General features: G+C 40.1%; 1 protein-coding gene across 1 annotated transcript; it reads left to right on the top strand.

The window, feature by feature from the left end:
- The first annotated feature begins 12317 nt into the window (after window positions 1–12317).
- KCNMB2 (potassium calcium-activated channel subfamily M regulatory beta subunit 2) lies at window positions 12318–47466 on the top strand. The gene is made up of 4 exons (XM_036351371.1): window positions 12318–12436; window positions 30829–30999; window positions 33347–33542; window positions 46162–47466. Exons 1-4 carry the CDS (start codon window positions 12381–12383, stop codon window positions 46444–46446), a joined length of 708 nt encoding a protein of 235 aa, XP_036207264.1. The 5' UTR covers window positions 12318–12380; the 3' UTR covers window positions 46447–47466.
- Window positions 47467–72089: the final 24623 nt, after the last annotated feature.

Genomic DNA, 72089 nt, shown 5'->3' with positions numbered 1-72089 from the left:
TTCCTGCTTATCATTTCATCCTGCTCTAATTTATCAATACTCCTTTCAAATACATAAATATCATCATGTGGCTTGGATCCTTGCTTAAAATGTGTAATGAATTTTAAAATTAAAAAAATTAAATGCATAATAGGATTTCATCATCTTCAAGATAAGGCCCAGGACCTCTGTACGGGCTTTGCAAGACAGGTGGAATTTCAAGATTTGACTCTTCATTTTCAATTCCCTGTATGTACCATAATCAACCATACCAGCCAGGAATGTTAACATGATCTCAGGAAACATAAATAGAAGAAGGTGATAGTGTTGCCATCCTCAACACTAATCAGATGGCACTAGAAACACTATATTCAGAAAAAATAGAATTGTACAGTGTTTAAGGGTATAGATTCTGAATGTAGGCACCAGATTTGTATCCTAGCTCCTTTATCCACCAGCTCTGTGACTTTGGGCAAATTATTTAATGTCTCTAGTTCCCTCTTCAGTAAGATAGTAATTATAAGTGTACCTGTCTTGTAGAGGTTTTGTGGCAACTAAATTAATTAAAATATATACAGCACTAATAAATAAATTTTAATAATAATATGCCCATGATACATTGAGAGAGACATTAACCAATAGGAAATATACTGAGGAGGTGACTAGAATAGGGAAAGAAACTGGGATCATGTTGTGTGAAGAACAGTTAAATAACATGCAGTTCATAGTGAAGAAGTGCTGGCAGAATATTAAAGCTATTCTGAAACATCTGGAAAGCAATCCAGAGGGATGGACCAGGAACAATAGTGGAACTCTAGGAAGACAGATTCCAGTTCAGCATATGGGAACACTTTCCATTAAATACAAATGTTCTACAATGGGAGAGGTGGTCTCCAGAGAAAGTGAATTCCCCACCACTAGAGTTGTTTAATCAAGAGCTGGGTAACTCCTTGTTTAGAGTATTCTAAAGGAATCAAAGCATCAGATAGAGGGGAGAATAACGTCTAAGCATCTTATGAGTCTCAGATGACCAAGGATTTAACCTATCTGTTAACAGTAAATAGGTGTTCATATGAATTATTTTTGGTAAATTCTATGAAGCATATGTCTTTCACTAACACACACCAGTTTAGGTTGATTTGTCATCTAGCTTCCCTCAGTAAACCTGTTTCCTAGAGCTGTGTAAACTCTAAATCAGCGGTTCTCAACCTGTGGGTCGCAATCCCTTTCAGGGTCGAACTACCTTTTCACAGGGGTCACCTAAGACTATCAGAAAACACATATATAATTACATATTGTTTTTGTGATTAATCACTATGTTTTAATTATGTTCGATTTTTAACAATGAAATTGGGGGGGGGGGGGTCACCACAACATGAGGAACTATATTAAAGGGTCGCATCATTAGGAAGGTTGAGAACCACTGCTCTAGATTGAGGCTATACCACAGCATCTGAAACAATCTCCCTGGCTCCATGATTCATGGTGTCTAGCCAGTGTCCTCAGGTGCAGCTACCCCTGGCTATTGCACCTGCATTTCCTTGTTTCTTAAAGAAGTTCCTTGAAAGAAACAATGATCATTTTCCTCCTCTACAATTTGCTTAAAGTGTTTATTTCATTCATTGACATGTTTTGAAAGCAGTATGGCAAAAATGAGTTTAAGAAGCGGACCCATTTCTTTGTTTCTCAGCTTTCTCACTTCATTTTAAACTGACACATATTGCTGTATTTTCATCAATCCAAGAAAACCAAAAATATTAAGCCTCAATATTGGCATATGGCCTAGACCTCTCATAATTTTTCCAGCTTTAAAATGTTAGTAGTCAATGATTTCTATGAATTCTGTCTCAAATCCCTTTAGTTGAGATAATGGTCTTAATGTGGCATATTATGTACATTAGGATATATAAATAAACTGTTATTTATATACATATAAATAGCTATTTGTAAATAAATAGCTTCCAATAATGTCACATTCATTATTTTAATTAAACATCACAACAAATCTCAAAGATTGCATGAATAGTCCCACTTTATAGATAAGGAGACACACATACACACACACACACACAGAGAAGTTCATTCACTTGCATCCAATGTAATATTAGTAGCAAAAGGGCAGAAATGGAGCTTCAACTCAGTGTTCTCTGCTTCCTGTTCTCATGGTTTCTTACCACTATTCCCCTTAGTAATAAAACACATGGATAAATTAGGTGAATCTTTGACTGTTGGGGGGTAGGGGGGGCGGGGAGGGCCGGACTATTCAATTTGATTCTGAGAACACTGAGTTAGTATTGCTGATTTCCTCCAGGAGTAGAAATTTACACATATTAATAGTAGTCAGTTCAAATGCCTATTGGGAGAGGCAATGGACAAATTTAATTATAGTTCACCCAATGACCATTACAGTTGGACAGACCAAGACCTATGAACCATATTTTCTTGCTGACAAAATATCTCCCTCACCATCTGCCATAGCAGCCAAAATTTCCACTATCACAAATCCCATCTGGGAAAGAGCAGTGGTTTTAAAACTGGGCTATAGATGGGGTTGTGTGGGGAGACAGTCTAGGGGTGGGAGGAATTAGGCAGAAGAGCCTGTTGGAATCCTGACAGCCAGACAAGGTTTGTGCCCAAGATGTCCAGCTCTGTAGCAATGGCGTGGTCCATAGAAATCCTTTCTAGGGATCATTGGCAGGCATTTTCATGTTGCCTTCCCATTCGGTGCTTACTCTCTCCTCCCTCTGCTTTATTAGAGTTCCCATGAGCATTACTCTCAATGCTTCACTTAAGAAATCAACAGAATGTAAAACAGAAATAAATCATATCTAACCTAAGACAAATGAGAAGTCAAATAAGTCATAGGAATAGACCTTGATTGCAATTTTCTAAAGCAGAACAAAATAAAACATTTTAGACAAAAGGGACCTTCCGCTCCTGTCTTTTCATCTTCTCAACCTCTGAGGAACAGGTAGCCAGGAGGCAAAAGAGCCCAGTTACAGACTAGTCTTGGGCAGAGCAGTGCTGTGTCCTTGGCTTACTCTTTCCTCCACTCTTCTTTCCATGAAAAATTAAAGATCTCGTTTATGAATGCCGACTGAACGTATTTAAGTTTATGAATTTCTACACAGATTCTATTATCTTTAAATCTAATATATACTTAACCCATTTCAAGTGGTCATAATAATAGCATATACTTAATTCCCCTCATGTTGTACTTTTCATATATTAACTCGCATCTGTTTACATACTGTCATATGTATCTATATATTAACATAAATAGATATATTAAACTTGCATATATTCATATTACATATACTGTGTACTGATATAATATATATGATTCTTACATTATAACATCACAAAACACACCACACATAATGACTCAGCCTTTACAAAAACTCTATGAGGAATGTACTATCATTAACAACTTCAATTTAAAGAAAACATGTGAAAAAGTGTTAGAAGTTTGCCAGTGTAACACAGGTAATAAGGAGCAAAGCCTGAGTTGGGGTTCACCTGTCTTACTATGCTTTACTTTCTTGCCTTTTTCTCACTCCTGCCATATTCTTCTACCAACCCCCACCCTCCCTCTCTAAGTTTGATGTGGCAAAGGAGGTGGTACTCCATGAAGAAAAAGGCTGCATCTCGCCACCATCATTTAGTGCCTGTTATATTTGATATGGATTTTGGTACTTGGTTTGCCTAGCAAAAATGTACAGGTTGAGAGAGTACAGGTTTTGGAGTTGGACAGGCCTGTATTGAAATTCTGATTTTACAACTTAATAGCTATGGGACCTCAGACAATTTGTTTACTTTCTGAATACCAGTTTCCTCTTCTGGTAAATAGAGAGAGCTCCCCTAGGGTTACTGTCAGAATTAAATAAAGCAAGGCATATAAATGCAGTATTTATATAGGTCTGGAGAAGTACCTCATACCTTTATTTTCATTTCTAGTTCTTCTCTATAAAAACCTTTTATTATAATTTACCTCCCTAGATTTCCACCTAGAAGCCAGAATTAAACCACATTTGCTGAGATGAGAGGAAATGGTATCCACATAAACCTGTTGTTCATACCAATCTAGGAAGCACATGTGAGTTATGAGCAGGTTTTCTCATACCAGCTGTGTCTGCGTGATTCTCAGTAGAGTGAATGTTTAACAATTAAACTGGCTTTAAATATGCAGCATAGAAGGAATCAAACTGAACATCAGTTGTGATTATCCACTTGAAAAGCTCTTTAAGGAGTGAATTATGAAATAGTCGACTAATTAAAACTATGTAAAAATGTGTTCTCCATTTGTTCATAGAACTTTTTAAAATAAAACTTAAAAAAAAACCCAGAAGGACTTGATGTATTGGTATGGCCAATTTAGGGGAAATTTTGCTACTATTTCCTCCAAATGAAAAACAATAACATTTACTGAGTGCTTACTCAATGCCATACATTACTTCAAATCATCAGCATGACAGTTCTTTATGATATGTTATTACGCTGATTTTCTTGATGAGCAAAATGAGTGTCAGGGAAGTTCAACAATATATTGAGCTGAGATTTCAACATGAAAGTAACTTCAAAGTTCTTTCAACTAAGTCATGAGATAATCATTTCTGATAGCTATTATGACTATAGAAGTGATGCAATATGTATTTTATTTCATGCACATGCATGACAATCTTATGTCAAAGACCCTGATCCACACTTGTCTGACCAGTCTGTCTCCTCCTCTAGACTATAAGTTCCATAAGAGAAGGGTCATGCCCGTTGTGTTCACCAATATATTGCAATACACAGGCTCATTGCCAGCCACATAGTCACACGTTCAACAAATATTTGTGGAATGAAGAATTAATGCTGAATTAACCAAAAGAATAGCAGTAAATCCGCTTTCTTTTGCATGTGGCAACACTGAGGAGGAAAAAGGAAGTGCTTTGGCCTGCAGTAAGACAATTACTCAGTGACAGAGTAAAGATTAGAAGCCCGGAGCCTCTGAATCGCTGAGCTCAATGAGCCAAGTCACCAGCAGGCTAAAGGATGGGTCCATTATTTAACTTGAGCTGTGATCTCCTGAAGCAGAAGTCAAACACATCGCAATTTTTACATCAACAACTGGCCCACATACGTGACAGAGGTCATGGTGACTCCCACACCCGTCTCCAACCAGAAAAGCCCATACGTGGTTGACCCAGCTATTGAAAAGCAGCCTGTGGTAAACATGTAGATAAACAAACAAAAATCCATTCTCTGGTATTTGATTCTTCTCAAAGAGGCCATGGTGTTCAGTAATACCCTTCTCTACCTCTACAACTAGGCAGCAAATGGAGCTGTTCACTCAATCTTCCAGGCATCAATCTGCGGAAGAAAGGTCTTTTCCATTCCTGTTCAGAGGCATTGCCAAGAAATCATTCAGGAGTACTTCCTAGTCCCCCAGATGATACTAACATGTAAGGGGTGGGTAGAGAAATAGGAACAAAGAAATGGAAGGTGAATGTGAAATGGAAATAGAAAGGGAAAAAGAAAACCAAGAGAGTATTGTCCTGTAAGTCATTTTTAGAAGAAGGAAATGACTAATAACTCTGATATCAAATTCAGCAAGCTGAGAGGTTAGGTGAGATGAGGAAAGAACAGTAACCATAGAACCTTTAAAAAGAGCAGTTCTAAGTGAAATAAGCCAGTCAATGAAGGAAAAATACCACATGATCTCACTCATTCATGGATAATAGAGACCATTATAAACTTTTGAACAATAATAGATACAGAGGCAGAGCTGCCTCAAACAGATTGTCAAACTGCAGCAGGAAGGCCGGGGAGGGTTGCGGGGCAGGAGGTAGGGGGGTAAGAGATCAACTAAAGGACTTGTATGCATGCATAGAAGCATAACCAGTGGACATAAGACATTGGGGGATAGGGGAGGCTAGGGGACTGTCTAGGGCGGGGGGATAAAATGGACACATATGTAATACCCTTTGTAATACTTTAAGCAATAAAAAAAAAAAAAAAAAAAAAAGAGCAGTTCTGGCCCAGCCAGTATGGCTCAGTGGTTAAACATCGACCTATGAACCAGGAGGTCACAGTTCGATTCCCGGCCAGGGCATATGCCCGGGTTGTGGGCTCGATGCCCAGTGTGGAGCAAGCAGGAGACAGCCAATCAATGACTCTCTGTCATCATTGATGTTTCTATCTTTCTCTTCCTCTCCCTTCTTCTCTGAAATCAATAAAAATATGTTTTTAAAAAACAATAAATAAAAATAAAAAGAACAGTTCTGATATAGTGCAAAAATCAATGTATTATTTTGACCCAGCATGGATTATACTCCTCAGAAACATAAATAGGTAGCTTGGTGCCTGCAGTACCCAGTACAGTGCCTGGCACATGGAAGGCACATAATAAATATTGTCAAGCAGATGCCCAAATGAATTAATTAAAACCAGGTGCAGGAGTTCATTTTGGAAGAAAACATCCCAATGACATTTTAAACCGCCCTTAATAAAAAGTACCAATGTTTTCTAAATTAAATCACTAGGTCTAAAATTACCACCTTACATTTTCCTTCTTCCTCCAAAGGCCCTAAAGCCAAAACAACTCAATTCCTGTGGAGAACATGTAATATGCCATCCGCGAAGATGAAGTCCCACGCATTAGAAGCATTCCCAAATTTCTGTGTTTTGAGTGACCTTTTAAGTTGCTGCTGTGATGTCATTAGAATTACCATTTTACGCAAGATTAGGCATGTAATTATGTGTTAAATGGTTCCTCCGGCTCCTGCTTGCCGTGTAATAAAGCAGAGTGCATTAAGAGTATCCCATGTGCATAGCTCAAGGCCACTGACACCAGAAAACGGATCCACTTTGCTCTTTGCTGCCGTGAGTCCCACTCGCCCTTGCAGCTGTCACCGCGAGGCCTCGGCACAGGTGGGAAGTGAAGAGCCACTGCAGAGTGGCTCTCTAGAGCAGTTACTCTCCACCCAAAGCTTCTAGAGCCAGGGGAGTCTCCATAAAATTTAACTTTTTGTGATTTTGGGGGGGGGGGCAAGGATATGGAGAAAAGAAAAACCTTTGCACACTGTTGGTGGGACTGCAAATTGGTACAGCCACCATAGAAAACGGTATGGAGGTTCCTCCAAAAACTAAAAAATGGAAGTACCACATGACCCAGCAATTCCACTTTGGGGTATTTATCTAAAGAAAACAAAAAGACTAATTCAAAAAGATATGTACCAATAGCCAAGATATGGAAGCAACTTAGGTGTCCACTGATAGATGAATAGATAAAGAAAATGCAATATACATGTATACATGTATATACTATTTATATAATGGAATATTACACAACCATAAAAATTTTGTAACAACATGGATGGATCTAGAGGGTGTTGTGCTAAGTGAAGTAAGGCAGAGAAAGATAAATGCCATATGGTTTCACCTATATTGTGTAATCTAACAAAACAAAAACATACTCATAGAAACGGATGCCAGAGAGGAGGGGGAGGAGGTGGGTGAAAGGTGAAGGGAATATAGTCAATAATACTGTGATAAGTTTGCACAGTGACAGATGATTATTAGAATTAGTGGGGTAATTACATTGAAAGGTATAAAAATGTCAGATCATTGTATTTGAAACTAATGTAACTAATATAATAATGTTTACCAACTGTACTTAAATTTTAAGAAAAATAATTCACATTAATTAAGTCAGAGCCTGAGAGTTTGTAACAGTGTTTCTCACCTTGGCTGCCTGGCAGAATTCCCAGAACAACTTTTTAAAAATGATAACCCCTAAAGTTTCTCACAGGTCTGGCTTGAGACCCAGGCACCAGCTTTCTTTGGATGTTCGCTCATGTGATTCTAATGTGTGTCCAGGATTCAGAGGCACCTTCTTTATGCTTCTGTTGCTCAGGATGGGTATTAACTTAATGTGAATGAGGAAGCATTTCAGTTTTATTATCTCAATATCTCAGAAAACTGTGTTTTCTCTATTGAGTGCCACTGATCCATGGGGAGGGGAGGTAATCAATAGTCTCAATGTACAAGTACAAAACAACTTAATTGGATTTTTTAACAAAAAATTAAAATCCAATTATGTTTGCTTTTAAAATTAATAACAGGAGGAAAATTAATAAACTAATGTTTAGTATGTACCAGAAAGGCAAGTATTATTGTTCCCATTTTTACAATTGCAGGAACTAAGACACAAAGATGTTTAATTGACTTGTTCAAAGTCACATAACTGGTAGGTAGTGATGCCAAGATGTGAACAAACAAAATGGAACCTGGGGCTCTCCTGCTCATCTGTTCATTAGCCATGCTGCCCTCTCTAAAGAAAACCTTACTGGGTGATAATTCCAGCAAGAAATAGAAACCTTCTGTCCAAGTCAATGAATGAGACAGAGGGAGTAGGACAATCAAGGGAAGAGAGGCGGTGGGGGATGGAAGAAGGAGGGACATCCCAAGCTAAGGGAAGGAACCAGAAGGAGCTGTGGGCTGCACCCAGGGGTAGTGAGGCCCATGCAGGTCGCCAGCGCCAGTACCAATGGTCATGCTTACAGTGGACACTTAAATGCTCAAGGCAGCAAACACAACCAGTGTGTCACTGTGTGCCCTGTGTTGTGCGTAAAGGTGCATAAGACAGAGCCCTGCCCCAAGTGCCCATGGCCTCGCAGAAGGGGTGGGATGAGTTGTGCCTTGCTCTAACAGAGACGAGTACCAGGAATGGGGAGCAGAGCTGAGGAAGCTGCACATGTGGGCCTCAGAAGGCTTCTCAGAAGAAGTGACATCTGCGATGGCCTTCAAAACAGAGAAACTCCCTCCCTGGCAGGGACGGGAGGCAGAGGGAAGGTGTGACGTGAGTCAGGGAGGTAGAAACCCACAATGTGTATGCGTGAGAAATGGGAAAGGCCCCCTTATAAATTCCCGAGACAAAGATATTGTTCCAGTCTCACTGATTCCCTGCTTTAGGACTTCTGGGTTTCAGATCACACTCATCTGCGTACAGTCGTGGCTCTGCCTGATTCACCTCAGTTCCCAGTTCATTTAATGTTGGAATTGGACCAGGTTTTCTCCCCCTGCCCACAGCCCTGTGCAGCCACCAACACAGCTCTGTTTCATGGTAGGATTCCAAATTACAAAGGTTAATAAAGTGCTTTCTTGTCTCTGTTTAACTTTCCTCATTACAATTCAAAAGAAATGTTGCTTGTCTTATAAAATGAGCGGAATTGAGGTAATTAGGTAAGGAGTTCAGGAGGGCTGCCTTTGAGCTGAGAGAACCGCCTAACTAGCTTCATTAACATAATCCGAGTGTTTCTTTGAAGCCTAGAAATTGTTTTCAACCTGCACAGAACCTTTACACTGTTGTCCTTAAGGCAGTTACTCCCTTCCCTTTTAATTAACAACAAAATTAGCAGGTTTTAAATAACTGTATCTTTATGGGGGGAAAAAAACTGGGGTAAACATACTCAAATCCACTTATTGGAATAACCTGAGGAGTCAATAAGGCCTTTCCAACAAGTTTTAGACAGTTCATTAGAATAAACACATCTTTCATCTTCCCTTTCTTTATCATCTTAAAGCAACAGAGCAAGCGGCCAATGCAGTCTGAAAAGTCACCTAAGTGTATTGAAATCACTGCAGCCCCTTTCATTTTGAATGATTTCAAAGCATTTATAATACGTGTGGTTTTAATGCAGGCTAATCACCTGTAACGGCCAGGAGCTCAGTCATTTATTGCTTTACGTTGACTCAAATTGTACCACCTTTCTTTGTCTATTCCACGTTCCCAACCATTTGAGGGGTGACTAAAGTGATCAGAAATGTTGAAATAGCTTCTGGAAAGTTTAAGCCAATCCTCATTTTTATGAAGTGGTTTATTCAACTTAGATTAAAATCGTTCTTCTTTCCTGAAGGCTGATGGGTTTTAATACTAATGCATTTAATCTCTACTCTATGTTTTTTAATTAAATGTGTTGGGGTAACATTGATTTATAACATTCTATACATTTTAAAAGTACAACATTACAATTCAATATCTATATATTCTATTACATGCTCATGACTGTAAGTCTGGTTTTCTTCCATCACCATATATTTGACCCCTTCTACCCACTTCACCCTCCTCTGGCCCCTCTTCCCGTCTGGTAAACAGCACTCTGATGTCTGTATCTATGAGTTTGTTTTTGTTTGCTTTGTTAGTTTGTTACTTTTTGTTTTATATTCCACATGAGTAAAATCATGTAGAACTCCAGTATGATCCAGCAATTCCTCTTTGTGATATACACTTGAAAAATATGAAGACACTTATTAATAAAGATATATGTACCCCTATGTTCATTGCAGTGTTATTTACAATAACCAAGCCATGGAAACAACCATAGTGTTTATGAATGGATAATTGGATATGTCACACCTTCTTTATATATCTCATACAATGGAATACCACTCAGCCATAAAAAAGATGAAATCTTGCCATTTGCAACAACATGAATGGATCTTGAGAATATTATGCTTTTGATGTGCTTTAAAGATATTAAAAAGGCAACATAAATAACTTTAAATATACCAGATCCATGTCACTAAAGAGCTAGCAGATTGAACTTCTAAATCTTTCTGAAACTATTTAGAGCATCCATTCTGGTTCATCCATTCATTCCTGCCGTTTGTCCTAGGGATAGCAAGGGTGGAAGTATGACTTCTTATGTCCATACTGGTTACTGAATCCCTACTACCTCCCATGGCCTTTGTTCCTTCTACCTCAGATGTTGGCCCAAGTGTTACAGAAGGAGCTCCACTCCCAGACCTACTTTCAGAAAGTAGGCAATGCAATTAATTACAATATACTTAGATTCATTCTTTAATTTACTGGATCACAAAATTTTGGAGCTGGGGGAGCGATCTTAGAAGTTACCTATTTCAAACATTTCATGTTCCAGATTAAAAACAACTAAGCCCTAGAAAAATTACGTGAGTTTCTCAGAGCCACACAGCTAGTTAGTAGCAAAATTGGGCCTATAACCAAGCACTGACCCTTAGCCCTTGCTGCTCAATGTTGTCTGCATACCAATGATATCAGCATCACCCAAAAACTTGTTATAAATGCAGAATTTGGGGCCCCACCCCAGACCCACTAAATCAGATTCTACGTTCTAGATCCCTAGGACATTCGCATGCACCTGACAGCTTGAGAATCACTGGGCTAGACCATAATGAGTCTTTCCCTAGAGAGCACAAGAACTGGAGGCAAGTGGGCATTGGTTGGATGCATATGATAAACATCCCAATCTCCTGGAGGTATCATTTGTAATCTGGAAATAATAGCTTGCAGGGTTTTCATAATATAAGTATATCAGATATATGCATGTACATTTCATGACATATGTATAGATAATATATGCATATATCACATCTAGGAGCTAATACAGTGTATAGTGGCTAATATTATTTGGATCCCCAGGCTTACCCTCAATATTGTGTTCAACCAGAAAGAAAGCCAAGAGTGGCAATGAGACCATAAGGAATCACCTTCCTACCTCCCTTCCTTTTTTCTACTTGTTAAATGTCATTTTAAATTGTATATGTGATTACAATTCCTATGATATTTCATGTTTCTAACACCCTAGATGATTATTATGTAGAAAATAAATAAAAACAGCTAACTATTTTTATTGCTATGCTTGGAGATAAAAGAACTTATCCCTAAATCAAGTTATAACCAAAAGAACACGACATCCCTCTGATATCTTGATTCTAAGCTGGGATTCTAGGAGCCAGTCAGTATCTGCTGCCGCTGCTGCTGTGATTTCCTCAGACACTCAACTGCAAGTGGATGAGCCCACAGCTTGGCAACAGTAGAGCGCATTTAAAAAAGTATTACTACGTCCCCAAAATCTCATAGCTGTCAGCTTCAAGAAAAACATTTTGAAGAGAAAAGGAACAAAATGTTAGTATTCAAATCTGAACCAAAATTTTGGAAATATACAGTGTACCACAGAGTGTGAAATCATACCAAAATTATATTTTGGAGGAGACATTTTAGAGGCCTCAATTGGAAAAACGTGTTGCCCTAAGACAGTGGCTTTCAACCCCAGCACTGCATTTGAAACACCTGGGAAGCTTTCAAAACATCGCATGCACATTTCTGGGGAAGGGCGCATGCTTCAGTGGTTTTTAAAAAGTTCCCAGTTGATTTTCATGTGCAGCCAAGGTTGAGACCTGCTGCCCCACAGCATCAGAAACCTGGTCTTATTGAAAGGTCAGTCCACAGAGAGCTATTGCTTGTTGTTGATACAGAGTTCCCAAAATTTAAAGCAATAGACTGAACTTCTGTGTGTACCTCTTTTAGGTCTTTTCATCATTTCTCCAGGACTTCCACCATAAGGAAAGGAGCCTCTGGATCCACATCCTCTAAGATGTTTATATGGACCAGCGGCCGGACCTCTTCATCTTACAGACACGATGAGAAAAGGTAACTGACTACCCAGACAGGATGCCACCGGGAAAGCATGGACAGCTGAGCTTTATGTTTTGCACGTGTTCCTGTTGGCTGGGCTCTATGTGGAGGGAATGGGGTTTCAGGCATTGCGGCCTTCCTCCTCTGTGCACTCCCCATGCTCACTCCCACCACATAGCTTTGCAAAGCCCTGCCTCTGAGACATGCCCTTCACACATGCTCATGCACACCCACTCATCACTTGGCTAACTCCATCTCAGATATGCATTCCGTCAGAACCTCCCACCATCCTCTTGACCAGCTCATACTCTGGTTACTCTCCATTGAATGTCCAGGACCTACCACCGTACCTGGCCCATAGTCAATGCTCAGTACTTTCTGAACTGAAGTAATGAAAATTACATTTTAAGACACTGGACATAGGGTGGGAAAGGAAAGCTGGAGAGGATGAAAAGAGGATGGACAAGTCCATGGAGCCCTCAAATTCCTTGACAGAACAGTCTGGGTAAAGGAAAAACAGGGCAAAAACAGTGTTAATAAGATAAAGTGACAAATACATACTTGGTCCAGCCCTCCCATATGGATTTAGGGAGTAAATGCATGCATAAAGTTTTCTGGCCAGTTTTAAATGTTTTCTTCTGCTTCTCTCTCTTTCTTTTTAGTTTTGTTTTGTTTTGTTTTTCACTAAGTCTACATAATGGCTTGTCTCATAGAGGAATGAGCACTGGAATAAGTTAGACTTTGTTGCTACAGCAAGATCTCTCTCTTTCTCATTGACCTTGTATTATTACTAGGGTTTGGTAAAGCTAACTTTTAAGCAAAATTGCCTCTACCATCTTTTGCAACTTATGCAGAGCTCACCTGCCTGCAGGTTGTGAGAGAAATCAGGATTGATGAATTGTGCTGGGCTCAAGAGGAAAGACCTGGCGGAAGTTTGCTGGGATGTAGTTTTGAGAGCTGGCACTTTTATTTTTATTTTTTAAATCGGCATTTCCATACAGATAAAAGCCTTTAAAAATTCTGAAAGCAAAATTGTCAACAGTAATTATATGTTACAGCAAAAATTGGGAAGCAATTTTAATATGCACAATAGAAAACATTTAAAACTGTTTTGTCATAATATTAACTAAAAATTAGGTTGGAAAATTACAAACAATGATTACAGCCACAAAACATATATACATAAGGACAAGCATGGAAGGGAAACCATGTTTTTCAAATTCTCCATTTCCCAAGTGCTTTGTAATATACTATATTAATTATGGAAAAAATAATGATATGATGTTAAAGTAAAATTACAGACCAGAAGACAACTAGTGTTTGAACAAAGTTTGAAAAACTCCCAGTGTTCATCATAATACAAGCAGATCAACTGAAAATGTACTGTCTTTGTTCATCTCTAGATTTTCACATGCTTCTCAATGCTTAATCAAGTCATTTTTTCATTTGCTTTCAAGCCAAGTAAGTTGAATCATCTTTCAGCAAGACCTTTACTCTACAACTAAAACTCCATGTGTCATTTCAAAGTTCCATCTTTTACATGTAATTTCCTCATTTCCTTAAAAAGAAAAAAAAAATGTCCACTCCCAGTGATGGTGCCGAAGGGCAGAGATTTTGTTGCCCTGCAGGAATATTGTGGCTACGAGTGACCAGCCCTCCTGAGATTTTGAAGGCTTCATTGGAGCAGGTGAAGTCAGATGTCTTTGTTTCACTTTCCATTTATTCTCATCAAAAAAATTTCTTAGATACATTTTGCTGTGCATATCTTTTCTTACAACAAAAGGATTACAGTTTACAAACAATTATTATGTACTGCATGTTTTTTTTAATATATTCTATTGATTTTTTACAGAGAGGAAGGGAGAGAAATAGTTAGAAACATCGATGAGAGAGAAACATCGATCAGCTGCCTCCTGCACACTCCTCACTGGGGATGTGCCCACAACCAAGGTACATGCCCCTGACCGGAATTGAACCTAGGACCCTTCAGTCCGCAAGCCGACACTCCATCCACTGAGACAAACCGGCTAGGGCTGCATGTTTTACATGAACTTTTCTCTTTCAATTACAAGATAAGGACTATTATGCCCATTTTACCTATGGGGAGTGGAGGCTGAGATTTTAAATAACTTCTGTCCAACAACTACCAGTGATGGAATCAGGGTTTAAACCCAGGTCATATTATCTCCCCTGCACCCTACAGCTTATACAGCATCAAACATTAGATATTTGTAGAAGCAGGGAACAGCCAAACCCTCAGAGGAAAACTGTGTTAAGAGAGTGTTGAAAATAGTATTATTGAAGGAGATAATAAACATGTGAATATGACATATTGGCAATATTTGTGAAGTTAAAAGGAGCGAATAATAAGTTTCTCATTATGCACCAATAAGATTTATGGAAGTCTTAAATTACTACATTTATTTATTTTTCAAAGAGTGATTTCAGTAACTATGGGATTTAAAATAATTAAAACATTGACTCTAAGTAAATCACTTTCAGCAGGCTTTATTTATGGGTGGGGATGCCAAGGCTTACTAAATCAATCTGCATGGCTTTGTCCTACAAAGTCAAAAGCAAATGAAAAAAACAGCTAACGGATACAGCAACAGAATCTGCCACTAAGCCAGTCTCCCTAGTTTGATGTTGGTTCATCTCTCTGTACCTTTCTTGACCACATTTCCATCTTCACTGTAGGATAAGATTCACATCTCAAAACGGACTTTGAACAGCATCCACTGCTCTGCTTAAGATGCTCTTGGTGGCAGTAATCATGGTGATAATGAAGGTGATCATGGCTGATAATGAATCTCGATAATTAAAGTCCTCAAGTTAATTATTCAAAAACAAATTAACTAGATCGCCCGGCAGCCCTGCCCAGAACTGCGGGTAATTGTTCCACCCTCAGTTCCTAATTCTGCCAGCCTGGCCTCTGTGTCCTGCATCTCCAGCTGTGCTCCAGCCACAATCCCAGAGGCCAGGCAGCCAAAATCCTTGGCTCCACTCCACCCTGCCTCTCCTGCCACCAGCGCCAAACTTGTCAGGATATTGGCTGCCCAGGGATTCCTCAAGAGGTGAAATATCAGGAAAGAGCTTACAAACAGGTGCAGCAACTAAGTGGAAGGAAAAGTCCACCAAAAATTCTGAAACCAAGTGTTTTATAGCTTCATGGAAGTTGAAGTCAATTTTACTTTTTATTTTATTTTAATTCAAAGCCAGTCCTTTTTTCAGATCATCTGCTACATGCAAAACACAGGTTTCTGTCCTTATCCTCCATTTCATAGGCCCAGCAATATCAAGGAATACTTTTCCTTTTCTGAACAAACTTCTTCGATAGGTGAGCTTACATCAATTTCTAAATTGCAGGTGGCAAAATAAAACAGCAGCAGCAATAACTAATTTAGAATTAGAAGAAAGGGTTTATTTGCTAAGAAGACAAAGGCTGAGTGTTTATCAATTATTCTTCAAATTATTTTATAAATATTGAACTTATATGAAGCAATACATACCACATGTTAATATATCAAGAATCTGCCAAAACCGGTTTGGCTCAGTGGATAGAGCGTTGGCCTGTGGACTGAAAGGTCCCAAGTTCAATTCCGGTCAAGGCATGTACCTGGGTTGCGGGCACATCCACAGTAGGAGATGTGCAGGAGGCAGCTGATCGATGTTTCTCTCTCATCGATGTTTCTAACTCTCTATCTCTCTCCCTTCCTCTCTGTAAAAAATCAATAAAATGTATTTTTTTAAAAAAAGAATCTATCCTATAATAAGAGAGGAATATGCTAATTAGTCCAGATATGCTAATTAGTCATGGCCGGATGTGGCTAATTAGTCACGACCAGTATGCAAATTGACCATCACTCCAACACACAAGATGGCCACCCCCATGTGGCCACAAGATGGCCATCACAAGATGGCCTGCAGGGGAGGGCAGTTGGGGGCAACCGGGCTGGCAAGGGAGGGCAGTTGGGGGTGATCGTGCTGGCAGGGGAGCAATTAGGCGTCAATCAGGCTGGCAGGGGAGTGGTTAGGGGGTGACCAGGCTGGCAGACAGAAGCAGTTAGGGGCAATCAGGCAGGCAGGCAGGCGAGCAGTTGGGAGCCAGCAGTCCTGGATCCCTGTGGGATCGGGCCTAAACAGGCAGTCAGACATCCCTCAAGGGGTCCCAGATTGGAGAGGGTGCAGGCTGGGCTGAGGGACACCCCCCCCCTCAGTGCATGAATTTCATGCACTGGGCCTCTAGTATATATGTATATATAAGCCTAAGCGACCCTTATGACCAGATGACTGGATGACACCAGTAGCTATGATGCTCACTGACCACAGCCAACCTCCCTCAGCTGGCCAACCTCCCACAGTCCTCCTCAGGGCCAGCCAGCCAACTTCCCATGTCCCTCCCTCTGGCCGGCTGGCCTCGATTGGCCCCAATTGCCAGCCAAGCCAAGGGACCCCACTCATGCACGAATTTGTGCACCGGGCCTCTAGTGATAATATAATAAACATCTGAGTACCCTTCATTAAGGGTAAAAAACAAAACAATCAGGATTTTTGAAACTCTTGAGGGTGCTTTTCTAAGAGCATCCTTCGTCCTATCCCAGCCCCCATCCAAAGATAACCACCATCCTAAACTTTGTGTTTACCATTCCCATGCCTTTCTTCATGAGTCTGTCACATTTGAATCCTTAAACAATATGTTGTTTACTTCCGAATGTTTGGAAACTTTATATACATGGAATCATACCATGTGAATTGTTCTGCAACTCATTTTTTTCACCAAACATGATGTTTCAATGATTTATATGTGAGTAGCCGTGGCTCATTTTCTCTCATGCTGTATGCCATTATATGAATGTACTGCCATGTATTCATCCAATCTTGTGCTAATAGACATTTGTAATATTTTCAGTTCTTTTTCCACCAGCAATGCTGCTATAATGCTTTTTGTTAATGTCCCCTTGTACATGTACAAGCACTTCTTAGGCTATATACCTAACTTGGGAATGTTTGGTTCAACAGTATGCCATTTCCACTTTACCAGGCAATGCCAGTGCTTTCCAGAGCAGCTATATATGTGGTGCTACTGCCCTACAGCCTTGCCTAGAGTTTTCAGATGTTTAATTTTCATCAATTCAGATGGTATTGTGCTTTCAAATTGCATTTCTCAGATTAGTAATAAGACTGAACCTATTTTTCCAGTTCTTTTCTGCCAAGTGCCTGTTCAAGAATATGGCCCATTTTTCTACAGGATTGTTAGTCCTTTTCTTATTGATTTGTATGAATTCTTTATAAAAGTCTATATTAACCCTTTGTCTGTCTGTTGCATGCAAATAGCTTCTCCTAGTTTATGACCCGTGTTTTCATTTTCTTTACGATGTCTTTTCATGAACATATGTTCTTCATTTTAATGTGTTCTTACGTAACAAGTTTTTAAACATTTTGAAATCTCTTCCAACTCCACATTCCAAAGGATATGTTCTTGTAGTGTTTTCTTAATATTTTGTAAGTTTGCCTTTCATAGTTAAGTCTTAAATCATCTGAAGTTGACTTTGTATGTGTTGTGAAATAGGCATCCAATCTATTTTTCTATATGAATAACCAATTGCCCCAGTACATTTTACTGGATAGTTTATCTTTTCCCCAATTATCTAAAAGCACACATGCATTTTTTATTAGGTTTCTATATACACGTGAATATATTCCTGGACCTCTATTCTATTTAATTTTGTCTACCTCAGACAAACACCACACTTGAACTTACACACTTTAGCATTACAATACATCTTGCTATCTGATAGGTCAGGTCACCCACCTTGTTTTTTGTAATCAGGAGTATATTTGCTATCCTTAGACATTTGCACTTTCACACAAATTTAGAATCAACTTGTCAAACCCACTTTCCAAAAAAAACAACCTCTTGATAATTTTTATTGGAATTTTATTAATCTTTTACTTAATTGTGGTAGATTTGCATCATGTCACCAAATGTTTCTCTGAATGAATATGATTGATCTCTACATTAATTTGTCTTCTCTAGTATCTCCCAATAAAGTTTTATAATTTTTACAAAGAGAATTTGCACATAACTAATTAGATTTATTCCTAAGTACCTTCTTTTTTTAATGTTTAAATTATATTTTCTACTTTTGCAGGTATATGGAAAGGCAAGTGGTATTATTAACATTTTGTTTCAGCTATGCTAAAGTTTGTTATTAATTTTAATAATTTATATGTAGATTCTTTTGTATTTTCTTCATAATTATATCATTAGTAAATAATACATTTTTGTCTCGTATTTATCAGTAAATATGCCATATACCACTCTTTGCTTCATTAGACTAGCTTGTAAATCATGAATAAAACAGGTAATAGTAAACATCTTTGCTTTGTTCCTGTTCATAAAGTAGATTCTTTAGACATTTCACTATTAAGTATAAACTTTAGTATAAGTATTTTCTCTATGTTTTTTATCACAGAAAGAATGTTTTGATTTTTAATTTGATAAGAATTTTTATCATGAATATATATCAAATTTTATCAAATATGTTTCTCTACATTTATTATATTATCCTATGATAGTAGTCCTTTAAAAGATTTATGTAATATATTACATTAATAGATAATCAAATTATGACATTATATTCCTGGGATAGCCCAACTTGATCATGATGCATTTTCACTTTAATATATTGCTAGATTTGGTGAACTACCTTGTTTTTAAAATTTTTGCATTTTTGTTTATGAGTAAAATTGATCTGCAGTTTTTCTTTTTGTCTGATTTGGGTTTTGTGCCAAATTTTACTAACCTCATAATAGACTGGGTTGCATCCCATCTTGTTCTACCCTCTGGAATGATTTGTATAATATAGTTAAAACTCACCTATTATAAGAATTTACTACATATTTTAGCAAATTGTATATCAAAGTTTTCAAGTATCTTGCTATAATTATTTCTAACATCCTCTATTATGTTTGTAATCTATCCTGTATCTGTGCTTATGGTTTTTTTAATTCCTGATATTTATGTGGGACTTCTATATTTTTTTATTGATCAGTCTTGTCAGAGGTTTATCTATTTCATTAGTCTTCAGTAAAAAATAAACTTTGGGAGGCAACTAAGATGGCGGCATAGGTAAACACCGGGAAATTGTAGCCTCACACAACAATTGAAAATTACCGCAAAGGACTGAGCAAACATCATCCAGAACAACAGGAAGGCTGGCTGAGTGTAAATTCTACAACTAGAAGGAAAGAAAAGCACGCTGAGAGCCAGAGGCGCTGCGGAGGTGAAGTGCAGAGGTACGGCAGCTCGCGCGCGCGAGGAAAGGGGGTGGCGCCTGAGGACGCGGCTGTCTTTTTGAATCACAAGCTCCCGACTGCTCTGAACTCCGGTTCCGGGAAGTCTCTGGGGACCCAGGACTCATACGGGGAGAGGCTGGTCTGTCCGGCAGCGGGCGAACTTGAGGGCGGCTTTCCCTCAGAGGTGCTTGCAGCCGTTACCGGGACACTGAGACGCGCGACTCCGGGCGGAGAATCGGCCATAGCTGCTTTCTCCGCCCTTTGACTCCCTGAGACCCCGCCCCACCCAGGCTGTGGCAGAGGCTTTTGCATGTGAATGTACCTAACTGCAGCCGAACCAGGCAGACCCGGAACTTCCAAGAGAAGGCCCAAGGCCCCGCAGCGGCTTGCATTGCTTCACAGCTGAGCCTCTTCGTGGCTCCTGCTGTGTGGCCTCAGGCAGAGGCTGAATTAGCACCTCCTTAGATCCAGGAGCCACTGTACCCAGTGGTCAGAGAGGGACCATCCAGACTGCAACTCCTCAGATCCATAAGGGACACACTCAGGGAGCAGACTCAGTGAGCACCAAAGCCCCACTGAAGCAAGTCTTGCCCCAGAAGGGTGTCTTCAGCACAGAAGTTCTCCCACTTTAGACACAGCTGATTCTCACAGCCAATTGGCCTGGAGGTCAATTCCTCCCAGTGATTCTACAACAACCAAGGCACCAAGACTGCACCAAGAGTGTCCACCCCAGGTAACTGGGGAGGCTGAGCTACTGGGCCCTACAGGACACCTGGCGCACAGGGCCACTCTATCAACACAGGGAAGCTGCCAAAATGCGGAGACAAAGAAACAGGTCACAAATGGCAGAAATGGAGGAAAGCAAACGATTGGATATAGAGTTCAAGGCCACGTTTATAAGGTTTTTTAAGAATTTTATGGAAACCGCCGATAAATTTAATGAATCCCTCAATAAGTATAGTGAGACCATGGAGGACATGAAAAAGGACCAACTAGAAATTAAGCAAACACTGACTGAAATAAAGAATAATTTACAGAGATCCAGCAGCAGACAAGAGGATCCCAAGAATCAAGTCAAAGATTTGAAATACAAAGAAACAAAAAATACCCAACCGAAAAAGAAAAAAGAAAAGAGATTCCAAAAATATGAAGATAGTGTAAGGAACCTCTGGGACAACTTCAAGCGTACCAACATCAGAATTATAGGGGTACCAGAAGGAGAGAGAGGGCAAGATATTGAAAACCTTTTTGAAGAAATAATGACAGAAAACTTCCCCTACCTGGTGAAAGAAATGGACTTACAAGTCCAGGAAGCGCAGAGAACCCCAAACAAAAGGAATCCAAGGAGGACCACACCAAGACACATCATAATTAAAATGCCAAGAGCAAAAGATAAAGAGAGAATCTTAAAAGCAGCAAGAGAAAGACAGTCAGTTACCTACAAGGGAGTACCCATACGACTGTCAGCTGATTTCTCAACAGAAACCATGCAGGCCAGAAGAGACTGGCAAGAAATATTCAAAGTGATGAATAGCAAGAACCTGCAACCAAGATTACTTTATCCAGCAAAGCTATCATTCGGAATAGAAGGTCAGATAAAGAGCTTCACGGATAAGAAAAAGCTAAAGGAGTTCATCACCACCAAACCAGAATTATATGAAATGCTGAAAGGTATTCTTTAAGAAGAGGAAGAAGAAAAAGGAACTCTTACCATTTGCCACAGCATGGATGGAACTGGAGAGCGGATAAATACCACATGATCTCACTCATTTGTGGAATATAATGAACAACATAAGCTGATGAACAAGGACTGATCCAGAGATGGAGAGGCATTGATTGGACTGTCGGGACTTGGAGGGAAGGTAGGGGAGGGTGGGGGTAAGGGGGAAAGATCAACCAAAGGACTTATATGCAAGCATATAGGCCTAATCAATGGACATGGACAACGGGGGGGTGAGGGCATGAGCGGGGGGGGGGGGGTAGAGGGTAACGTGGGGACAAGGACACATATGTAATATCTTAATCAATAAAAAATATATTAAAAAAATAAAATAATAAAATAAAAAATAAAAAAAATAAAATTAAAAAAATAAATAAATAAATAAATAAACTTTGAATTCATTGATTTCCTAGTATTGTTTTATCTTCTATTTTATTTCTGCTAATGTTTCTTATTTCCTTTTTTTACACTTTATTTTGATTTGCTAAGTTGGATGCCTAGCACATTAATTTTTCCAGCTTTCTTCTTATCTAATATAAACATTTATGATTATATATTTCTATTTATGTATGTCTTTAGTTTCATGACACTAGTTACTCTAAAGTGTTTTTCTTATCATTAAGTTCTAAATACATCCTAATTTATCATGTTTTATTCTATGACCCATGAGTTGTGGGGAACTATATTTTTATTTCATGTGTAGAGTCACTCTATTTTTTGTTATTTATTTCTACCATTGTTGCACTAGAGCCAAATAATGTGGTCAATATAAAGGTAATGCTCCTCAAAGGCTCTTTAGGTTATAGAGATAGTCTAAATTATCTGAATAATTCACATAATTTTCTGCCTTCTTTTATATTTTTTACTAAAGACCTTTATAAAATTTAATATGCTAATAGATCAGGTAAAAATAAATAAGAATTAGAAATTAAGATACCATTGGGAAATTATGTGATCTGATAAATTAAAGATGTGACTAAAAAGAATCATCTTCTACTTTTGTTTCTATAATCTTGCTCTCACCCATAATCTCTTATCCATAAAATAATATTATAATCTTCCTTGACAATTAATAACATTAAGTTCATGGGCAAAAGCCCTCATGTTAATGACAGTATAGGTGTGACTGTCATTTGTTCCCAAACTCAAAAGCACATTCCCCCCAATGGAATGTACACTTTAAAAGACTGAAAACAGAAAAACAATAAAACTATTCAAATTGGACCATATAAATAAATACCTACTAGCCCAAGGATAAAACACACAATAAAATCTGAAACTAATAAAAGATTCTCATCTTTTATCAGTTTATTAGGATATACATATGAGAAGCCCATCTCAAAAAATATGGAAGGCTTTGGTGAACAGAGGGCAAACCAATGGCTGTTTTAATCGATGCCACCCCCAACTCTGGCATATGGGATAACAGGTTGAGTGTTCCTGGGGCAGAAATACATAGCAACTCTGCTCGTTTCAGCTCAGCTGGCACTTCTCAATTCATTGCCCTGCAGATTCATCCTCATGGGACAGAACAGAAGGCACTTTTCCTTGAAGTCTGGAAACTAGATCTCTTTTTGCCTGAAAAGCTTGAAGTTTTTCTAGAAGGAATACTAACTTTGTCGGTGGTAGAGTCCAATGGGCACTGATAGGAAGCCAGAAGTCAGGAGCCTGTTCCAGCCACGGTTCTCTGATCTGTTTGGTTCAATTGACCACTTAGCCTCCCTGTGCTGGCTATCTCACATATTTGTAGCCATTTCTAGCCCAGATAAAAGGAACATATGTTGTGAGTCTAATAAATGGAAGAGATTGAACTTACAAAGATGAATGTGGTCTGACTCCAACTCTTGACCAGTTCTGTACTCAGTGGGCCGGAGAGGCATAAATAATAGATATTCATTAGGTTAAGTATTATGTGTAAGTTTCTGAAGCGCTTTCTGCCAAGTAATTTCAGATATGCATAATTCTTCACTTCTGATCACATCTTTCCTATTTCTCTTTTCTACACCTGCTAGGTACCCCCTCACCTCCCTACAACTTCGGGACCCTTTTCAGCCCTGTCTTCCTGCCTCTCTGTGCTATCATACCCTCGCTGTCTTTTGTTCCTCTGACTGCCTAGAAAGTCTCATTAAAACCCAGTGTTAATTGTTACTTCTGGACACAAATGATGCCTAGATCTAGATCTTCATCCCCTATACCCTGCTTTTTTCCAACTCCTCTTTACCTGACACCTGAAATGCAGGGAAAATTTCAGAATCAGTCTCTTTGCATTCAACCGTAAAGCTTTCTAAGCAACCAACCACACTAACATGAGTACAAATCTAATCTTTCTAAAGTATAAATCTAATCATACCACTTCCTTGCTTAGATTATTTTAATTGCTCCTCTAACTTCAGAAAACACACAAGACCCTTTATCTCTGGCCTCTTCTTATACCTCACCCACCAGATCCTGGAATCTAACCATACTCATCTACCCCAACTCCCTCACAATCTGCCTGGATTTTCTTCCTCTTCTCAATTGTTTGCTCGTTGGAGGCTCAGTCCTGCCTGCCCCAGGACCTGAACCATCCCTGCTTAAACCAAGTTATGGCCTCCAACTGGCAGCCTTCTAAACCACCTTCATGCTGATTTAATCACAGCCCTGGGTCAATTTACCTACCATTAACCCTTCATGGAATGCCCAATACAGTGGCAGCCAATTTGCCTGAAGCCAATATGCCAAAAATATTCATTTGCCAGTTAATCATTTTGATGAATTTATCAAATTTGCAATGTGCCAAAAATTTTGTATGATCACTCTAAGTCCACATAGTTCAATGGGTTAGCAGGGACCAAAAAGATTGCAGGGGTTCCAGATTTGGGGCCTTCAGACTCTGCCCCTCTGTCTCTCAGTGCCTGCAGCCACTGTCCCTCTACCTCTCTGCCCCTCTGTCTTTCCTTCCCTGTGTCCTGGACACCCTTTGCTTCTAGTCTTCCCTTCTCTCTGTCCCCTGGTCTTTCCTCCTTCCCCCCACCCCAGTCATGCCCTACTGCTCTCTCTGATCTTCAGTTTCCCCTCCACTCTGCCCCTAGGTTGCCTCACTCTAGGATCAGCAGGTTAGACTGTTCATTATCCTGATCTGATTCTCTTCAATTTTGCCCCAGCAGAGAGTCTCACCATTTTTTCCTAGATCCCTCCTATTAAAATAACAGGACTAGAGCAGAGACACATTAAGCATTTTATAAAATGATGTTATAAAGACAAAATAAAAACCGAGTAAATTAAACTTCATGAATCTTCGAAAAGCTATTAAAAATGTCCATCCAAAATCAATTAGTGTAACCTTATGAATGGTTAAAAGAAAAAAATGTGGGTAAATTGATAAAGCTGACAAATATATCAAAATAATCATAATGTGAAATTTGCCATAAGGATCTCAGTGATGCTAAAATGTTAGCAAAATAGAAAATGACTCTAAAAATAATTTTTAAAAATAAATATACACTGAAAGGAAATATTAAACTTTTGTTACATTTATTAGAAGAATATATTCAGACACCTATTCAAGAAAGATGTATCTTTGAATATATTCATAAGCACATATTTATAAAAAGACTAAGCCTCCAGAAACCAGCTTTTTAAAAAATCAAACAGATCTTAAAATACTTGTAAAAAGAATATGTTCATAAGAATATACTTTATAATTGAGTGTATTTTTGAAATATAGTCTTAAAATATTTATAAGAAAAATGCACTCATATTAATTTACTAGTATAACAACACTTCTTAAAATGACTTTATTACATCTGTAAATGTGATAAAGTGGGCCAATTATTCATGTAGCAAAGTAATCCTTCAATAAATTGGTGAATTGACTCATCTTGGTGCATTAGCCTTTCAGTATCCGATCCCTTGGCAAATCCACCCCCAACATACTGACCTGCCCCCCTCTTGTACTCCTCTCTAATCAGCCTCATTGCAATGCACATAATTATTGGTATCTCCCCAATTCCCTCAGGATATGTTTTATTCACTTTGTATCCCAGAATTAGCACAGTGTGCTATGAAGACTTAAAAAACATTGACAAATGAATTAATGAATGATCTTTACCCTGTGTACTTTTACCTGAATACTTTTCTCCTGCAGACTAAATACCCAGAGAATCTTAATTTAAATGGGATAAAGATAGGAGAAAAATATTTTTTGCACATTTTACTCTTTATATCCATGTTTGTATGTATATAGCCTCATAAATATTTTGCTTATGAGCTATAGACCTAATATCAAAGTTTAAGAAACTATCCAAATATGGAGCTTGAAATAAAATTGTACTGTGTTGACTATTGCTTGGGGTAAAAATGAAGCTTTACTGGACAATTAAAAATATTTTTTATGTAAAATATTTTGTTATGTTTGGCTTTGCCTTGTAAACTTATCAATAATTCATATGCTACAAAAGGATTTGGGCAAAATGTTGCCTATATATGTAGAAAAGTGTACAAATCTACTATTTGTTATTGTCAACATGTGTATCGACCATACTAATTCATGGCTCACCAGGAACCATGAAGCCAAGACTGCCCCATCAGAGTTTAAACATACTGCTTTGCCAACATACACCAAGGCTAGATCTGCTTCATACTTATAAATCCAATTTCCTCCTTTTACCTACTATTGGACATCCCCATATTTGAAACTGAATTTGTAGTCATGCCCCAGACTCATTCTTCTTCCTGAGATCTCAACTTTAGTGAACTACATTGGCCTTCATTCCCTTATTTCTCCCAAACCCCCTTTTAAGTAGATTCACAGAGAATAGTTACAAAGAGCACAAGGGAGATAAAATATTCGCTGTTAGTAGTGGCACAGTAACTCCCAAAGTACAAGGCTTCCTGGTATTAAGGATGATATTTAGGCTTGAAGCCCAAATTACACCATTGGACTTCTTCTCCCTAGCATTGAAGACAACTTGGGATATGACGGACCACCTCACTAATCCACTTAGTCTCGGGCTGTGAACATTCCCTTCTCCAACTAGAACTTACTACCGGGAGACAGGAAGTTCATACCAGGCCTGACTGAACAAAGGCAAGTCCAAAGGATGAAAAAAATTGTGCTTCAAACTCACCCAAAAGATAGGATTGACCCCTGACTGTCAGACTCTGGCCCATCTCACCAATCAATTAGTCATTCCTCTCCACCTGAGCTCAGGACACTATGTTTGTGGGGGAGAGAATCTATAAATGTACAATCAACCTCTCCCTTTTTACCAGGGTAAAAGTCCTCTCTTTGGAGCCCTGATAAGTAGGAAAATAAGGTTTCCTGCTTTAATGCCCGCTGCCAATTCCCCAGTCATCTAAGCTAAGTTCTTGGGCATAAATCTGAACTACATCCTTTTTCTTACTTCCTAATCATCGCCTATATTCTATTGATCACCAGATCATGAAGTCTTATCCCCCAGATCTTTCTCCACACCTCCTTTTTCCCCATCTAGCCTACCTTGATCCTAGATCCTCATAATCCTTTGCCTACACAACAGTAACAATCTTTTAATTCTTATTTCTGATTTAAGACTTGTTCCATTTCTAATCCACTGTTTCTCCACATTACAGCCAGAATGATCATTCTGAAACTCAATTCTTATTATGTCACCCTCATGTCACACACAGCTTTCCATTAAACTACAGGGATAAGGGCCAAACTCTTTAGAATGAATTACAGAACTCTTATGTCCTACTACCTTTCCAAACTTAACTGCCTTGTTTCCCCATTCCATACTCATTCCAGTAACATGAAAATGCTTGTAGTTTCTGACAGTCACCATGCAGCTGCAAATCTTCATCTATTTGTTCATGTGATTCCTTCTGTCTAAAATACTCTTGACTCCCTGTCTCATTTGGTTAACTCTGATTCAACTTTGAAGATTCTGTTGAAGCCATCACTCCTTCACTAGCTTCCCATGATCTCAAGACTTGTCCCTGCCCTGCTCCCTCAGGCTGAGGAAATTACTCCTCTTCTGTACTCACTCTGTGAATAGCTCCATCACTGACTTGACTACCCTGTGTTGATTTTTTTGCATGTCTGTCTTCCTCTTGGTTAGTGGCCATATCACCAGTAACTAGAGGTTACCAGCACTCAAGATAAATTTGTGGATTTAAAATGAACTCTTTGTTTTCCTAAATCATTCATTCCATGATTTATTCATTAATTCAATAATAACTTATTAATGAATTTTATGAATTTCACCCCACTCGCCCACTTTTGTTTTGCTGAGTAATATCCTAATTTTCCAGATGTGTCTGGCCTGTGTGGAAATCAATCATTTTCCCGCTTCGCTACACATTCCAGAGTATATGAAGACATTTGTTAGCCATTTTCAAATTGTGATTTGTAAATTACCCACTTGAATCATTTTTATATGCTCTTGTTCCAGTGACATTCCTGACTGATTACACTTCATCTTTTTTATGAGGATAGACTGACATAAGTGATGTTGTCTAACAGCCTAACACGAACTGAGACTACTGCTCCCTCCTTGCTGGCTTCCATCTGCAGAAAATGCAACTCTCAATGGCAGCCATCAGAATTAACTACATTTTGATGAACAATAATAGCAAAGTAACATCAGATTATGATTTCACAGAAGGTCTTTAAAGTCAGATTCAGCCTGTCTCTTCTTGTTTCAGAAATTTGCCTGCTCAAGAGCTTTAGCTACTAATGGGCACTGATTTTCTCTTCTTTTTTTCTTTCTTTCATTCCAGTTCATAAAGGGTCAAGTTTAAAGAGCTTTGATATAAACCCTACATTTTCCAAAGAAAATCTCAGAAAACAGTGGGAAATATTGGAGGGTGGGGGGTTAGCTAGCCCAGGAGCAGTGGGCTTGGGAACCTGAGAATAATGAACAATAGGGTCTCTCCATGCTTCTGGCAATGAGGATAATGAATGGCCAGAGTGAGTGAGGGCAGGAGCCAGGAAGGATGCAGCCATGAAAAGATGAAGAACAAAGGCCTCTCTATTATTCTCTTCTCATGATGGGCCCATTCCTCCAGGAAAGAGTAAGATTTGTATAAACTATCTCATAAAGAGAACTTTAAAATAATAGCAATAATAGTAAGCTAATTGGTTGATTTTACATCTAATAACCAGATTAATAAATACTATACCCTAAAACCTTTTGGAAATACATTAAGTATATAAACAACCTCATGCTTCTATCAGGAATCAAAATATTTAACAACCAGTCTAAAATGCAGCAGCCAGTGGAACAGATGCCTGCCATAAACACTAGTAAGGCCATCCTGGAGCACAGAGTTAAATGAATATTCACACAATTGAATATACACACACCTGCACAAATACCAGACATCTCTTCCCTCTCCTGCCAAGTTCTATACTGAATTCTACTCTAGTTTCTTTTTTAAACAACAAGAATTACTAATGATAAAAATGTTAAAGAAAAATCTGAAGTTATTCTTGTGTATGTTGTTTTATTGCCTGAAGCTAAAAAAAAAAAAAAAAAAAAAAAAAAAGATAAGAGTTTCTTTCTCCATTTTCAGTCTTCTATGTGTTCTCTCCTTTTCCAGGCCCTAAAGACCTACAACTCCCCAACTCCCATACCCCTATGATGCAGAGCTCCCATCTCAAAATAGAAACTAAATGAGATCTCATACTGCTCCTTGGCCACCTGTCTTGATGGAATCCCTGAGCATTGCCTTCTTTCCTATTCTTCTCACATATCTCTCCAAGCACCCCCAGCAATTTCTTTCTCTTTTTTTAAATATATTTTATTGATTTTTTACAGAGAGGAAGGGAGAGAGATAGAGAGTTAGAAACATCGATGAGAGAGAAACATTGATCAGCTGCCTCCTGCACATCTCCTACTGGGGATATGCCCGCAACCCAGGTACATGCCCTTGACCGGAATCGAACCTGGGACCTTTCAGTCCGCAGGCCAACGCTCTATCCACTGAGCCAAACCGGTTTTGGCCCCAGCAATTTCTTACTTCTTTTCTGCCTTTTCTTCCAGACTTGTTTCAAATCCAATGCTCTACTGATGAGCTTTTTATGTTTTGTTTTGTTTTTTTTTTTGGGGGGGGGGGGGCGGGTGGCCATTCAGTTATTTAAAAATTCTTTGGAGAATAGTAATTTTAGGATGTTCTGAGGCTCATATCATGAACCCAAACTCTCACCCCATTTTTCAAAGGGAACATATACATAATGCTAGTTATTCTACTGGATAACTTACTTATGCATCTTATTTAACCATTACAATGCAGTTTACACATCATTTCCACTTTTCAGGAACCTGAGAATCAGAAAGGCTGAGAAACTTGTCATTGATCACAGAGTTAGTAAGCAGTGAAGTCAAGTTTTGAATTCAGGAAATCATTTTACTCCAATTTCATGTTCTTTCAGACCCAATATTGCTGCTGTATGATAAGTGACAAAAATAATAGTAATAACTATCCAAAGTTATAGAGTCTTGCCTTAATTTGACTAACATTTTTCTAAACTCATTCAAAAGTATACACATATAAGAAGGCTGATTCACCACTCCACATCTCAACATTGCTTATAAATCTTAAGCCAACATAACCCTAAGCAACCCTAAGCTTGAGGAAAATGTTAACCAAAATAACTTCTGTATTTTACTGCTGAGGGGAAATAAGGTGTAAAGTTGACAGATTCTGAATTAACGTTCCATTATGTATTGAGAGAGTATAAAAATATCAGTGATGATCAGCTGGGGGTTAAATGGCAAAGGAACAAACCCAAAGCATTATGTTAACGGTTGAGAGGATTGTTTCCTTTCTTTAGATTTAGAGAGAAGGAAAAAGTATTTGCAGGTAGACATGGGCCCGAGTAAAGAAGGACTTCTTTTTTTTTCTTTAAAGAAAAATTCTTGGTATACATTATAATAATTTATATTTTTAAAACATAATTTTATTGTTGTTTTATTGTTGAATATGCTCCTGAGATTTTTTTTATCAAGCTGTAATAATAGTTTTTTATCAAACTGTAATAATTTATATTTTTAAAACACATAATTTTATTGTTGTTTATTGTTGAATATGCTCCTGAGATTTTTTTTTTATCAAACTGTCTATATTTTATCAGCAAATGGTCAAATAATGCAGTTGTCCCATGAGAGAAAAGAAGAGGAAAGTTGGGCTACTTGTTTCTGCTCAGGGTTGGTGTGTGTGTGAGTGTGTGTGTGTGTGTGTGTGTGTGTGTGTGTGTGTGTGTGTGTGTTGGGTGGCAATGGGCACACACTGGGATCTAACTGCACTCAGGCAGGTTTGGAGGGGCTCCTCTTGGCCTCCCTGCCCTAAGAAGGCATGGGCAGTGATGTACCTACTCTCTGGTAACTGTAAATCTCATATAAGACTTTATTATTTCCAACCTCAGAAATATTTACCAAAAAATCAGGGACCACGACCTCTTGGACAAAAGGAAAACTGTCACAGCACTGAAAGCAGGAGAGGACCGGGCCATTCTCCTGGGACTGACCATGATGGTGTGCTCCATCATGATGTACTTTCTGCTGGGAATCACACTCCTGCGCTCATACATGCAGAGGTAACACCATTAGCTGGTTGGGTCACTTGTCTTTGTCTCCTCCTTCTCCCTCTTCCCCCATAGATTATCAACCTCAGATCCTCTTCCTCCCCTTCTTTCCTAATAAGAACTTTAAGCCTTGAACATCATATTTTTCAATAATGTTGTCTAATAATAATGATGAAATAGCTCTGTGTATAAACTTCCTACTATGTACCAGGATCCATAGGTTACTTGTTTAATTCTCATAACAATTGTATAAGGTAAATATGAATATACGCATCATAAAAATGGCAAAACTGAGGCTCAGGATAGAAATAATTTGCCCAGCGCCACACAGCTCTAGCATATGGCAGAGCCAAGATTCAAACCCACATCCCACTAATTCCAGGGACCCTGTTCTTGCCTCTTCACACTTCTGTTCATTCTCCACTCTCATTCCTCCTTCCCTCCCCCACCCCACTCCTCCATCACCCCACACATCAGTGATCTCAACTGCACATTTAGACTTCCTGAGAAACTTTTTAAAATACTGATCTCATTCCCCACCACCATCATCCCAGAGGTCATATTTAATTGGCCTGGAGTGGAAACCAGTCATCAGTATCTTTTCAATTTCTCCAGGTAATTCTAATATGCTGTCAAGGCTGAGAAACACTGCTGTGCACCAACTTGAAAAAAATTACAGATTTTGAACCCTTTTCATGTTAATATGTGCCCATGGTTTACTGAATAGATAGGGAGGCAGTTAAATACTGAGATAGCAGTGTATTCTCCCCTGAGTAAGCCACAGCATCTCTAGCTAACTCTGCCCATAAATTGGACATTTTGAGCACAGGAGAGCCCAGCATTGCTTGAACAAATAGGGAAAATCTCACAGTGGTTCAGCTTAAAGAGATGAGAGTCTTTCAAACGAAAAACTGAGGTTTCAATCCAAAAAAGAATCAAAAGATTTTGTGGCATTCAATTCTCCACCTAAATTAATACTTTCACATAGAAGCAAGCTCTAGCTGAAACACAGTAATTTGCTAAAATTAAGGCATCTTCTTTCCCATTTGTGGCTGCTCTGCTCTATTTCTCAGATGCCTTCAGCTGTCTCCTTCTCAATGAAAGTGCTGATTGCTGCCTCAGGCTCCCAGTGTTCACTGGTTCCAAAACCACTTTCAGATCCTCACATCTGCTTGGAGCCATCAAAGACTCTTTCCTCCCTGGATAAGCAAACTCTGACAACCCAGGTCCTAAGAAAATACAATTTGCCACCCCAGAGTGGGGCCAGGGCTACTATGCTGCCTCTGGCATAAAACTGGACATGACAAGGGGGGCCCTGTCAACACATGTTCTGCAAAAGGAAGGGGTACCCGTCTGCAAAGAAAACAGCTGTCTTCTGTTCACGATGGTTATCGGCTTATCCCCAGAAACAAACTCTTGACTGCTGGTGTGTTTCTTCCTGGTAACAAATGTGACTCTTGATCAGATACTTTCAAAGACTTTAGGATGGAACGCTGGCCAATGAGCAGCTGGAAGCTGTTGGTTTGGTTTGTTTCTTCTAACTGAGAGGTCCCAAGAGGACATTTGTCCTCTTCTCCACAGCACAGCTCCACGGAACCAGTCTGGGCCTTGGAGAAATCAGGATTGAGTGGAATCACAATCTCCACCGCTCACTTGCTGCATGTCTTCACATGCTACTTGTTTTCTCTGACCCTCAGTTCACTCGCCTTCAAAGGGAATTAACAGCCAATGTACAGAGTTGTTGGGAGGATAAGAGGGGATAATGCATATAAAACACCAGTTAGGGTGAAAAGGGATACCCAAATGATTGCTCTTGGTACAAAGGGTGGAGCTATCATTCCTCCCTTATTAGAAAGGCCTTAGAGAAATATATTCCTGTCCCTCCATGTGTCGAATTGGACCTCAAATCCCTCCATCCCTTTGTCATCTTCCCTCCTCTTTCTCCCCTTATACCGTCTCTGCTACAAACTGGGCAGGCTTTGCAGAGGTGAGGACTGGGTGTGGCAGGAAGCTGCTTGCAAGGTAATACAAGTGAGTGCAGGTTTGATGTCATAAGATGTTTTATGCTTATCAGTGAATCTGAGATAGGAAAAAATAACTGAAACCGAGCATTGGAAAATATTATACTATAACCAATGCAAGTCATTGAAAGAGTTCTTAGGTGCCAGGTAAATTTATCTATGTTTATATGATGGTTTGCCCAAAGCTGCTCTATTCAAAAGTATAAACTTTAACAAGTAGGTTGTATTATAGATTTGAAAAAGATTCTTCAGGCTAAGGACCAATGATCCCCTCTAATTATGCCTTCCTTGCTGTGAGCGCTTTGGACCTTGTGTTTACTCTCCCCGTCTCTCTGTAGCGTGTGGACCGAGGAATCTCAATGCACCTTGCTGAATGCATCCATCACAGAAACATTTAATTGCTCCTTCAGCTGTGGCCCGGACTGCTTGAAACTCTCTCAGTACCCCTGCCTCCAGGTGTATGTCAACCTGACTTCTTCAGGCGAAAAGCTCCTTCTCTACCACACTGAAGAGACGATGAAAATCAATCAGAAGGTAGGTCACCCCCGCAGGGCTCCCACACCCAGCTCCCCTCTCTGAAGACCCTGTGCCAGCATTTCAAAGGAAAGCACCACCAGGGAGCAGGCCCTGCCTCATCTGTACACAGAGCTCGCTATTTGACTCTGGCCTGGGGAACATTTATTTTCTGTGCACGTTGTGGACAAATCATTCCCCCATGCTGTGGTAGTGCAGATTTACCCTTTACTTCCGTTTCGGAGAGAAAACCTCCTGTCTTTATTTATACACAACTGGACTGAGTCTCTCAAAGCAAACATGCAGCTCAGTCAGAGTTCTACCGGCCAGAAAACCAGCTATTTGTCATATACCTGAAGCCATGAGGTAAAGCCGTATTTGGCTTTTCCACAGTCATTGTCACTGAGTCCGTGGTCTTGGGGATGTAACTTAACTTCTCTGAGCCTCAGCTTCCTTATCTCTGAAAAGGTAAAGACGATGGTCATCTTTCAAGGTCATTGTGAGGGTTAGAGCAGAGAGTGTAAGGTGCTGAGCGGAGCACGGTGCCTGGAACAGGGCAGACCTTTGATTCACGGTCACAGTGTGTGTACCTGCGTGTCTTTCTCCATGTATGTTATGTCCATAGGGGCTGCATTTTCCAGCCCTGATATGCTCACATTCACAGGGTGGGTACTCCACAAATGTGTATTGTATTAAAACTGCACATAAAATTTGTAGTTCTAAAGTCTGGGATGACCAGTAAAGTGTCAGCAGAACCAACCTGCTATTATCAGTTTGAAGTTAAACATATTTAGTTTGGGGCTTATGGTAGTAATTCAGAGGCCAGAGTACTCTCATAGGCCAAAACAACCCGAAGCCTCTCCAGTAAGATAAATGGCCCTCATGACCCAGACACTGCCCTCTTGAACTCTTGTCCTTCTTGTAAAAGCTTTTCATTCCAATTACCAGCACTTAAGTGACATAGATTGTATGTATTGAAGCTTTGAAGTTTGATAACATAGGCTTTATTTTGTGATATATTGACACCTACATTTTGTTTTTATTGCAATAACTTAAAAGAATTCTTGCAAATATCTCTGAGGAGTCAACACAATGAATATTTCAGGGAATGCCTTTTGAAGATCTCTGCTCTGATTTCCTTTGTTTGTGGTAGTCACAAACGATGCCAGTCCTCGCCATTTTCTGCAGATTTATAAAGCTCAGCTCTCCCAAAGCGTGTGTTTTTCAACATCTTCCCTCAAGTCAGATTTCTAAATCAAAGCTGACCTGTAACAACAAGGCCTATAAAACTCTCAAATCTTCACAGAATTGGAAATTGGCCAAAGTTGAATAAGCATTAAGAAAGTGGGACATCTTTCCATTTCCTCGCTTTGACATTTTATCACTACAGCCCTGTGAATGCATAAACATGGCTATACACAGGGACTGGACCTACCATAGAAAGTCTCAGTTAAAAATTGAGGACCAGTGTCTTGTCTGCTGTCAGCATTGTAGTAGGTCATTTGTTTGTCTGTTTGCCCCATTACCTTGTTTTTAACTGTGAATACAGCACACATGTAGAAACATGCAAGAAGTGAAAGTATACAGCTCAAGCATTTATTATGGAGATCCCCATGTAACTACCATGAGGGTAAAGAAACAAAACATTTCCTACGGCACAAAAGCACCCTGCCTCCTCCCAATAACTATTGGCTCTGCCCCCTGACAAAGATAACAGCTGTCCTGATATTAGGGCAATTACTTTCTTTTTTTTTTTTTGGAGTTTTATTGCCTAAGCATATATCCCTACACACTATATTTTAGTTTTGCCTGGTTTTTAAACATGATGTAAATGGAATCATACAGAATGTTTCTCTTTGTGCCTGGCCTCCTTCACATAACGCTATATTTGTTAGAGTCATTCCATTTGGTGGTAGTTTATTCACTTTGACTAAAGTATTATAGCCCATGGTATCGACATGCCAATTCATTTACTCATTCTACTGTTGATGGAAATTTTGAGTTTTCTACAGTTTGGGACCATTACTAATACTAGTAATTCTGCCAGGCATATTCTCATATCTGTCTCTTAGTGCACAAGCACACAGATTTCTGTCAGGTATAAATCTGGGAATGGAATATCTAGAAAATAGAGTATGCTTATCTTAGTTTAGGAGATAATGCCAAATGGTTTTCCAAAGTGCCTCTCACCAACCCTATGGTTATGAGAGTGTTTATTGCTCCAAATCCTCACCAACACTTGGTATCATTTGTCATTTTAATTTTAGCTAATATGACAATATTTCCTTTGGTTCTCATGACTCAAGTGCCTTTTCATTTACTTACTGGCCATTTGGATATCCTCTTTTGTACAATGTCTGTTCAAGCCCCTGGTCCATTTTTCTATTGGAGTGTTTCTTCTTCATATTCATTCTAGGAATTCTTTAAATCTAGATATTCCCTCCATTGATTAATATGTCTTGCAAATATCTTCTCCCATTATGTGGCCTTCTCACTCTCTCAATGATGTCTTTGAATGAAAGAAGTTTATAATTTTAATACAGCTAAATGTTATATTTTTCGGTGTGTTATTTTTGTGTGTGTGTGCAGTGCGTCCTATTTAAAGTGTCTACCTACCCTGAGGTCATGAAGTCATTCTCCTAAGTTATCTTCTAGAAGCATATGGTTTCTCTTTTCACACTTAGAGTACAATCAGCCTGGAATTGATACTTATGTAGAAGTCAAGTTTCTGTGGGGTGTTTGTTTGTTTGTTTGTTTGTTTTTAATATGAGCATCCATATGCCCAAATCCATTTATGAAAAGATCACCCTTTCCTTACCCGATTATTTTTATAATCCCATTTCCCCTTCTATTGTCTTGAAAGTTATCTGTTCTATTATTATTTTAGTGTTTAGCCTACAGATTACAACTTGCAATCTTGACTAATCAAGAACGATAAAAAATTTCATTCACTGAGGATAAAATTCTAAGTTTGTCATTATTTTGTTTCTGCATGCTGAAAACATGCCATTCTCTTTTGGTGAGCATTTTTACTATTTAGAAATCAGCTTTAAGCTAGTTGCTGCTTCTTTGAAGGTAATTTCATCTATTTTAAAGATTATTTTCTTTGGTTTTCTGAAATTTAACTGTTATTTGCCAAAGTGCAGGTTTATTTTTATTTAGCTTACTTAGTGTTCTTAGGGCTTCTCTCCCTGTACCTTGAGATTCTTTGTCAATTTTAGATAGTTTTTCATCATTATCACATCAAATACTATCTCTGCTCTCATTCTCTCCCATTTCTTCTGCTTAAAATCCAAATTGGCCATATGTTAGGTTTTCTCAATGTATCCTCTGTGTGTTTTATTCTCTTTTTTTTTTAATTTTCCCTCTTTTTGTCTCTCTGAGCTTGGATATTGACCTATCTTCTAATTTGTAGCTCTTTCCTCAGCTCTGATTAATCTACTGTTAAATCCATCCTTTGAGTTCTTAATTTCTCTAACTGTAATTTTCATGCATAAAATTACATGCATTTGGGTCTTACTTCATAATTTTTACTTTTCTGTAATATTCTAATTCTTTTCTTTTAAATCCTTTGACATAAAAAAGTAAATTGTAGTTATTTTAATGTTTATTTTGATGATTTCAATATCTGAAGCCCTTATATGCCTATTCTTTTCTCTTGGTATTTTTATTTCCATGTTGTATAATGTCTGGTTAATTTTTATTAGGTTTCGGACATCATATTTGTAAATTATTATAATAATAATTTAATCCTAGAATTATGTCATATTTTCCAAAACTTATTTCCATTTGCCTCTGCCAGGCCCCTGGGGATATTAGCCATTAATGATCATCTCATTCTGACTTCATAAGTTGAGACAGTCAAGTCTGAACTGAAGTCTCTGTTTGCTTCAGGTTTACCATTACTCTTATGATGCAGCCCTTAAGAGTCCCAACACAAAGTGAATGAGGGGAAGTCATCAGGGGCCCCACCTGATAGGCCCTCACTCTGCAAGGCTGTCACAAATATCATTCAGCCTTCCAGGCTCTCAGCCCTCTCCTGGAATCAGCAGATGCTCCCAGGGGAAAGGTGGCACCAAACACTGACTCCCCTCCCTGGCCTGGTAGTTCTTCACTCTCTGAATAGCTGTCCTCTTCCCTTAATCAGAAATATAGCCCAGCCAGCATGGCTCAGTGATTGAGCGTCAACCTATGAACCTGGAGGTCATGGTTCGATTCCTGGGTTGTGGGCTCGATTCCCCTCCCCCACCCCAGTGTGGGGTGTGCAGGAGGCAGCCAATCAATGATTCTCTCTCATCATTGATGTTTCTATCTTGCTCTCCCTCTCCCTTCCTCTCTAAAATCAATTAAAATATTTTTTAAAAATCAGAAATATATACATTGAAAATACAGTTATCTGCATGTCAGCAGGCCATTAGACCATGATCTTAATCCAGCATGAAAAATATTCAGGATATTTCTGGGAGTCGGGGTTAAAATACTCTTTATGCGGATCTCTCCTTCCTATTACCCTTCCCCAAGCTCACTAAAAATAATAGCTTTCCCCCTAGTTGCCAAAAAAAAATAATGGTATTTTTATTCAGATACATAAGGCACTACTGACAATGTTTGATTTGAGACGACAGGAGGCAACGGATATCAAGCAAGCAAGCTGTCGGTATCTTTGTAGAAAATATCCAAAAGGATTTTATTTTTAAATTTTTACACTCTCTCATATATCCCTTTTCCTTAGCCTGAAAACACAGTGCCCAGCCTCTCGTCAACCTTACAGCTAAAGCTGCTTAAGCTGATACGCTGGCTCCTCTTGCAGAGCAATGCAGGTGGGCTCAAGGCCCCTGGCTCCCCTAGTCACAAGGTACCACTGGAATCTTAAATGGCAGCTAAGTGTTAATTCACTACGGTTGTTGAATTTCTCAGAGCTTTGGGCGTTTAAACATTTCTACCCACCAGGGATTCTTAAAACATACCCATCTGGTTTGAAAGTAGATTTAAAGTGAATTTTGGTGCAAAACAAGAAAATATAACCATTTTTTTGGTATGTGGTCTAATGCCATACATATATGGTATTTTGTCTATCATGGAGAAGATAGCTATTTTTGGTGGAGAGTAAGTTCCATAAATTAGCCAGTTAGTTACCACTCCAAACTCAGTGTCACCCCACATTTTGTCACTCATCCTGAAGCCTTCTGGGCTCAATCCTGAGAATATGCATATCTAGAACAAGGTTTCTCAACCTCAACACTATTGCTGTTTGGGGTCAAATCTTTGTTTTCTGTGAAGGTGGGGGGGAGGGGGTCCTGTCCTGTATGTTGTAGGATGTTTAGCAGCATCCCTTGCCTCTACCTACTAGATCCCTAACATCCTCCTCCCTCCAGCTGTGACAACTAAAAATGTGTCCAACACAGTTCTGAAACACTGCTCTAGATTTTATTTCAATTTGAGCTTGGATGCTGTCAGATTCTGGAATCCTAAGCAAACCTTGTACTCGTTGAGTTCCTCTGTACAGCATTGGTAAGGTAAGGGGAGAAGGGAAGAAAATTAAGTGGAGCTGAGAATCTAAATGTGAAAAAAAAACAGGGCCCCGACATTTATTAAGTGTCTACTATGAACCTGAGCCCAGCACTATGCTAAGAACTTTATAAAAATTATCTCATTTAATCCTGACTAAATCCCTACTTCTAAAGATTTTATCAGGAGCTCAAAATGTGCCAGGCGCAGTAAGTACTCAATATTTTACATGAAGCTCACTTATTTAATTTCAGCAGAAATCCCAAGTATTAAGCACCGCTATTATCTCCACTTCACAATAATGAAGCTCAGCTAGGAAAATGAAATGATTTTCCCAAAGTCACACATTCACTAACTAGGTCTGAATTAAAAATCTAAGTCTCTTTACCTCATCATGCTATCTCTTAAAGAGAAAATATTAGAGCATTCTCTTGAGAAAGGAAAAGATAAGAGTTCTGAAAAATCTAAATTCCTTGAAATATTTATCTTTCTGATGGCATATTTTATTGAACAGCTGAAACTTCATGTCATTCCATCACATCCTGGAAGTACTTAAGTAAAAGGCCATGAGCAAAGGATAGAATTATCTGTGATCCATTGGGAAGGTCAAGGGTGTATATTTAGTACCAGTTTACAGAGGGTGAATATTAAACAGATATAAGTGAACCTGATAGTGGGGAGGATAGAAAGCCTGCTGGAAATTTGACATATGACATCCTCAAAACTAGCACCTTAATTTTAGGGATATTTATTAGGCATTAGCTGAAACTGCAATGGACCGAAGATTCAGAAATGCTTTGGTTATTGATGGAGTTTAGTCACTGCTCACCAAAACTGAATTCTGGAACAGCTAAGTGTACCTTTATGCATAAATGAAAGGAGGAATGTGCCTGAAGGAGGCTCATACTGAGCATCAAGAAGAGAAGCATGGAGAAAGAACCTACTCCTTTCTAATTTCCAAGAAAGGGGAACCTGGTGAAGAGCAAGGTCAGTTTCCATATCTGACTTACTCTCAGCCTAATTGGAGATGTCATGGGTCTGGGGGCTCCATGGGTTAATGCTCAGAGAATTGACTAATCCCAAGGCCCTAGACAGCTTCTGTTTTGTTAGTGGATTTCCTGGGTCTCTAAGTATCTTCTCTATTCCAAATCAAGCAGAAATGCTGTCATAAATGTGAAAGCTTGGAAAAACATGAAAAGGAAAAACCTCTCTCGGGAGGAACCTGTCTCGATACTGAAAGAAACAGGTACATAGCAGAGTGTGAATCCTATTTTCCTTTCATCTACCAAACATTTCATGCAGTCCTGCTTGCCAAAATCAAGCAGACGCTAGAAGTACAAACTAACAAGTGTGAACTAAATTTTGCAGGATTCACTTTCTTACAGAGTAGGAAGTCTTAAAAGGAAAAGAACATAGGGTCCCAATTTACCCTCTAAGCTCCTCTGTCCATCACTAATATTCAAAGAATTTAAAAGACTGAAATGTGCTGGGAAGCCAGAGTAACCCAAGGCTGCCAGCTGGTGACTCTATGTACGTTCTTTGAATGTAGGGATGATTTTTTACCTCTGGCACAGAACATAAATCCTGACACATCGTACATGCTTAATAAACATGTGCACAATATTTGTTATTTGAGGACACTAGAAAAAGTTCCATCTAACTTTGGAACCAAGAAAATATTTTCTTAAATTGATTTTAGGAGAGAGAGAGAGAGAGGGAAAGAGGAATATCAATGTGAGAGAGAAACATAGATTGGCTGCCTCCTGTACACACCCTGACCAGGAAATCAAACCCACGTCCTCGAAATGTGTCCTGACTGGGAGTCAAACCCATGACCTTCAGGAGCATGTGACAATGCTCCAACCAACTGAGCCACACAGGCCAGGGCAGGAGCCAAGAATATTCATGTTTCACATGAGCAATGTTTTTATTTTTGTTTTTATTTTTATCTCATAGATATTGTGGACTAGAATGCCCTGGCTACTAAAGAGTTCTCAGAGCAAATTTGCGGCCCGCCTCTGTGAAAGGTTATACTCTTCACTGAAAGCCTTTTTAACCTCATTCCTGGTGACATTTATTTCATCCTCCACCCTTGTTTGTGTACTTTTCCATCTCCTTTTCATTGATCTACCTTATATTGTTTATGTGTGTGTTTTTAATCCTCACCTGAGGATATGTTTTTATTAATTTAGAGAGAGAGGAAGGAAGTGAGAGCGAGAGAGAGAGAGAGAGAGAGAGAGACATTGATGTGAGAGAGAAACATCCATCAGTTGCCTACCATAAGTGCCCAGAGTGGGGATCCAACACAAAACCTAGGTATGTGTCCTGACCTGGAATCAAATCCACAATCTTTCTGGTGTGCAGGACAATGCTCACCCAACTGAGCCACCAGCCAGGGCGTGTTTATGTTTTTGACGCCTATGCCTAGCATACCCCCTGGCACATTGGAGACAATAGTGATTGGATTTTATTAACATCTAACCCTTGTGAAATAAGACACCCTTCTTTTTATAAAAGAACAAACCCTTCCCCTAAGGTGATCCTAAGAATTGATAGTTCCCTTCCTACCATCAGATGGAAAAGGAGGCTGACAGGTGAGGTTATTCAGCCACACAGCCCCTCCGCCTGGCCCCCACTCCTCCCCACATCCTTCATTTTCAGGTGAAGGCCTGTCACTTTGGGCTTCACACAGGCCTACAAAGAATGTCTAAGCAAAGTCCAAGAGGTAGTTTCTCAAAACTTCTATCATGAAACTAAAAATAACCCTACTGGTGTAAAAGATTCTAGAAATAAGCCTGAGAGAAAAATGTTCAGTGACTTTCTGAAGAACTGGGGAGAAGATGCAATTGCTGGACCTTTGTTGCCATGTAGAGAAAGGAGTCAGGGGAAGGTGACAGGAGCCAGGTGTCCTCAGCTGGGAGAGGAAAGGTCATGTTGTGGGGCCATCTCTGTGGTTTTCAATATAAAAAGAATTTAAGGCATTTGGGAAAGCAGAAAGGTTTATTAACAAAATTCAGGATAAAGAAAGATGTGGGACTAAATCTTTCACCGAATGGCTGCCTCAAAAGTTTGATAGGTTTATATATTCACCTGTTAAAGCACTAAAGAATTACCTATATCCATGGTAAAAATATATATATATTAAAATACTAGAGACCTGGTGCATGAATTTGTGCATGGGTGGGGTCCGGCAGGCCTGCCCCAATGGGGGCTGATCAACGGGGTGACAGCAGGGAGGAGCATGGGTGGTTGGCTGGCTGGACCTGCCCCCAATTGCCCCCACACTCCCTCCCCCCCACCCCGATCGGGGGCGGGGCTGGCCAGGGGGTGGGGGAGAGGGGTCGTTTGGCTTTTAGATATATTTTGATTAGTACTTATATGTCTTTGTGTATATAAAATTATTATTCATATGTTGTTTGGTATTATATATCACACACAGTCTGAAAGTTAAACCTTTCCTATTCCACACCTCCCACTAAAAATATAAAAGGATTTAAAATGGCAGGATTTTACCCTAGCCAGTTTGGCTCAGTGGACAAAACATTGGCCTGCTTACTGAAGGGTCCCAGGTTTGATTCTGGTCAAGGGTACATATCAGGGTATCGGGCTCTATCCCCAATAGGAGTTGTGCCAATGATTTTCTCTCGTCATTGATGTTTCTATCTCACCTTCTCCCTTCCTTTCTGAAATCAATAAATATATATAATAAAATAAAAATACCAGGATTTTTTATCTTTTCAGTCTACATTACATTTTTCCAGCTAAGTGTAAATCACTCCGTACAGTTTCCATTTGTTAAAAAATGCATTCTCTGTAATCTAAACCAAGCACATCAAATTATCCTTGAAAGGTATGATGAAATCCTAAGATCACTAAATCTTCACCACAAATTCATATCAGTCTCAGAAACATACACACGGCTATAGTTTGAGCTGCAGAAACAGAAACCCAGAATTCAAATACTGTATATGATTCAGCATAATGTCAAATCTCCTCAGACACAAAAACAAGGAATATGAGACAAGAGCCATCCAACAGGACTGCTCCTGTAAAACCATATAACTAGGAGTGTTGCCCTCCTTAGAGTTTTCAATCGTTTAATATGTGCACTTGGTTAAAGACTTGAGATCATGGGGAGAGTGTGATATTCCAATAAGAAAACACATTAGGGAAAATTCAATGAGGCTTTTAATATTCATCATTTAATCTTCACACAAACCCTGCCAGGAAGGCTCTGTTAACCTCATTAGATAGAGCAGTTGATTCTGGGGAGCCAAGTAGCTCACTTATAAAAACACAGTACCCAGATCTCTTGAACACAAGTCAGGGAGGGGCTTGTCAGACCACATGGTATGTTCATTTTCACAACAGAGATCTGATCAATAAGAAAAGTAAAGGAATGACTGGAGTAGTTTTCAGGGATAAGTAACACACTTAGTGGGAGCTGGTTTATGTGTGTTAAAAGGTGGCAGGTGGCAAGGTTAGGAAAGTTAAAAACAGCCGAGCAAAAGAATCGTTGCTCCACCAGCAATGTGGAGCTGCACTTGTATGTACCACTGGCCCCAGGACCCAAGTCCAATCAGGTATGGAATATGCCTTGTCTGGCCACTCCAAATGTGCACATTTGAGAGCCTGATGGCTTGAAACTATAATAAGCAGCCTCTATATTATGACCTTGCTAGATGGTTTCAAAAGTAATTTATATCCCATTTTATTTGGAAGAATCCTATCTCGTGTCAGAATTATTGTCATTTGGCTGACAAACACTTCTCTAAAAATATTTTAAAGCCACATCAATTCACGAGAGCCTAAGAAAAGAAAAACTTCCATTTTTAATGGAATGCCATTTTTATTGAGATCCCTTCAATAACTTAGTACTCTTAGCCCCTGAATCCACTGTTATAAACGGCCTTGGCACAAAAATATACAGAAGCCTGACGTATTCGGAATCGAAATCCACTCTGTTTGAATTCAACCACAAATGGCTTGTCTGTGATTTTTCCTTTTAATACTTTGCTTCCAAAAACATTTTTAAATTTGTTAAAGGCATGATGGCTGCATTGAAGAAGGGGGAAAAATGTATCTGCTTATTGCCTTAAATCCTTTTGATTTAGAATGCATCCTGCTGGTAGAAAATTTGCGTCATGGTAGTCATAGGCAAATGTTCGTACAAAATTATAACTCACTGAGAAACTGTGCTTTCCTGGAGACACTTTCAGACCTTTAATGTTGTGCTAGTACCAGCTTCTGCTGTGCTCACATTTATGAGTATACTCACATTTATTCTTAGCTGATTAGATTTGAAGCTGCCAACCAGTTCTTGTTATGAAAACATTACTTTAAGCCTGGTATACGATAAAAGCCAGCATGTTCATCCTCTATTCTTAACTAATCGAAGAATTTTCCTGCTGTCAGATAATCCAATGATTATAGCACAGCCAACAAAGCAGGATGCCACTGTAGCCACTAATACCGTCAGAGGAAAGAGTGAGCCAAACATACTCCATTAGCAGAAGGCACTTCATTTGTTTTATAGTTGTTTCCTGTGAAATCTACACGTCTAAATGGTGCAGTTCCAGGATCCTACCCAAAGCTCCCCTGGGTGTACCTCAGTGTTCTCCAGCAGCCCACCTCATCTGTGTGTCTCAGAGTTGAGTGAGTTGTGCACTGCACAACCCCAGGAGTGTCAGTCACATTGAGAAAGTCAGAGATGTGATTATTTATAACAACTAATACATTGGTAAAGAACAGTAAAATGGGTGAGGTGTTTTGTTGTTGTTGTTTTCATAAAATCAGTATTATGACAGTTTTTCAACAGAAAAATAATTTTGAAGAGAGGGCATGGTTTGCTAAATCACACTAAAACACTGGATTAGCCATGATCTTGTCACAAACCAATTTAATTCAGATAAATCAGTTAAATTAATTATTTGATAATGACTATAACAAGAGACAGGGACTTCTTTTTCTTATTGGGATACACCTTACCATAGGAAGGGTAAAGAGTTAATGAAGGATTCACATATATCCCAGAAAAGTGACTTAAATCACTTTTTTCCTACCTTTTTAAAAAGTTAGATTCGTTGTTATGAGTTTCGTCACTGCCCATTTACCAACCCAGGAAAGAGGGTCACAGAGATTTCATCTCCTCAGAGACTGCTTTATAATTAGGAAAATGTGTTCCAAAATATACCCGATAAATTATAACTTTAAAAAGCAACAAAGCTTATTAACTCCCTCTGTATTCAGAGAAGAGAGAGAGGCAAAAGAGAACGGAGGACAAGAGAGAATGGAGGGGAAAATTAAAGCAAGGTAAGGGGAGGGGCAGGCAGGGAAGGAAAAGGTTTGCAAAGAATCAAATTAAACATGTAAGTGTATAAAGAGAAAGAAAGGAGAGACATATAGTACAAGAGATATAGTAAAAAAGAGAGAAGGGGAAAGTTCAAAGGAAAGATGCTGTAAGTTCTCAGGTAGGTGCTGGTTAAAGAGTAAACTGATTTGGTAATGTTTTAATTTTTCTAGGTTTATGGGAAAAAATTACTCTATTATGCTAACTGGGCATAAAACATTCATCAGAGCTCTTTATTCAATATTCCTACACTTTCCAATATTCTTTGTCAGCAATTCACCAGGGGTATAACTGTTGGGTGTTTGTTTTTTAACTACAGTAGAAAGGTGAACAAGGTGGCTCGGCTTAGTAAAAAAGATGAGAGAAACGACTTTCCCTAAGAGAACTGGTAGCTTGTGATGTTACATGAACAGCTGTGGACAGACAAAAGACAGAGAGGTTGACATTCTGATCCCATGGAGAAGTGTGTTCATAGCGAATCATTAAAACCCACTATGCTTAGCTATGGCAAAAGAATCCATTGATGTCATCCAGTTTAATCAATATTTAAACTTATATAGGTGAGCTATCAAAGTACATCTTGAAAGGATACTTGAAAACATTGTTTTAATTAATGTGTGCAATCTTAGGGTTTCTGGAGGCCATAGTTTGAATATGAAAAGAGTAACCATCATGGTTATTTCACAGATCATTAAGTTGGCCTCAATATCCACCTGTACCACACACACACACACACACACACACACAGTATTTTCTGATGACAATTTATCTCATTTTCCACAGTGCTCCTATATACCTAAGTGTGGAAAAAATTTTGAAGAATCCATGTCCCTGGTGAGTGTTGTCATGGAAAACTTCAGGAAGTACCAACACTTTTCCTGCTATTCTGACCCGGAAGGAAACCAGAAGAGCGTCATCCTAACCAAACTCTACAGTTCCAATGTGCTGTTCCACTCACTCTTCTGGCCAACGTGTATGATGGCTGGGGGTGTGGTGATCGTTGCCATGGTGAAGCTCACACAGTACCTCTCCCTGCTCTGTGACAGGATCCAGCGGATCAATAGATAAAGGCAAAATGGACGAGATCGTTTTCTTTAAAGCTCAAATACTGTTTTCTTTCATTCTTCACCAAAGAACCTTAAGTTTGTAATGTGCAGTCTATTATGAGTTCCTTAATATATTCTTATACATAGAGCAATAATGCAAAAGCTGTTCTATATGCAAACATGACGTCTTTATTATTCAGGAGAAGAAATACTGTTTTGTGTTGGTTGGTTGTTTTCATAATCTTGTTTCAATGCTGGAACTAGTGCTTCCTCCTCTCATTCCACCAAAATAGGGCTCAGTTATTCATTTGCCAAGGTTTGTGGAGAAAGGTAAACAATATCAATGTGATAAGGTCTGTGTTGAAGACATTTCTCATCAATATTTTTCATCATTCATTGTTTACTAGAGCTGCAGCCAAAAATACTGTTTTTCTTTTCTTATTCTGAACTGAGCCCCACAGCACGTGAAGGGACCAGATTTCCTAACTAAAGGATGTTAACACATTTTTCCTGTGTTTCTACCATATCACTGTAAAGAAGGGGGGGAGACCCAGCCAGCTATTTTCCTGTTATTACTTTCTATTCATAACTTCAGATTTTCAAACTGATTTCCAAAAAAGAAAGCTGTTTTCATTCACCAATTCTATCACCATTTCCTGTGACTTAAATGAAAAATGAACAGAGCCCTTTTCCATGTAAGACCCTGCTACTGTGTGAGGGGGATGACACTTACAGGAGTCTCATTACCCGTGAATTGACTAAACGCGGAGTAGATGCTCTTTTCCAATCCAGGAAAGTCTATTGTACTAAGATATTTGTGTGAAAATCTTCCTTCCATTTCAATTGAACTGTTAGATGGGAAAATTAAGATCCTACTTGCTGGTCAAGACTAGTGGACTTATTTCAACGCGTAGATCTACTGTGGCAAATGAACAAGCTGGAGTATTGCTCTTTGGGAATTTATGTTTAAGTTAATGAGTGTGTAGTTTCTCTCTTTCTAACATGTGTCCCCTCCTGGGATTTTAAAGTTGTGTGCGCAGAATATTTGTCTCCTCTACATGTTTTATTTTTCTATTTACAATTGCCTTTTCTGTTGCTAGATTTTATACACAAAATAGACCTTTTTTCCTAACACACACACTTGAACTGAATAACAGATTTAAAGAAAGCCTTTGTTCACATTTCCATTCACTTATTGTGGTTGGGGGTGGAGGGAGGGATGAGGGATTGGTTTTAAACAAAAACATTCCATCTTTTATTTAACATCAATATCAAAAGAAGAAGACACACATCTATCTTTCTCATCTATATTTAAATACCTTTTTGTAATGTAGTTTTCTAGGTGTTGCAAAATTTTACAAATCGTATCTGTGAAATGAATGGTGAAACTAATCTGATGAAGTGAAAGTATTCTGCAATATTGTAATTCATAGTTTGACTTTTCATAAGCAAATAAACCCCTAAGGTATAATCAGGACTTCAAACGTGTAATTAAAATTTAGGGGGAAAAATCCATGACATCTGCAAGATATCAATACATCTTGCATTCTAAGCTGAAAAGACATGGTAATCCAAAAACCTATGATTCACTATGTTCAAAGGTATTTAAAGAAATTATAAAGAAAGTTTCTTTTGTAACACCCAAGCACATACACAAGCACATATAAATATTTGAAAAATATGATGGAAAACTCAATTCCTACTTCACCTCAAAAACATAATTCTGATGCAGCTGACATGGCCAGTGGTTGAGCATCTACCTATGAACCAGGAGGGCACAGTTCAATTCCCAGTCAGGGCACATGCCCAGGTTACACGCTCAATCCCCAGTAGGAGGCATGGAGGAGGCAGCCAATCGATGATTCTCTCTCATCATTGATGCTTCTATCTCTCCCTCTCCCTTCCTCTCTGAAATCAATAAAAATATATTTAAAAAGAAAACAATAATTCTGAAGACAAAAGAGAGATCTTTGTGACTATGGAGACATCCTTAATGTTCCTTGAGCATCTTTAATTGATCCTTTCAGTGATCAAGGTGTGAAAAATATGCAAGTGAACTTTTAGATGAGTTATTTTTATTTTCCTCTGTAATTTAAATTAAAAATTCCAAGCTGTGATAAGAATGTAGAAATCTCAAAATAATGACATCAAAAAGAAGTTAACTAGTGCCTTCTTGAATTCCAATAACGCAACATCCCCTTTAGGTAATTTGAATGTATACACCATTAAGTGCTCATTATTAAAGGAGGAAGAACTGGGACTAATAGCAATGTCTTAAATGCTTTGCAAGTGTTAAATAATTTCTTATTAATAACAACCTTATTGGAGGAGCACTATTATCCCATCCTACACATAAGAATGTTGAGGCTCAGAGATGTTAAGCCTCAATTTCCCCAAGGTTACACAGATACTAAAATGGTGGAGAGTTGAGAAAATATCCAGCCTTTAGGTTTTCCATTGTGGTAATCATTTCCATGGCTTTGGGGGCTTTTTAGATAACACTGAAAGACTCTGTGGGTGGAAAAGAAGGAGCACTGGAATGAAAGTCAAAAGATTTCATTCAAGATGTGGTGATTACATGACCTTAGACTTCTAAATTAGTCTCTTGACTTCTTGACTGTCAAATTAGAATGACAGGCCAGCTGACGACTAAGTCCCCTTTAACACTAAATCCACATGATCCCCATGTGGATTTTAATCCTGCTCGACCTCTCAAGTGTGACTTGGCCTCTGAAAGGTAAGACTGTTCGAAATTCTACATTCTGTTCTTATTCAACTCCATGAAAACCAGACTAAGTTGTCTGCTAAGTAGCCAGATTACTTAGAAGTATAGATTTTGTTTCTAATGAAGTGTTGCTACAGTGGGTCATGGGTTGGTTCATATCCACTAAAGTACCATTCTCCAGTGCAATGCCAAGGAACTGGAAGGAAATGTCAATCTGTGGATTCCAGGAGTGATTTTTATGTGTAAATGTTTGATTTAGGTAGGGAGAGAAGTTGTTCTCTCAAATCAATTTGATCACTTAATTCCAGAACTGTCATTTAGCCAACTTCTTCTAAAACAAAGTTCATCTCGAGGCACCTGCAAGTTGTCATAAGACTTGTTACCAGCATAGTATGATTTCAGGCCATTGAGAAGGCTTTAAGGTCCTGTACACAGCCTCACTACCTATTAGCATAATTTGTAGTCCCGGGAATTCCTTTAAGTACAACTTCTCTTCATGAAAACCAACATCTATCTCTATCTCTCTCATCCTCTTTTTGTCTTTGCTCTGTTTTCTTCTTATTCTTAATCTTTATACAGCAGTAAGATAACCCCCAGCAACTACATGTTCATAATATTCTTTCTGCTATACTCACAAAAGGAAAAAAAAACACAACAGTATTCATATCTGTCCTCAAAAATGCCAATTCTCTTGTCCTCTACTGGGCCTACCCCTACTCCATAATGATGGAGGTGGGGATTAAATCATTCCCTACAGGAAAATGAGTGTGTATGAAAGACTAGAGGAAGGGTGCTAGGCAAGCAAACAAAGACGTCCACTCCAGGCAAGTCAGACAAACTCATACCAAATTCTCCTGCCAATGCAGATTTTGGTGGGAGGATAAAAAATGCCCCATGTATGGGGTTAAGAAAACTGGTGTTACTGAGAGGGCAAAGGAGCAAAAAGAACCAATGCTTGGAATTAACTTCACAGTTTTTCTAGGACTCCCCCAGTTATCTCAAAATTTAAAAGGAAAAAATTTTCTGATTTTCACTCAATGAGAGATGCAGGAATATTTGGTTTCAGCAAGAGACAATAGGTTCCCTTAGCAGCATCTGATATCACAATGAGAGGACAGAGTTAATAGGAAACAGAAACTAGTTTAAAATAAAGGACAGGAGTAATAATATATAAGGGGGGGGGGGGAAGAGATTGGGAATTAGAAAATCTAATTTAACCAACTATTGCTATTTATCAAATACTAAAGAATGTCTCTATATTTTTCTTAAGGGCCTTACTTATCCTTTGGGGTTGGTAAATACCTATTTGGACTTGCACACATTCAATTGCCCCATTTGCCACTTATTTTGGAGTAAATTCATTTAAGGAGCATATGAAGAGATAGAGGCGGGTTCTCACTATCCCTTAGGTTTTTTTACACATTATAAAACTTAAGAAAATGATTCCTTCCTGAACAGGCAGTGAGAGATCTTGTCACAGAGATACCAACAGGAAACATCACTCGTCCACCATCTGCAACCTCAACTACTGTCTACACCACCATGGTGACCACAACATCTAGACACCTGTATACTTCCCTCCACCTAGGTCTGTCCAAACTCACCAGCCTCCACCAGGCAGAGAGTCATCAAAGCTCAGCCTTTTTGTGTGCTGCATTAAAATTCCAGCAGCTTGGGAGGCAGCTGCAAACCCTGACACTTAGCTCCTTCCTGTGGTGAGCAAACACAACAGGCCGACCCCATGCCATCCTTGCGCGTGACAGAAGTATCATTTTGGAACAATTAACAGTGGCTGTCTCTAACCAACAACATTCAGCTGCTGTCGCTAACATCTAGCCGTGCTGAAAAGAAAGCACTGAGTCCAGACTGGGGACTCATACTGTGGGAAAAACATATCCCTCCCTTTCCAACAGTGGTGCCAGAAACAGAATTCGGTGCCAATGCGACACTTACATTCCTCTCTAAAAGTCATCATCAGCTGGGAAATTTAGAAAAGAGCACTCTGTAAATACAGCTTGGGCATCTGTCGGCGGAAATCCCAGCAGCCAGGTCCAGCTCAGCCAGTTGAGGCCACTGCAACGAACTGGTTTTGTGCTAATACAACAGAGAGGCTTTCCAACTCTCTGTTTCTTTGAAAATGTCACACTAGCTGGCTGAATACATAACCCTTTGAATACTAACAACCCTCAAGTTAGTCTGGCAAACATCCAAGACTTTTTAGAAGGTTCCACTTGGTGTGCTTGAGAGACCTCATGTCCAAATCATCCAAGAGTGAACAGCAACTCTCTCCTTGTAAGACTGAAGTATTTCATAGTTGAGGAGCCGCATAAACTGCCAGAATTTACCACTAAACCCAATTCAAAAACCCCATGGAGAACTGGAGCAAAGGGCCCTTTAAAGACCCGGTAAAGCCAGCAGTTTACCTCTCATATCAATGTCGTCTGTGATCCCAGAATAGCAGCCACTGGGAAAACTACAAGTCATCTTTACATGGTTCCCCCCAATTTCACTTCTATCCTATCTAATAAAAGAGAAATATGGTAATTAGCGTACGACCACTACCCTTCCCATTGGCTAATCAGGGCAATATGCAAATTAACTGCCAGCCAAGATAGCAGCCAGCAGCCAGGCAGCTTAAACCGAACATGAGGCTTGCTTGCTTCAGTGACGGAGGACTCCAACATTCCCCGCCTGCCACTGCCGGCCACTGAGCTGCAACTCTAAGCAACTATGTTACAAATATAGAAGCTAAACAAAACCGCAGAAACCTGCTTTAGTCCGCTGGGCTTCAGCCAGCAGGATTGCAACATTGTTTCAAATACAGAAGGTAAACAAAGGCCAGAAACCTGTTTCCAGCAGCGGAGGCCTAAGAGCTGGAGCCAAGCCTCCGAGCTAAAGCTGGCCCAGAATAAAAAAAAAATAAAAAAATAAAAAAAAAGGAGCAATTGGGAGCTTCAGTCACCCGCCAGCCTGAAAACAGCCCTCAGACCCTCACCCAGACTGGCCAGGCACCCCAGTGGGGACCCCCACCCTGAAGGGTGTGTGACCAACTGCAAACAGCCATCATCCCCTCACCCAGACTGGCCAGGCACCCCAGTGGGGACCCCCACCCTGATCCAGGACATCCTTCAGGGCAAACCAGCCGGCCCCACCCATGCACCAGGCCTCTATCCTATATAGTAAAAGGGTAATATGCCTCCCAGCACCAGGATCAGCGGAGACGAGAGGCCTCCCGGCACTGGGATCAGTGTGACAGGGGCAGTGCCCAAACCCCCTGATCGCCCTGCGGCTCTGTGTGTGACAGGGGGCAGTGCCCCAACCCCCTGATCGGCCCTGCTCTGTGTGTGATGGGGTAGAGCCATAACCTCCCCATTGGCCCTGCCCTGAGTGTGAGAGTGGCGGCACCCCAACCCCCTGATCGGCCCTGCTCTGTGGGTGATAGAGGGTGGTGCCCCAACCCCCCGCCCCCTCACGGGCCCTGCTCTGTGTGTGATGGGGTAGAGCCATTACCTCCCCATTGGCCCTGCCCTGAGTGTGACAGTGGCGGTGCCTCAACTCCCCTATTGGCCCTACTCTGTGAGTGACAGGGGGGAGCTCCTCAACCCCCTGATGGGCCCTGTTCTGTGCGTGACAGGGGGTGGCGCCAAAACCTCCCCATTGACCCTGCCTTGAGTGTGACAGGGGGTGTTGCCCCAACCCCCCAATCGGCCCTACCCTGAGCATGACTGAGGGTGGCATCGAAACCTCCCAATCCGCCCTGCTCTGTGCATGGCAGGGGGCAGCGCCCCAACTCCCCAGTCGGCCCTGCTCTGAGCCCCACTAGGGGCTGCACCTAAGGATTGGGCCTGCCCTCTGCCACCCGGGAGCAGGCCTGAGCCAGCAGGTCGTTATCTCCCGAGGGGTCCCAGACTGTAAGAGGGCACAGGCCGGGCTGAGGGAACCCCCCTGAGTGCACAAATTTTTGTGCACCAGGCCTCTAGTTTTGTATAAAGAAGTAAGCCATGCCTGGGGGTTGGGGGACGGGTTAGAAGAGGTCAATGGGAGAAAAAAAGAGGGGACATATGCAATACATTCAACAATAAATTTTTTTTTAAAAAAGCCAGCCAAACCCAGCCCAAGCCTGGAATTTGCAGGGATCAAGGTCTGCTAAAACGAGGAGGCTTTCATTCAACAACAGACTTTAGACCAGCCTAATGTTCTTCCTTTACTTAACAAGACTTACCCCCAAGAACTAGGAACATTTGGCATCTTCAAATGACTTGGGTCATGAAGTGAACTGGCCCTTAAGTCTCTTTCACACTGTCATCCCCATACCTCTCATGTTTCAGCCCTCTAACCAGTAGCCATCCCAACGTTCCAAATTCTTTCACACCTCTTGGCTTCTGTGCTTACTCTTTGCTCTGCCTGAGACTCCTTCCTCTGACCTTTCTGCCCACTTGGCCAACTCATACTCATTCTTTAAGATTCAGCGTGAACTTCATCTGCACTAGGGGGTCATTCCTGAGTCCCACAGGCCCAGGGTAGGTGCCTATCTTCTATGCTTCACTAACACCCCATACATCTCTCCATAAAAACACTTACCATCCCACATTATAGTCATGGTTTATCTCTCTGGTATTCCTACAAGATTCTTGAACAAATGGATTTATTTTATTCATCTCTGTTTTATTTTGTTGTTATATTCTCATCACCTAGTTTGATACAATTCCTGGCCCATAGGAGGAGTTCAATAAACATACTCAAGTGAGTTATTAGTAAAAAGTAGCCAAATTAATCACAATTCTCTCTTGTATGATCTGAAGATTTTCCCAAACAATAAAAATACCTGAAAAGCCACCACTAGGGATCTGTTTCTTCTAGTGCAGATCCGTATGCCCGGCAATGAAACTGCAGATAGCCCTGGACAATGTTTTTTCTCAGCCATCAATTCCTCAGCACACTAATATACCCTAGAACCATACATCACCCCAGACACCTAGGAGCGGGGCTGCAAAAGAACATAAAAGGTAAGAGCTGATGGGCGACAATAGGAGTCTTAAACTTATAAAATGGAATAATGCTCAAGAAGGAGAGGGTAGTCTATGTAAGTGATTAGCACATAGGTTTTGGAATCATTCAGACATGAGTTTGAAGACTGGTTCTGGCACTCAGTAGCTGTGAAATTTGGGAAAATATACTTAACTTCCTCATACATCAATTTCTTCATCTGCAAATGGCAATAGTAATAGCATCTAATTCATAAGATCACATGAGGTGATATATAAAGTGCTTAGCAAGATGTTTAGCACATAATAAACACATGAAATGACAGCAATTTGTTTTATGATGATTAATAATAAAAGACAGAGATTTATTACTTTTAGGACTAGGCACTAAGAGTTTGGAGGCAAAGGTAGAAAGATGGATGCAGTGTGGGCAATAAAAGATCCTTAAGATGAGCTTCATCTCTCCTACAACTTTTCCTAGGACTGGCCCCAGCCATATAGTCCTGCCAAATAAAATCTCATAACTAAGGTCAGTTCCCTGGAGGCTTAAAAGCCTCCCTGTCACTAATGGAATGTGGCTGGGGAATCAAGAGATTGACTTGAGATATTACATTACGTGCTTCCTACTTTCTCTGAAAGAAAAAGCTCTTTGATGAAGAAGATTCCGGTCCACTCAAAGTAGGGAGAGAAGGGATTCCAGCCCTGTATTGAATCTCACCTATCCAGGGCATAAATCCCAGAAACCTTTTTTAAAATAGGGACTTACGAGGCTGAATGAACAAGTATCTGCATTCAGGGCACCGGAGAGCCACCCATAAAGGAAATAGGAGGTTCAGGGAAAGACATGGCAGAGGAGGAGAAGGGGAATGTGTACACTTGAACCAGAGTCATAAGCACCAAGGCTACACTCAAGGGTGTCAGAGACTGGGTCTGAGTTCCTGCTTCTTCCTAAGAAAAAGTCAAAAAAAAAAAAAAAAAACAAACAAAAAAAACAGGCTCTGATTAACCGCGCACCTTATCCAAGTGTATTGACATTCTTATGCAAGGGATTCTGGAGACTTTTTTTTAAGTCCTCACCCCTGACTGGGAATAGAACCTGAAATCTAGGTGTGTGCCCTGACTGGGAATTGAAAATACAACCTTTTTGGTGGACCGGATGACACTCCAACCCACTGAGCCACACCAGCCAAGGAGACTTATTTTAATTTGAGACTAAGGACATAAACATGAGCTGTCAACTCAGAAAAGGAAAATGTTCATCCCCTAGTTTCTGTCTCCAACTTTCAGCTAACTGGAAAAAGTAAAAAGAAAATGGCCAAATATATAGCTACATATCATCACACTGGAAACATTTTTTATTCTCCCCAAAAGGAAAGGATGGTTATAGGTGGAATACTTCATGCCCTCACAAAAATAATCTAGATACCCAGGAGGTCTGATATGGTGGGGAAAGGGTCACAGTACTTAAACAGTCCATACACACATGCACCCACATGCACACACATAACACACACAAACCACACGCGCCTCTGGAGGAAATAGCTTATCCGAGTTTTTCATCAGACGGGACACATCTGCTCCCTACGTGAGTCATTATCATGTAGTGGCTCTGTTCTCACCATTTGAAAGGGAGAAAAGTGGGCGGGGGGGAGGGGGGGGGAGTAAGAGACAGAAGTCCCAGAAACTGTCCCTTCTCACAAATGACTCATAACCTGATCTCTATCAAAATTAAAATAAAATAAGCACATTCTGGTGATCAAAGAAAAGGATCAGGATAGAAATGTTTTTCTGCCTAAAACAAACCTATTAACACCCCCAGGCATCAGTATAATTGACTGGAAATTAGTTAAAACAGCAGAAAGCTGAGAAAGCACAACACAGAGGGTGTTCCGCCATAATCTGGGATGGTGTCTTCCCACCACTACGTACCATATGCTTAGAGAGGTGGGAGAGCAAATTGCCAACCACAGCAGAGCGCCACAGCCCCCTTCTGCTGTCTGTGAGCGAGAGCCGCTCCTCCGTCTGTTCAGCCCAGCTCTGGCTGTAACTGCCCCGGGGAGGTTACACGGGCTGGCTCACGCGTGGGTGACATTGCCATTGCCAGCGTTTTCCCAAACATAGATAAAATATGCCACAAACCATGTAATAAACTAGGTCATAATTTGTCACATATACAAGCTCTTCTGCAACATGTTCCAAAGCTCAGTGTCATCTCCCTAACATATAAGAGAGGGAAGTAGGTTTTTTAACATCTTGGCCAAAAATGTTTGTATTCTTTGCATCCCAAGGTAGCTCTGCTTCTGGGACCTTTCATGACATAACTTATGGTCCTGTTTGGGGAGTGTTCCCCTGAGCATAAAAGGGGGAAGAGGAAAACCTCAGGAAGATTGGCTGTAAGCATTTAGGAAGTCCACGGATAAATGTGAATGATTACTGCCTAAAACTTCATTCTATAGAATTAGCCTGGGTGTTTAGCACATAATCAAAAATAATGAAAATGGAGACAGTGTGGTAACAAGCGATACAGGAATAAATGGATCAAGAAAAATGAGCAGGCATTAACTGAGCCTCCAAGAATTCACCTGCAAAGCCAGCACAACCTTGAAAAATGGGATTGGGTATCATCTATGCCTGTGTCCAATCACTATGTTAAATTTCCGTCCAGTTATCAGCAAACAAGTAAAAATTATAGAAAAGAACATTATATATCACTAGAGGCCCATTGCAGGAAGATTCCTGCAAGAATAGGGCTTCCTCGGGCCTATTCCTGCAAGAATAAGGCTTCCTGCTGCCGAAGCAAAGCAGAGAAGGGAGTGAAGCCTGCCAAGATGGGCTTCACTCCCTTCTCCGCTGCCTCACTCCCTCCCGTCTCCACCGCTTCACTCCCTTCTGAAGTGCTTGGCTTCCTTCTACGCTGTCTTCAGTCTTCGCTCTGTGCCTGCATATGCAAATTAACCACTATCTTTGTTGGATTAATTTACATGCTCGCTCTGATTGGCTGGTGGGTCTAGTGGAGGGGTGGTCAATTTTCATGTTTCTCTCTCTTTTTTTTTTTTTTTTTTCACAGCACCGGGAAGTGGGTCTTCCGTAAGCCACATTTCCCAGGCCCCACCACGGGGCAGGGATTTCGGTGGAAATGCGCCCGGCAGCAGCCAGTCGCCAGCGGGGGGGAAGTCCCCTGCAGACCCCACCCCCCGGCAATCTTTTATTAGTGTAGACTAGTGGTCTGGTGCATGAAATTCGTGCACTTGGGGGGGAAGGGGTCCTCAGCCTGTCTTGTGCCCTCTCGCAGTCCAGGATCCCTGGGGGATGTCCAACTGATGGCTTAGTGGGCCTAAGCCAGCCGTGGGCAAACTACAGCCCGCGGGCCAGATCCGGCCCATTTGAAATGAATAAAACTTAAAAAAAAAAAAAAAAAAGACCGTACCCTTTTATGTAATGATGTTTACTTTGAATTTATATTAGTTCACACAAACACTCTATCCATGCTTTTGTTCTGGCCCTCCGATCCAGTTTAAGAACCCATGTGGCCCTCGAGTCAAAAAGTTTGCCCACCCCTGGCCTAAGCCATCAGTTGGACATCCTTAGCATTGCCACGGAGGTGGGAGAGGCTCCCACCACTGCCACTGTGCTCGCCAGCCATGAGCCCAGCTCCTGGCTGAGTGGCATTCCCCCTGTGGGAGCACACTGACCACCAGGGGGCAGCTCCTGCATTGAGTGTCTGCCCCCTGGTGGTCAACACACATCATAGTGACCGGTCATTCCACCATTTGGTCATTTGCATATTAGCCTTTTATTATGTAGGGTATACTGTAGATGAGGCCCCCTAGAACCATAAGAAAAGCAAAAAATTCATTGTTAACTCATTCTTAACACCAAGTCCCTACCCCACCCCCAACCCCCATGGGGCATGTGCTGCACCTTGGGAACCACTGGGCTTGGCACTTTTCTTCTCTCTCTGAGCTTCATTTCTAAATACATATGCATATCCTATGGGAATTGTAATCTCTTCTCCACCTACCTCACTGGGTTGTCATGAGGAGGTTCTGAGCTAATAAACCTAGAAATGTTTCATCAAGTAAGGGATGTCTAAATGGGAAGGGATTGTAATTTTTTTTAATATATTTTATTGATTTTTTACAGAGAGGAAGGGAGAGGGATAGAGAGGAACATCGATGAGAAAGAAACATTGATCAGCTGCCTCCTGCACACACCCCAACTGGGGATGTGCCCGCAACCAAGGCACATGCCCTTGACTGGAATCGAACCTGGGACTCTTGAGTCCGCAGGCCGATGCTCCATCCACTGAGCCAAACCGGCTAGGGCGGGATTGTAATTTTTAAGCTCATGGGTACCCTCGCAGGTAGCAGGTGCTGATTAGGGGAGGAGGGCATGACTGTTTCCTGAGACTGTAGCTATGGAAGCTTTGCAAAGGCTTCCGCAGGCCTGGGAGGGGCGGGCTCTGGCCAGCAGCCCTGTAGCAGTGGCTGTACCTGGAGGTACTGGCAGGGGGCAGGGCATTAGGGGGGCCCTAGGTGGGCAGCGAGGCCAAAGGGGGAGTAACTGTCAAACCTCCCCGCTTGGCTCCATTCTATAAATTGTACGCTGCTGTTTCACAGCTGTACCTGCTCAGGGCGGGGCTCCAATATCCTGGAGCAGGGTTGGGCCAGACCAGGGCGGAGCCAGGCAGGCTAGGAGGGCGGGTTTAGCCGGGCCCCCAGCGAGGTTCAGCAGCTTCTGCTGCAGAGATGGCGCTGCTGCTGTGGCTTGGAGGGTGGTCTGACCCTGGGGGCCACTCAGGCCTCCCTCCACCTGCGTCTGGAGTTGTAGGGAGGAGAGGCAGGCCTTGCCCCAGCAGAGGGGGCCCAGCAGCCATGGGCCACGGGGCGTGTGTGCCTCAGGGGTCGCCAGCATGCTATTGTTGTGGGCGCCCCTGGTGGAGGTGGTGGAGGAAGAGATCGGGAGTCAGAGGTGTGAGCTGCAGCTACCCCAGAGGCTGGGTCTTCTCCTCTTCTGGTCAGCCTCCCCGTCTCCCTGGGGGTGTGGGGGCTGGGGTAGGGTGTCCGTGCAGGGGGATTGGAAGAGCTTCCCGTGGCCACTTCCTCTTCCTTCTTTGCAGTCCAGACTCCTGTCAGGCACTGTCCTCAGACCCCCAGGAACTTGGCTCCGGCTGCCCGCCCCCTGCTGCACATGCAGCTTCCTGTTGGTCTCTCAATATGCAAATTGGTCATTACTTGGACACCATAACGCACAATTAGCATATTACCTTTTTATATGTATAGATAATTAGACATTTACAGGCTTCTACAATATAATGGAGACAGATATAACATGGGAAATATATGATACCTCCTCAAATACTTTTCTGGAAAGGACCTATATCACTCATTATAGGCATGCAAATGTATTTTGAAAGGGACAGAGTGGTGCAACAGTAGGAGCACTGGACTTAAATGCAGTAGACCTACTCCTTGCCTCAGCTCTGCCTCTTTCTTCTAAGGGAAAAGCCACCTACCCTCACTCCATGTCCTAATTTTCCCCCTTACAAGATGATGGTGAAAATAACTTTCCTCTTTGCTTCAGATGGTTAGTCTGAAGATCAAATGGGATAATGTACAAGAACATATTTCATGTAGTTTCCATAGCCTTTTTCCCAATTTTTAAGGTATTCCATCCATACTCAGGGGTTTAAGATCTTCAAATATCAATCAATGTTCCTAAATCTTAGAGCTCTGTCTTTATATGTTTCTAGATTATCTCCGCCTGGGTAGCCTTCAGCCACTTGCAACTCAATTTCAGCTCCAATTGAAATTGTCCTCTTTCTAAAGCTACACAGACAATCCTCGCTGCCATCCATCCTACATCTCTCGCTCTCTGTGCATGCATCCAACCCCACCCATCACCATGTTGCATTAACCCTACGTCCTAAGCACCTGTCAGGCCAGTTCTTTCTCTTCTATCCACGCTGTCACTCTCCTAATAGCTGTCGCCTCAGAATCAGTCTTCCTATCTCCAGTTCCTCCATTGCCCTTTGCTCAAATTCATTCTTTTCCTTATACCAAAGGAAATTCTGAAATGGATATTTGATCATATCATACCTGAGTAGAACAGTGCAATGACTTCCCATTGCCTTTGTGATAAAGCTCAAATACCTTCACTTGACCTACAAGTACTTTGTGACTTCATCCCAGGCTGCGTTTTCAAGCCTCATCTCCCCCCTCCCACATCCCACTCCTCATGTCATTCTGTTCTAGCCATCCTGAACCACTTCTTCAAACCCACCAGCCTTTCCCAGGCCCCTGTGCACTAGCTCCCACTCTCTGCCAGCTTGCCTCCTCGTGTCAGTAGAGGAACGGCTAAGAGCATGGGTTCAAATCCTATCTTAGGCTTGTCTTGGTTTAGATGTGCCCAGAAGCAGACTCTGACAAGTGCCAAAAGTGTATCTGGAGGTTTGATACACATATATACACTGAATGGCCAGATTATTATAACTGGCCAGATTATTATGACCACCCCATCAGTACTTCGTTGGGCCACCTTTTGCCTTCAATACTGCGGCGATTCTTCTTGGCACTGACTCCACGAGATGCTGAAAGGTGATGCGAGGAATCTGACACCATGCCTGATGAATAGCACCGTCCAGTCCTGGGAGATTTGATGGTTGTGGAACCAGATGCCTGATGGCTCTTTTAACTTCGTCCCACAAATGCTCAATTGGATTGAGATCTGGTGATTGTGGGGGCCACCTAAGCAAGGTAAAGTCTCCCTCATGTTCTTGAAACCATTCCTGCACAATACAAGCACCATGGCATGGCGCATTGTCTTGTTGGAAGAAGCCATCTCCATTGGGATACGCCATCAACATGATAGGATGAACTTGATCAGCAACGATACTTAGGTATGTTGTGCTATTCAGACATTTATAATGGTCTGGCCCTCTAGCAACTTCAGTGTGAAATTATAGCTAATTTGCCGACAAATGTCATGTAGTCATAATAATCTGGCCACTCAGTGTATTATGAAATGCAAACCACAGTAAATTTAGTTAACATCTTCATCACCCCATTGCCATTTGTGTGTGTGCAGTAAAAACATTTAAGTTCTACTCTCTTAGCAACTGTCAAGTATGTAATATAGTACTATCCACTATAGTCAGCACACTGTACATTAGATCCCCAGAACTTATTCATTTTATAACAGGAAGTCTGCACCCTTTGGTCAACATTTCCCAGCCCCTAGCCATCACCATTCTTCTCTCTGTTTCTATGATTTTAGTTTTTTAGGTTCCACATATAAGTGATGTCATACAGTTTGTCTTTCTGTCTGACTTATCTCATTTAGCATAATGCCTAAGGATCAATCCATGTGGTTGCAAATAGCGGGATTTCCTTCCTTTTACTTCTTATTTATTTGTATTTACTTATTTATATCCTCCTTTTTATCTCCACTGTAGACAAACACTTAGGTTGTTTCCATATCTTGGCTCTTGTGAATAATGCTGCAATGAAAATAGGAGTGAGGACCCTAATTTCATTTCCTTTGGGTATATACCCAGAAGTAGGATTGCTGACCCTTGATACTGCATTCCATAGTAGCTATAAGACATTCTCCTAGTTCCAAAAGCATGCTCCTATCATGGCATTTGCCATATCACTTTTGATGATATTTGATTATATTTCTATGTGTCTTTATTTTCTACCAAACAGTGACTTGAGGGAAAGTCTCTTACCCAATTTTAGGCCTAGCACAAAGCACTCAGTAAGTGCTTGCAGAATTGAATGGAATAAGTTGCCTTTCAATGAAACTTGATTTTCTTTTTTGCTAAATAAGGAAAATGAAAAAGAGTTACAGCCAGAAAAACAAATGAGGAAAAGAGAAAGAGAGTGTTCATTCAAGATGTAATAATATTAGGGGGCTTGGTTGATATTTGCTGAAAAAGTTATAAAATGAACTACTATGTATCAAGCATTATGAAACACTTGAAATGTAGCAATGATTAAGACAAGGTCCCAGCCCACGAAAGTACAAACTGAATATACAGATTAATGAATAAAAGGAATGGTCATTGTTAAGTTAAAGAGCAGTTGAGAAGAGACGAGGATCCCAGGGCAGTCACTGGTTTAGCTCAGTGCTTTCAACCACTATCCAAGTGCTGAAGTCATGACCTCAACTGGCCTAGAGACTGAAGCTTGCCCACTTCCCTGTCATCTTGAAGGCACAGGCTTCCGGAATGAATGCTGAGTGTTTCTAGTTCTGTGCAATCAAATCAATACATCATAAAATACCACACAGTTCATGTCTAGACATGAGTTTGACCCTCATTGTTAACGTCCACTAAATCACACTGCTGTAAATCCAGTCTGGTCACATTATACAAAAGAAGAAAAAATCTATTGGAAAGATGCGTGTTCTTAAAGCTCTTAATGCACTGATGTGGATTATTTGTCAAGGACTTATTTAGTGAAAAACGTAAAGGAGAAGCCAGTATATAGGACGTGCTTCAAGTACATAGGATGACTTGCTCTGTGAATATCAGTCAGCCTCTTCCCCAGCCACCCCTGTCATTGCCCAGTGGCCTAATGAACAAGATGGCCCTGGTGGCAGAAATGGAGGTTACACACAGGCTCAGCGATATGGACCCCACTTACCATGGCCTATCTGGCTACAGACACTGCTAAGCACCTAATCTGCCCACAGCAGAGACCAATAGAGTCCCCAGGAGGGCGCCATCCCCAGGGCGGTCAGCCATCTAGTGGCAGGCAGGATGATTACATCGGACCCCTTCCATCATGGAGGGGGCAGCCCTTTGCTTCGGCTAAAATAGACACTGATTCTGGACGTGGATTTGCTTTCCTTGCACAAAAGCTTCTGCCAAAACTACCATCCTTGGATTTACAGAATGCCTTCTCCACTATCGTGGTATTCCACACAGTGTTGCTTCTGATAAAGGAACTCACTTCATATTCCCTGTGCTGTGCACTACATTCCCTGTGCTGTGTATTACATCCCCATTACTTATCTATAATAATAAAAGCATAATATGCTAATTAGACCAGACAGCCAAACAACCTTCTGGACGTCCTTCCAGACAACCTTCCGGACAAAGCCGGGGCTGCGAGGCCGAGCCCCTTGCACGAATTTCGTGCATTGAGCCTCTAGTTTATTTTATAACTGGAAGTTTGTACCTTTTGTTCCCCTTCACCTACCCTAACTTCCCTCTCCTCTCCAACCATCAGTTTGTTCTCTGTACCTATGAGTCTCTGTTTTGTTTTTAGATTTTTACAACCTAAATGTAAGGCCTAAACTATAAATTCCTACAAAAAAATATTAGCAGTAAACTCTTTGAGGCTGGTTTTAGCTTCTTTATATATATATATATATATATATATATATATATATATATATATCCCTGGAGCAAGGGCAACAAAAAGCATAAATAAATAAATAAATAAATAGGACAACATAAACCCCCAAAAAGTTACTTTTTATTTTTTATATATATATTTTATTGATTTTTCACAGATAGAGAGTTAGAAACATCAATGAGCGAGAAGCATCGATCAGCTGCCTCCTGCACGCCCCCTACTGGGGATGTGCCCGCAGCCAAGGTACATGCCCTTGACCGGAATCGAACCTGGGACCCTTGAGTCCGCAGGCCGACGCTCTATCCACTGAGCCAAGCCAGGTAGGGCAAAGTTACTTTTTAAACACATAACTTTCAAAATATGGCTCCTTAAAACTAACCATCCCTATGTCAACTGTAATTAAAAAATAAAAAATCATTTTTTAAAAACTATCCATGCCACCCCGGCGTGTGGCTCAGTGGTTGAGCATCAACCATGAACCAAAAGGTCACTGGTTTGATTCCAAATCAAAGAGTATGCCCAGATTGCGGGCTCAGTCCATTTTAGGGGCATGCAGGAGGCAGCCGATTATGATTCTCTCTTATCAGTTTCTATCTCTCTTCCCCTCTCTCTAAAATCAACAAAAATGTACTTTTAAAAATAAAAATTTGCCATGACTTAAAAGGTTCAGTGGACAACATACTTTTAAAAGAGTTGGAAATTGTTCCAAAATCTATATGCGCCAAACTTTGGGATTACAAGCAGAAATAAAGGAATACATGGAAATAAACATCTATAGGGGAGGAATTTTAGTTACTTCAGTGTTGTGTATAAAAATGTCCTTGGCGAATTACTTTGAAATGAGCAAAACATCAAAGAAACAAGAAAGCACTCCATCGCAGCCCAACAGGGAGCCCCATTACACTAAGTCACAGGATAATCATTCATATTTAGCGATTGCTGGGATTTTGGAATGTCATTTGAAGCCATGTAGTTTGATGGTGATGCATTGATCAAGACCAATTTCTGCAGTGTGAAATGGCAGATGTTGTTATTTTAAAAAGATACAATTTCAGACACAATCTTCAATTGGAAACTTACTATAAAAAATGAAGTGATAGGGAACTAACTCTCCATCAATGAAATGACAGGGAATAAAAAGCCAAAATACAAATGACACAGAGGGAAACTAAGAAATAGCCCCATTACCGGTGTAATACTGGAGGTTTGACTGTGAGTTAATCCTCTGATTTATTTTTTCTTTCTTTGTCACTGATTCTACGGGAAGAAAACAAAAAGCTATGTCTGTGAATTATAGGGTATGAAATAAGGAACTGAATAAAATAGTTTCTGGTGCTTTCAGAAAAAAATTAATTAAAACAACATCTGAGTTAATAAGCATGGAGAGTTATTTTATAACAAAGATTCCTAGAGAGGTTGGTTCTAATCAAGCGCTGAGCCAACACACAGTCCATAGACAATCATGACAACTCTAGCCAACTCTCAGGCCGTGGTACAATCATCTGGGTTTGCTAGCACTATGGCAGTCAAATATAAACCCGCTACAAAAAAAATATAAAATCATTACATTTTCTACTCACTACCTAAAAGAAAATTGGTAAGACTTTCCTAAGCAAAGCACAAAACCAAGAAGCCATTGAAAAAAACACTGAAATATTCAAAACCATTCATAAAAATAAAAAAGTTCATAAGCAAGTGAAAGATATAGGTAAAATAATTGTAATTCACAAAATAGACAAATAAACTCTATGTCTAATTAAATAATGTGCTCCTAAAAATCAATGAGTAAAAGACATGGCAACAGCTAATGAGCAAAACATAAGCATAGATAATTTATAGAAAACAAAATTAAAATGGCCAATAAATGCTTGAAAAGATGTTTAGTCACATTACTAATCAAGAAAAAGCAAACTAAAACAACAATAATATATTACTTTCTCTCCATCAGGCTGTAAAATGTTAAAACTGTATGATTCCCAGTGTTAAGACTATGTAAAAATGAGTACTCTTTCTGTTTGTGTTAGTGTAAATTAATATATCCTTTATGGAGAATAACTTAGGAGTGTTATCAAATGTTAAAATGTAAATTCCATTTTATTTAGCAATTCCACAGCTAAGGATATCTCTTAGAAATGTAATTACACTTAGAGATATGAGCAAGGATTGTACACTGTAATAGTGTTGCTCATAGTAAAAAGAAATTTAAAATCAAGTTCCATCACTAAGAAAAATAGTTAAGTGTGTTACAGTACATTCATACCTTAGACATCCATACAGAAGTTTTAAAAACTGAAGTAGACCTATATGCACAGATGTAGACATTTCTCTGAGACATAATATTTGTAAAGCAAGTCCAATTTATAATACATAAGAGATATATGCACATATAAGTATATTATGTAAATATATAAATGACATTCAGATTTTCAGGGAAAATCTGAAATCATAAACACCAAACAGTTAACAGTGGTTTCTTCTGGGGGAGTGAGATGGAGGACAAAAAATAAAGAAGGGGCTTTCACTTTTTACTCTTTATTCTTCTCTGTTACCTAAATTTTAACTTTAAAGCATGGTGTACTGGACCTTCAAAGATCTGTGTCCTACGGCGGTTAGTCTCATGTGTCATCTTGGGTAGAGTTTAGTACTCAGTTATTTATCCCACACTAACTATTTCTGTGAAGGTACTTTGTGGTTAACATCTTGATTATTGACTTTAAAGGCGATCATCCTTGACAGCGGTGGGTGAGCCTCATCCAATCAGTTAAAGGCCTTAAGAGTAAAAATTGAGGTTTCCCACAGAAGAGATTCTGGTCCAATACAATAGCATCAATCCCTGTCTGAATTCCCAGCCTGCCCACCTGACCTACAGATTTCAGACTTGCCAGCTCTCCTATGAGTCAATTACTTAAGATGACAGATGATAGATAGATAGATAGATAGATAGATAGATAGATAGATAGATAGATAGATAGATAGATAGATAGATAGATAGATAGATAGATAGATAGATAGATAGATAGATAGATAGATAGATAGATAGATGATAGATAGATGATAGATAGATAGATAGATAGATAGATGATTGATAGATAGATAGATAGATAGATAGATAGATAGATAGATAGATAGATAGATAAGATAGGTAGATGATAGGTAGGTAGATAGATAGATAGATAGATAGATAGATAGATAGATAGATAGATAATGTCCTATGGGTTCTGTTTCTCTGGGGAACCCTGACTAAGTCATTTCTAATGTCTAGAACCTGTACTATCTTATTTTTAAAAGGATTGTTTTGTAGATAAAACTAAATTAAGGATCTTGAGATGAGATCATCCTGGATTATCCACATGGGCCCTAAATGTCATCACAGGTGTCCTTATAAGAGAGCAGCAGAGGGAGTTTTGACACAGAGAGAGACAGGTGAGACAGAGGCAGAAACTGGAGTGATGTGGCTGTAAATCAGTGGTTCCCAAACTTATTTTGCCTACCGCCCCCTTTCCAGAAAAAATATTACTCAGCGCCCCCTGGAAATTAATTTTTTTAAAATTTTAATAGCAATTAAACAGAAAGATATATGTATTAATGTTTCTACCTTTTTCGTAAAATATAGTAAAGAAAGGTGTAAATTAGAAACATTGAAGTTTGAAATTATGAAACTATTTATTGAACTCAGAATAGAAAGGTAATACAAAAAAAAAGTTAAAACAAATGCACCTGTGGCCATCACCGCCCCCCCCCCCTGGATCGCTGCAGCGCCCACCAGGGGGCGGTAGCGCCCACTTTGGGAATCACTGCTGTAAATCAAGGACTACCAACAGCCACCAGAAGCTGGAAGAAGCAAGAAACAGATTCTCCACTAAAGTCCCCAGTGGGAGTACAGCCCAGCTGACACTGATTTTATCCCAGGGACACTGATTTTGAACTTCTGACCTCCAGAACTGCGAGAGAATACATTACTGTTGTTTTAAGTCATCATGTTTTCGGTAATTTGTTACAGTGGCCACAGGAAACCAATATACATATTAATAAACTACATACATACTAATAAACTACACGACATATTCATGTAGTGCTTGTATATAAAAATCAAAGACTTCTGTCATGACTAGAGAAGGGGCCATGGTATCATAGAAATGATGGGATCTTTGAACTCAGATGGCCTTGAGCTCTAATTCGTGCTGCATCACTACCTACATGGAAAATCACTTAAATGCTGAGTCTGTTTCCTCATCCACAAAATGGGGTAATAGTAACTATTGAGGTAGGCAAAGCAATAGCCTCAAAGATGCCCATGTCCCAATTCCTAGAGCAGTGATGGCGAACCTATGATACGTGTGTCACCTCTGAACTCATTTATTTGAACTCATTTATTTGGTTGATTTTTCTTTGTTAAATGGCATTTAAATATATAAAATAAATATCAAAAATATAAGTCTTTGTTTTACTATGGTTGCACATATCAAAAAATTTCTATATGTGACACGGCACCAGAGTTAAGTTAGGGTTTTTCAAAATGCTGACACGCCGAGCTCAAAAGGTTTGCCATCACTGTCCTAGAGCCTGTGAATATGCTACCGTATATGGTGAAGGGGACTGTTCACATGTGATTAAGGATCTTGAAATAGGAAGATTACCCTAGATTTTACTGGCCGGTCCTGTGTAATCTCAAGGATCCTTAGACAAGGGAGGCAGGAATTGCCGGAGTCAGAGAACACGTGACAATGGAAACAGAGGTCAGAGAGCGAATTAAAATTTGAAGATGCTGTGTTACTTTCTTTAAAAATGCAGTAGCAACTCCGCAGGCAAGGACTGCAGGCAGCCTCGAAGCTGGAAAAGCACTAAGTGGATCCCCCCCTAGCACCTGCAGAAGGAGGGCAGGCCCAGCCACAACCTTGATTCTCACCCAGTGAAACCCTTTTCAGGCTGGTGACCTCCAAAGCTGTAAAACACTGTGTTCTTTTAGGCCGCTAAATGTGGGGGGCTTGTTCTAGCAGCCGCAGGAAACTATGTACCTACCTCTCAGAGTTGTTGTGAGGATTAAAAGCATTCTTTTCATTACGGTACATTTATTATTAGAAGAGGCTATTTTTAAAATACGATCTGAGAAGTGACTTATCTACACATAAACTGTCTCTATAAGCCAAAAATACTTCTTTCAACTCTTCATATTTTCAAAAATTCTGAAGTAGAGAATTTATTTTTGTGTATCCAGTTCTCCATATGTGAAGTAGATTTGCTTCCCAAATGTCCCTATAGGGTTGGGTGGAGATATATATATATCTTTTTTTAAGAGTTTCCTTAATTTCTTGACCTTGAAGTCAATATCCAGCGAAGGCATTTGGCCAAGAAAACTGAATGACCTCGCGCATTTTTTAGTGTTTATCAAAAGGAGACAGGCTCAAAGCTTTTCTCTGTTCCTAGTAAAGGTTTGCCAAGTTGTCATTTTTTTTTAATTGTAAAAATTACCTTGGTGTGTTCAAAAAGCCAATTTCTCTTAAACTCATGGAAGTTAATGTGAATTCTGGAAAGATGCAGTTAAATATTCATCTGACTTACACCTACACCTACCCTTCCATTCCCTAGTCTCTTTGGCCTTCATCTCATTTCCAGCATCACTTGGCCTATTTCCCACCTGGACCTCACAATCAGACATGAGGTACACTCTCCCTTGCCCTCCAGGACCCAGTTCTCTACACTAAGCATGTCAAACTCACAGCCCACGGGCTGCATATAGCCCACAACGAATATTTTTGTGACCCAGGCAATATAACAGTGTGAGCAGTTATTTACAACTATGAAAGGAAATAAGTCTCCTGTCAGATCCAGAATTACTGACATTCACCTTGGGTCAGTTTTGAAAGTAATCACTGCAAACAAGATTTTCCCCCAAAGTAGGAAAGATAGTAGCAGAGAAGAGATGCCAAGTGTCAGGAAGAAAACATTAATTTTATCACTGCTCTTGTTCTTTATATATACACTGAGTGAGTGGCCAGGTTATTATGACCACCCCATCAGTACTTCGTTGGGCCACCTTTTGCCTTCAATACTGCGGCGATTCTTCTTGGCATTGACTCCACGAGATGTTGAAAGGTGATACGAGGAATCTGACACCATGCCTGATGAATAGCACCGTCCAGTCCTGGGAGATTTGATGGTTGTGGAACCAGATGCCTGATGGCTCTTTTAACTTCGTCCCACAAATGCTCAATTGGATTGAGATCTGGTGATTGTGGGGGCCACCTAAGCAAGGTAAAGTCTCCCTCATGTTCTTGAAACCACTCCTGCACAATACAAGCACCATGGTATGGCGCATTGTCTTGTTGGAAGAAGCCATCTCCATTGGGATATGCCATCAACATGATAGGATGAACTTGATCAGCAACGATACTTAGGTATGTTGTGCTATTCAGACATTGTTCCACATGAATTAAAGGGACCAAATCATGGCAGGAAAACATGCCCCAAACCATAACACTGCCCCCACCAGCTTGAAGGGTTGTACTCATGCATGTGGGGTGCATGCTTTCATGCTGTTTCTGCCAAATTCTCACTCTGCCATCTGCATGATGCAACTGGAAACATGATTCATCGGACCACATGACTTTTTTCCAATGCTCGACTGTCCAATCCTTGTATTCCTGTGCGAATTGGAGACGTTTTATCTTGGTAACTGCAGACAGCAAAGATGTTTGAATAGGCCTTTGGCTGTTTTGCTGATACTCCCTCCATGGCTCCGAGTGCCAACAATCATCCCACGTTCAAAGGCTGTTAAATCATGTTGTTTACCCATATCTTCAGAAAAAAATCACTTCTACTGTCGTGGTAAACAACCTGCTTCCCTATTTACAATGGTCTGGCCCTCTAGCAACTTCAGTGCGAAATTATAGCTAATTTGCCTACAAATGTCAGGTGGTCATAATAATCTGGCGTGAGTGTGTGTGTGTGTGTGTGTGTGTGTGTGTGTGTGTATACTTTTTGAAACAAACCTACGTTTCTATGAAAATGGAAGCTTTTGCTTTTTTTGCAGCCCACATTAAACCTTGTTTATTTGGCCCGTGTTAGCCTTTGAGTTTGACATGCTTGTTAGACTCTCTTCTGTACCTTATTACCATCCCAATTCAGTTGAGGAAGGCACCCTCTAGAACCTATTTATTTATAAAGCGGTAGTAAGACCATCAACTCACTTCAGCAGCATGTGAGAAGTCTAGAGTATAATTTATAAACAGAAATATGTAAATCATAAAGAAAATAAGCAGAGGGCCAGTAATAGATGTTCAAACAGCAGGACCAAGAAAAATGCACCTGTTCAGGCTAATTAGCCCTTGTTCCTGAGAAGATTACATGTACAGTATATGTTACTTGCTATATCGCTCCTCTTTCCGTTTGTACTTCTGTTGATTATGGTGGGTATTTTGTGTGCTCTCTCAGCTTAAGCAAGCCTGGATGAAACTGCTTTTCTGGCGAATGTTTCAGATAACACCCAATGGACTGACTCCAATAAATGCATTAAGCCAAACTGTAATGAGGTTATGTTTATTTATTACGTTGAGCAGTTTTATCTGCCCAGTTTTTCTTAAGGGGCTTAATTCTCCTCCACTGGTTGAGGAGAAAACAAAACATACTCTCTGGAGGCACAGACAGGGACAGAACCCTCTGCTTATTAGTCAACAATATTCTCAAAAGTATCTGGGCCTTTTGCTCCCTGGAGCATCCCTCATGTCATTGGGACTCTTGCAGATGAGGTGCTGGTGCTGGCACAGAAAGGGAACTGAGGTGGAAAAGGTCATAGGTACACACATTCAAACTTTATCTGCCCCATCTTTCCCAACCTTTGGCAATGCCCAATGTGTTTATTAACATTACCTTTATGATTTACCAACCTTGATTTGCATAAAAAGAATTAGAAAAACCAACATAGCCACCAATCCTCCTATTTTTTTTTTCACTATGGCCATAGAAACCATGGGTGGAGAAGTCCATAGTTAGGGAATTTTCCCACACATACCCTAAACTGGGACATTAGAAAATTAAGGCAACCTACTGAAAGTTAATGTAATTAAATCAACACATAATAGGAAGAGATAACGTCTCTTTATCCCCATAGAAAGACTCGCTCTTCTAAAAACAACTATCTAACTTTCTTGATAATAAGAATGTGTCTAAACAAAGAATATACTAACAGAAGCCAGTGGCCAGCAGAAAACTGCTGGATCCAGGAGGCAAATTCTAGGAGCACCTCTCCAGCACTGGCCAGGAGAATGAAGTTTGCTCAGGCAGAACTCTAACATTATGGACCTGGAGAAATGCTAGATATCTGCTTAGGATTTGAGAAAAGTCAATTCCAATATGGCCCAATCAAAATGGTTTTTCTGCTCCCCAAGCAAACTTTTCATTATTAATTTTATTCCCTAGCTGTCATAAAATAAAGAATGAGAGTGCCTTGGGTTGGGACATAAGATCATTCCCATCCCTACAAAGGAATAATCCTCTATAGTGTGTTAAGTTATGATTCTGGTTTATCCATTAGGTATCTGCTAATGTGGTTTTTATCCATCTGAGGAGGGTACTGGTGAAGGTCCAGTTTCTG

Source organism: Myotis myotis, unplaced genomic scaffold, assembly GCF_014108235.1.
Source record: "Myotis myotis isolate mMyoMyo1 unplaced genomic scaffold, mMyoMyo1.p scaffold_m19_p_2, whole genome shotgun sequence".
Taxonomy (NCBI): domain Eukaryota; kingdom Metazoa; phylum Chordata; class Mammalia; order Chiroptera; family Vespertilionidae; genus Myotis; species Myotis myotis.
This window is presented reverse-complemented; position numbering and strand designations above follow the sequence as displayed.

Excerpts from the sequence above, each read along its gene's own strand:
- KCNMB2 (XM_036351371.1), top strand. The coding sequence starts at position 12,381 with ATGTTTATATGGACCAGCGGCCGGACCTCTTCATCTTACAGACACGAT. Across the intron at positions 12,437-30,828 it reads TACAGACACGATGAGAAAAG|AAATATTTACCAAAAAATCA; the intron begins GTAACTGACTAC and ends TTCCAACCTCAG. Across the intron at positions 31,000-33,346 it reads CTGCGCTCATACATGCAGAG|CGTGTGGACCGAGGAATCTC; the intron begins GTAACACCATTA and ends GTCTCTCTGTAG.